At 45.9% G+C, this 72,089-nt stretch overlaps 1 protein-coding gene across 1 annotated transcript; it reads right to left on the reverse strand.

The window, feature by feature from the left end:
* Nucleotides 1-21,187: 21,187 nt before the first annotated feature.
* LOC310869090 (glycerophosphodiester phosphodiesterase 1-like) lies at nt 21,188-27,490 on the reverse strand (the record flags this gene model as incomplete). Its single annotated transcript, XM_083779679.1, has 6 exons — nt 21,188-21,335; nt 23,504-23,715; nt 24,108-24,200; nt 24,596-24,701; nt 26,318-26,493; nt 27,230-27,490. The coding sequence occupies 6 exons, from the start codon at nt 27,488-27,490 to the stop codon at nt 21,188-21,190; spliced, it is 996 nt and encodes a 331-aa protein (XP_083635805.1).
* Between the last annotated feature and the right edge of the window lie 44,599 nt (nt 27,491-72,089).

Raw genomic sequence — 72,089 nt, forward strand, 5'->3', positions numbered from 1 at the left:
CTTCTCAAAAATATCTGGAGCTCTAGAGAGATACAACAACAAACAAAAATAAGAATATTTAACTCTAATGTAAAATCAGTCCTGCTTTATGGGGCAGAGACATGGAGAACAACAAAGACCACAACAAATAAAGTGCAAACCTTCATCAATAAATGTCTCAGAAGAATCCTGAAAATACACTGGCCAGACAAGATCAGCAATATAGACCTATGGACGAAGACCAAACAACTCCCAGCAGCAGATGAAATCGGACGAAGAAGATGGAGATGGATCGGGCATACACTACGTAAGCCAGTGTCAAACACGACCAGACAGGCTCTGACATGGAACCCCCAGGGGAAGAGAAACAGAGGTCGGCCCAAAAACACCTGGCGGAGGGATCTCCAGGCAGACACCAAGAGGCTGGGAGGCACCTGGTCGCAGATAGAAAAGAACGCCAGTGACCGAGAACTCTGGAGGTCCCTTGTCGACGGCCTATACCCTGGAAAGGGTGTCAGGCGTAAGTAAGTAAGTATATATACACATAATAACCATCTGCCTTCCGTGCCGTTCCGTGCTTGATGTGTTCTTCCCAGTAATACAGTATCTTCCATCTCTCTTCTGCTTATTGTGAAAATTGAACTACATTTGAGCTCTCCATATGTGTGTGACAGGTATTCCCACGGTTCCTCATTACATGCCTGTATGTTTCTGTGTTACAGACTGCCCATGAACGCACCATTGTGATCCAGGCCAATCCAAGGCAGCGGCCACTGACACTCATCCTGATCTACCACTCACTGCTGAAAGTGATGTACAAAGTGGAGCCCCGGATCACCATTGACTCCAATGTGCCCAATGGTAATGTGTCCTGGAAAGCAGCCAACTGCCTATATGCAACCCTCGACCCTCCTAGGGTCGACGGCATCGACCTGAAACCAGGATCGGACCTGCGCTTCCACATCAAATGGGCAAACGGTAAGGCTACAAGAAAGTGACTTATGAAGATGCGTGTGTTCCCAGGTGTTCAGCATTGCTTTCTGAAGCTGGGCTCGCACTGACTACAGTAGTTTCAAAACCTTAAACGATTTTGAGATCTGGTTGCATATAGGGTTGGGACCCGGAGACGGTTCTATTTCAGACACGGTTCCGAGATTGAAGAACAGTCAGACGGAGATATGAGTGTAGTAGTGAAAACAGCAGTATGTGGAACAACCACAAGTCTCAGAAGTGTGGTTCGACTTTACCAGTGGGTGCAATCCTTTCGTGTAAAGGTGGTAGCACATGACTTTAAGGAAACCTCCACAGAAACACAAGGTTAATCTCAGAGATGCTCCGATAATCGGCCACCGATTGGTAATCGGACGATATTCACTCCAAATGACTCGATCTGTGATCTGGAGAAACCGATCTTTTACACCATTTAAGTCAGTGCTTCCCAAACTTATTGATATTTATTATCCAGACACCCATTTGAAAAATATATGCCAGAACAAGAATTGAATGGCTCTAGCAGTGATTCTCAACCATTTTAATTTCAAGGACCCCCAGTTTGACTTGCATTAGTCTACGCTATGGCCCCCCCATTTAATGGCATTTCTATCTCTGGGACCCCAATTTATATTGTAAAATCAAAGGTGATGGTTATGCTAGCAGATTTATCTCAACTTTACAAAACCACTCCAGTGAACTGAGACTTTACTCTTGCAGTTGTTCTTGTGTTTCACTGACTGGCTCAGTTCTTGACTATTTTACTCTCTGCTCTACCATCCAACAGTCCGTAGGGCGAAGACCATTGCCTTCAACTGGAACTACGAGCAGGACGGGGACAGCAGTCCAATTGTCAAGATCGAGGGCGAGGGCAACGTGGCACGCTACCTGTTCCGCCTGATGAACTTATACACCGGGAACGCGGCCCACGACACAATGGTCGACAACTGGGTCGATAAAGCGTTTCTCCAGCTGCGCGAGGGTAGCGACAGGGAGAAGGCTGATGTCATCGAAGAACTCGACGACCTCCTGGGCCGCGAGCCGTGGGTGGCGGGATCGCCACTCTCACTGCCAAATTTCGCATGCTACTGTTGCATGCTGCAGAGCAGGGTCCCCTACTCCAACCTCCCCGCCAACGTCAAGCTCTGGCTCACGGCCTGTGAAAACATTAAAGCGATGAGCACACACTGGGTGGCCTGGATGCACGACAGGCCTTCTAATTACCTAAGGTAACTACATAGGGTGGCTGAAGCCAGTTGTGATGTGAGAGGAGTTGCTTTGTTAAATATACAAGACACCATTACATCATCTGACCATGCAGGAGAAATTGCCTACACTACCATTTGTTTTTGCAGACTAGGCTACTGTCTGTGATGGTATATTGTGTACATTGATTTTCACACAAACCATTTTGAGTATAACTCCCATGCTTCAATGTTGTTGTTTTTTTCTTTTTACATAAGTTGAATTTGTTCAAATTAACATAATTTTATAGTGAAATAATTTTCACATTTCTGAGTCTGTGGGTGAGTTGTTCTTCTTTAGCAAATTTAGCATAATAAACATGGCACTGCATATAGTATACTGTACATGCATTTGTTTTGTTTCAGAATGTGTCCCCCTTTCTGAAACCAGCTCCAGCCCCTCGCCCTACACACTTGCCCTCGATATGCGCGTTCACGCCAGGCTGCGCCATATTAAGTGCCGTCCGAAACCAATCAGCCTTGAGTGGAAGTGGCTTATAAAGCCCTCAAGAGCGAGTCTGTGTCGATCTAGACTCGATTGGCGTGTGCTGCGCTAGACACTGTCCGAATGGAAACCGCGACCTACAAATGTAAGTACCACGACAAATAAATTACATTTGCATTGTGTATGTATTACTGCTCCTAAACAATCTGCATCTGATGTAGATCAACTAAGCTCCAACACACCTTTTAATACAATGCATTATAAACACCATGAATTATGAAATGTCCCTTTTGACATAATTATAGTCTTCTTTTTAAATGTCCATGAATTGTGGATAGGCTATTAATGAAATCCACATGTCACACAAACAAATACACAACTACAAACTATTTTTTTTATGCCTGCACAGATGATTTTAGGTGTCGAGTTAAGTTATTTTATTGTTCCCTTTTCATATTGTCTTATGTTGTGTATCAAATAGTCTACCATATCCAACACAGATTTATTGAAACTTTGGATATTCACAGGGACTGCCTCTCGCACCAGAGAGCTCATAATAGGCGAGTAAATCTATGAAAAAAAAGCACCTTACCCTAAAAAAATTGCAACAAAAGGTTTCTCAACAGTTTTTTGTAGTATTAGGTGTCCCTAATAACATACTAAAAGTTTACCAAAGTTTGACCACCCGAAAGGTGTTATTTTCAAGATGGTGTCCAAGATGGCCTAAAAACCATTAAAATAGCCTAACTCCTTCATTATTCATCCTAGACAAGTACTTTTTGTGTCTAACCCTATGTTTTTGGGGTCTAGGAGTCCATTGAACTTGTTCAAATTGCAGAGATACAATTAGATAATTGTGAAATCCAATATTGTGTTTGTGACTCTGTTAAAACCCTCTGAAATAGTCACCAGTTTCAAGTTAACTAAACTAAATATTTAATAAATGTCTGAATATTTATATATTTTTTGGAATAAGGTTTCAAGATATCCTCAAAACACAACAAAACTAATAGTCACAATTTTCAGTAATTCAGAAGGTTGTGGCAGAGAATATTGTCAGTTTATAGATAATAGCCTACATGATTGCAATATTGAAACGTTTTGGATAGCTTGGTGGATAAACTTTGGCTCAAACTACTGTAAATAATTCATCATTATACACCCCACCCAAAACTAATTTCTTGCATTATAGAGCGTCGCAGTCCCGCCCCCTTTCATGACGACGCCAGGCCCAGGAAATAATTCCCAATGCATTTTTCCCATAGACATTTCAAAACATATTTATTTAAAGACCTTTTAAGCGTCGTACAAAGCCAACTCTTGCCGTGACAAATCATGACAACACACACAATATTTTGGAACAAACAAATAATTACAAAGAAGAAAAACAACAAGTGTTGTAATCTGCTGTTTTTTTTCTACTTTCTAATTCTTTGTTTGGCCCAAAACATTGTGTTTATTGTCATGAATTGTCGCGACAAGAGTTGGCTTTGTCCGCGGCGTAAACGTCTTTAAATAAATACTTTTTGAAAAGTCTATGAGGGAAATGAACGGTGATTTCTTCTCCGTCTCTCTCGACGGCGCGGGACTGCGACGCTCTACTTACTCTTAGTGCAGAGTAGTCAGAACCTAAGTCTCTACCGGGTGCAGAGGGGAGTATGATAGGTGGGGTTGGGTGAGAAGGTAAAGGGGGGTCCGGTCTAGAGTTTAGTGGGCCTAGGATTCCCCTCAGGTGGGTACAGGGGAGTATGGGGAGTGGGGGGTCACTGGATTTCTCCCTGGGGACTTGGAGCACAGAAGAGCAAAGTTAAGAAGACCCTCACGGTCTTCTCCTCTATGCATGTCCGAGGTGGCGCATACAGTACATGTCCCATTAAAGCTATGGGGCACTTGAGAGCTTGAGAGATTGGGGCTTGTCTGTCCCTGTGGTGGTAGTTCATAGTTAATATGGGGGGTGGGTTCAATTAATTGATTATTAATCGGCAGAGCTGTCGACTATTGTCAACATATTCCCCAATTTCCACTGAGATTATGGGGTGAATGAATGTGGCCAGACCCATCTTCTCTTTCTGTCATAGTGACATAATATTGTCCTGCATCAGATCATGTCCAAATCAGGTTCTCCAATCTCCAGTAGCCTCTTCAGTTTTTTGAAGATTTTTTGAGTGGTGCAACCACTCCCTTACGGAGCTATGTGTGTGGCTGGCTGGGTCTGAGCACTATGGCCCTCATTTATCAACCGTGCGTACGCCAAAATATGGGCGCACGCCGAAATTACCGACATTTTCGGCATTTAACATTTCCGGCAAAGCTTGAAATTGAACTTGAGTAGGACAAATAGTCACGTCTACTCTTCAGCTGGCGTACGCTGTTTTTCTGTTTTACACAAGCGGAGCAGCCTTGTCTGAACTGCTGAGAGGCTGTCACAGGCATCTAAACATATATGTATTCACTCCTAAAATGTTTATATAAAAGGTATGTATAATGTATATGGGCTATATGTAAAAAAACAAACAAAAAAAAATGTTAAGGAATACATGTGTCATATGAAATTAGTAGGAGATAAAATCGCGCAATTAAAAACAATGTTGCAAGAGATGCTTAAGCCATTTAAACAGTGTTTTGCATGAGCGCATACATGCGAGGATTTGGGCTGTCTGTGCTGAAATATTTCCATGACGGGACGTTGGAGAGTATAGTGCAGCAGTCCCAACGTGGTATAGCCTACTGTAGCCTAATCTACAGCATGAAGGCCGATGTCTTTCTTACGGTATGTGCAATATAATAAACCCGACGCGTCGCTCAATGCCAAATGTACCGTGCCAGGCTCCCAGCGCAAGTGGGAACTGCATCGGAGATATATAGGTATATTACCCAGCCAAGCAACCACCAGCCACATGAGGCTATATACGGTTTTTGCTGCACATTCATATAATGACAGTTGACAGCCCGGCCGGCGGCCACTGCAGTGACTAACGTCTGCGAGGCAATCTAAATAGACTGTCGAACGTCGGAACGTGCATGGTCAGTTGGTCACGGACGGACCACTGTGATAGAGAGAGACAGACAGACAGACAGACACACTGGACAGGAGGAGCACCTGCAAAACAGCAGCGTGTGTGTGCCTTAATTATGGTTCACAGGTTTAGGCTTTCGTTCACTAATATATCTTGTTGTATATTAAATTAAAAATACTTTAATGATTTAATATACAACTAACAACACACAGTGAAACATTGCGATATGTGTGCGGGGGGTGAGGCGGGCAGCAAGGGAAACGAAGCGAGAGGAGAAACAGACAGCTTTATTTAATGTAGGTGCGTGCGTGCGTGGACATGACAGCAAGGCAAGCGAGGTGAGAGGGAACAGACAGGGTAGGCCTACAACTTTATTTAATTCATGCAGGTGTTCGTTGTTTATTTATTTAACAACACACCAGTTAGTTGGGCTTGCAAGTTGCGTGTGCGTGCAGCTTGTGTGCGTCTGTGTGTGTGTGTGTGTGTGTGTGTGTGTGTATGAGAGAGGGGGGTGAGGCGGGCAGAAAGGCACGGTAACCATGGTTTCCAGATCGTATAGCAGTGGTTCAGGTCGCAAAAACGAGGGCGAGGCTTGATTTCTTAGGGCGTGCCAGATCAAATTCAGCCGTGACATTTATTAACGTGAGAACGAAATTAAGGAAGGATCAGCTGTTTGCGATCACTTTATAAATGCCGTGGAGACGTGGGTGTACTACGAAACCTGCACTCGAATTTGTGGCAGATTTTACACTCGATTGATAAATGAGGGCCTATGTGTGTGGCTTGCTGGCTGGCTGGGTCTGAGAACTATGTGTGTGGCTGGCTGGCTGGCTGGGTCTGAGCACTATGTGTGTGGCTTGCTGGCTGGCTGGCTGGGTCTGAGGATAGATAGATAGATAGATAGATAGATAGAGATTATAGCAGTGACTGACTGAGACATCGAGCGTGCGTCCGCAACTGGTTGTGGCCCCCATCAAGTGATCTTTTGACCAATGCTGCCCTCGCCCCAAGTTGAGTTCGACACCCCTGCTCTAGGCCCATGAGGGGCCATTTCTCTCCACTGTATCCCCACTGAGGAGTCCATCTTCCCCATAGACCAGACAAGTGGCCATTTGGTTCTACTGACTGAGTGTGTTTGCTGCAAAGACACTCAGCGTTGTGAGCTTTTATAGATTGCCTATTTTCACAATGTTTGTCCCGGCCCACAGTTTGGGAACCACTACCCTTATAGGGGACTTATTTTTATTATTATTATTGCCAGACACATTTACAAAAAAAAGGGCAGACATTTCTCTGTAAATTTATTCCATGATGTGTGTAATATTCCCATGCAGTCTATCACTTGGCAGCCATGCTTTTACAAATGTCACATGAAAGTACCACCCAGTAATAATGAATATATTCCTTATTGTTATGGTAACAAAATAAATCTCCTGAAAGCTTCAACAGAATGTGAATTGTGTATGGTGATGAATTCACCTATACAGCAGTACGGCATTATAGAAAAGGGAAATGTCCTATTACACTGTTATAACATAAACAATTGCTTTAATATATCATTGTACTTTTATATCATTTAAATATGCTAATTGGATTCCTAGATAACCAAAACATAGGGTTAGACACCAAAATTATTTTTCTAGGATGAATAATGGAGGAGTAATGGTATTTTAAGAACTGGTGGCGGCCATCTTGAAAATAACACCTTTCAGGTGGTCAAACTTTGGTAAACTTTTAGTATGTTTTTAAGGACACCTAATACTACAAAAAAAAGTTGAGAAACCTTTTGTTGCAATTTTTTTAGGGTCAAACCATATTTTTACCCGCCTATAATGCTTAGAGGGAAATATGACGACATGTTCATATCGAACAAGAGAAATGCTTCATCAGAAGCTTGGGAGTAAGTATTATTTATTTCCATGTTGAACTTGCCATCCACAAACACTCACCTTTGTAGCCTACATGTCACACTCGACCAACAACAATTACATTTTCATACTTCACTGATAATTAAGGAGATGAATAAAACAAATGCTGTTCAGTTTAATGTGCCTTCCACACAAAAATTTCACCTATTTTAGGCTTATTGCTTCTAGGTCTTGACATGATGTATTTAGGCCAATAGCTACTGGTCCACAGAGTAGCATACGTATATTGATTGATTTATTCTGAGCAAAACGTTTCAACTAACCCCTGGGATATTTCCTAACAGCTTCATCATTAAACAAATGGAGGGGTCCGAGGGGATGCCACTTCCAACTCCCAAACAGGCCTAAAAGAATGGGAGAATCTCAAAACTAAATACAAGGTAAAGTTTATACATAACATTTACTTTCTATATTGACCTTTTATTCAACTTGAACGCTTGAGTTAACAAATAAAACAACATGAATATAGCCCCTAGAAGATGTTGCAGAGATCTCATGTCCGTGTTTGTTGTAGAACCTGAAGACCCCCCCCGACCGGCTCTGGGACGGACCAGGGGGAACAAACCCCAACAACATGGGTGTTTTGGGGGGACATGCATGATGCAATCGGGTCAAAACCATCCGTGAGCCCACCGGTTGTAATTGCATCATGCTGGTCCAAGCCAGCTCCCCCTGGTCCAGCGACCGCCATGACACCGCCAGCAACACCTGTATCAGCAACGTCTGTATCACCTGTATCAACACCTGTATCAACATCCTCCGTTGACCTCTCCCCCCCTGGCCCCCCACCTGCAAAGAAAAAAAAAGTCTGTTGACGTTGTCCTGGATGTCCTGATCCAGGATGCTGAGAAGGAGGAGAAAAGGCACGAGGAGCTGATGGGAGAGACGAAAATATTTGTTGACGCCTTTGAGAAGATGGTGGACAAGATGTAGCCTAATATGTTTCTTTGTGGGAAAATTGATATAGTTTTTATTATTTGCCTATTGTCTATACATTCATGCATTCATGAATCCACTTGCTGAGTGGCTGTCGGTATTGAGCAAATTTGTTTGATAGGGGTTTATATGTGACCATACATTATCTTAAATCTTGCCTTATAGGATGTTAATGTATGGTCACATATAAACCCCTATCAAACAAATTTGATTCAGCATCTGCAGCAGTTGGAGGAAAGCACGGCCAGCTGACGCAGCTACTACCGCTTGTATAGGCGGTGCCATGGCAACGTTTCCTGTTTCTGCACAAGGAGGGCGAGTGCCTTTCTAAACTGTTTTATACCCTGAGCACCCTCATCAGGGGAACTTGATTCAGCTGGAGGGGCACTTCCTGACGAGGGAACCTCCCGAGAGCACTTCAAGTCAAGGGAGTGGTTTCGGAAAGGGCCTAGTAGTGAAAACAGCAGTATGTGGAACAACCACAAGTCTCAGAAGTGTGGTTCGACTTTACCAGTGGGTGCAATCCTTTCGTGTAAAGGTGGTAGCACATGTGACTTTAAGGAAACCTCCACAGAAACACAAGGTTAATCTCAGAGATGCTCCGATAATCGGCTACCGATTGGTAATCGGACGATATTCACTCCAAATGACTCGATCTGTGATCGGCAATTTACCCTATCTGGAGAAACCGATCTTTTACACCATTTAAGTCAGTGCTTCCCAAACTTATTGATATTTATTATCCAGACCCCCATTTGAAAAATATATGCCAGAACAAGAATTGAATGGCTCTAGCAGTGATTCTCAACCATTTTAATTTCAAGGACCCCCAGTTTGACTTGCATTAGTCTACGCTATGGGCCCCCATTTAATGGCATTTCTATCTCTGGGACCCCAATTTATATTGTAAAATCAAAGGTGGTGGGTATGCTAGCAGATTTATCTCAACTTTACAAAACCACTCCAGTGAACTGAGACTTTACTCTTGCAGTTGTTCTTGTGTTTCACTGACTGGCTCAGTTCTTGACTATTTTACTCTCTGCTCTACCATCCAACAGTCCGTAGGGCGAAGACCATTGCCTTCAACTGGAACTACGAGCAGGACGGGGCCAGCAGTCCAATTGTCAAGATCGAGGGCGAGGGCAACGTGGCACGCTACCTGTTCCGCCTGATGAACTTATACACCGGGAACGCGGCCCACGACACAATGGTCGACAACTGGGTCGATAAAGCGTTTCTCCAGCTGCGCGAGGGTAGCGACAGGGAGAAGGCTGATGTCATCGAAGAACTCGACGACCTCCTGGGCCGCGAGCCGTGGGTGGCGGGATCGCCACTCTCACTGCCAAATTTTGCATGCTACTGTTGCATGTTGCAGAGCAGGGTCCCCTACTCCAACCTCTCCGCCAACGTCAAGCTCTGTCTCGCGGCCTGTGAAAACATTAAAGCGATGAGCACACACTGGGTGGCCTGGATGCACGACAGGCCTTCTAATTACCTAAGGTAACTAGGGTGGCTGAAGCCAGTTGTGATGTGAGAGGAGTTGCTCTGTTAAATATACAAGACACCATTACATCATCTGACCATGCAGGAGAAATTGCCTACACTACCATTTGTTTTTGCAGACTAGGCTACTGTCTGTGATGGTATATTGTGTACATTGATTTTCACACAAACCATTTTGAGTATAACTCCCATGCTTCAATGTTGTTGTTGTTTTTTTCTTTTTACATAAGTTGAATTTGTTTAAATTAACATAATTTTATAGTGAAATAATTTTCACATTTCTGAGAGTCTGTGGGTGAGTTGTTCTTCTTTAGCAAATTTAGCATAATAAACATGGCACTGCATATAGTATACTGTACATGCATTTGTTTTGTTTCAGAATGTGTGTGTGTGTGTGTGTGTGTTGACGCAGACATTCAATCGCGCATAAATTTAGCCTCCGCCGCGTTTGGTCGCCTAAGATCACGGGTCTTCACCAACAAGAACCTGAAGGCCTCAACCAAGGCAGCAGTGTACCAGGCAGTATGTGTGTCAACACTACTGTATGGCTCTGAAGCCTGGACACCATACAGACGGCATATAAGATCTCTGGAGGCTTTCCACATCCGCTGTCTGCGAAGGATCCTGGGTATCACATGGGAGCACCACATGACCTACGCAGAAATATATGAACGCACCAACTCATCCAGCATGGAGGTGTTTCTGTTACACAGACAGCTCCGCTGGTTAGGCCATGTGATACGCATGCCTGCAGCTCGTCTTCCTCGACAGGTCCTCTACAGCCAGCTTCAATCCGGCCAGAGGTCTGCAGGAGGCCAACAGAAGCGCTACAAGGACCACATAAAGATGCTACTAAAGAGCTGCAACATTCCACCCTCAAACCTGGAAAGGATAGCAGTAGACCGGGACGCTTGGCGCTCCTCCTGCAACTCAGGTGTCTCCCGCTGGGAGGAGAAGACATCCCTGAGACGCGCAGAGAAGCGCAGGCAGCGGCATGAGCGCGCTTGCAGGGACTATCCACCCAGGCTCAACACACCCCTGCCCCACGTGTGGAAAAGTGTGCGGATCAGCTATTGGTCTCAACCGCCACATGTGGGCGCATGAGCGCGCCAGGCGCTGAAAACCCTCCCTTACCCCCGGGAGATATGAAGTCATCATCGACTACGATGGACTGCCATAAGCAAGTAAGTGTGTGTGTGTATTGCACTCACAATTAATTTCCTCCGGTCCAGTGTAAGCTGAGCCATGCAAGTAAGTGATCTACTGATACAGTTCAGCACCATGGGCAGTTCCCTGCCCTCAAGGTTGGCGGCCTTTGAGATTTGAGATCCAGCACCCTCTGTTGGAAGATGTTTTTGCTATTCCATAAGGGTTGAAAGGTTCTTATCAGATGGATGATAAATTGTAAAAGGAAAACAAAACAAAAAACACAGACAATGTCACTGGATTAGATTGGATGGGCTTTAACGTCCCCGTGAGGCACTTTGGTTTGCAACAGTAGTCAACATAACCAACACACAAAATACAAATAAGTAATGAATAAAAGATATACATATAACATACAGTTCCCAGCCTGTTTTTGTTAACCATTCTGTTGTCAAGCCAAACAAATCATTGTCTCCACCAGGCTGAAGGCATGGGGAGAGAGTATGTTTTGCACTCCGTGTGTGAGCGCCACCGCGATCGGGGTTGAGGCGTATTGGAGGGTAATCCCTCCTGGACGCTATTGGCGAAACGCCTTAATTAAGGGGTCCCCCCCATGTAGCCCACCCTGACCACTACTCATTGGTCAGGGGCATTACAGTCACATCTAGCTTGGTGACTCCCTCAATGACCCCATGAGGTCAAAGGGAATTACATGTGTATTCCATGTGAATAACACAGTTATGCAGTGTGATGTGAGCTTGCAGATCACTTGTTTGGTGTAGATTCATTTTCAAATTGGCATGTGTACGGAAAGGAAATACAAAGGAAAGGAAAATGCAATGTGATTTGCTTTTGCTTCATCTCTAGGTGTGCTCATTCTATGACCAAATGAAAAAGCAAATAGCATTGCATTATCATTTTCAAATAGTAGGCCTACACACGCCAATTTGAAAATGTAAATGCCAGCTATGTTATTTGCTTTTGCTTTTTTATTCTGTCATAGAATGACCACACCTGGAGATGAAATGTAAATGCTATTGCATTATATTTTCACTTAAATGCGTTAATTATCTGAAGGTTAAAAAGCATTTCTCTTATTTCAATTGACTTTTCATATTTGCCATTTCATTTGAATTGTGGCAATATTGTGAAAATAGCCAATTACAAGCTCGGCTATTTTCACAATTGTTGATTTAATAATCTGGCCAACCAGTTTTTTATAGCATGGTTTGCTGATTACTTTTGAATGTTTTGATGCAGTAATGGTATTTTTTTCTTTTAGAGCCTTTGAGTAGAGATGCGCCGATCGATCGGCCACCGATCATGATCGGCCGATCATGCCTGTATCGGATCGGATCGGATTCTCAAAATAAATCAAAATTGCCGATCAAAATGCCCGATCAAAACAGACAGTGGGACAGTGGCAAGTCTCCTTTAAGGGAGCGCCTGTTTTTGCAGCTCCGGTCGCTGTTGAGAGCTTGTAGATCCGTCTGTTTGTAGCGCAGCTGCGCAGCCAGGGAAAAAATAAGAAATAAGTTACGGGAGGCATACTATCATCCGACGGAGCAATGCTCCGAGGTGCGCTGCGGGTCGGGAGAGGGTTGCGGTTAGGTTTAGGTGTCTGCCCCGGGGGAGGTTAGGGTTAGGGTGAGGGAAGAGGTAGGTTGTCGTTCGGACCAATGCTCCGTCGGATGAAAGTACTGCACTCATAAGTTACAGGTGGAGATGAAGTGAAGTTGGAACGGACAAGCAGATGCAAGCCAAGCTATTAGCTTGGCTTGTTAGCTTGAAGCTAACATCACAACCACTGGGCAGGCTACATGTTGCTGTGGCTACCACAGCAACATGTAGCCTGCCCAGTGGCCAAGTCTCCTACTCCCCGGAGAATTCTTGCCTCCCCGCGCCGTTGGAGGCTGGGAGTGCCGGCTCCATGCTGCTGCGCTACGCGTTGAGAGCTTGTAGATCTGTCTATTTTTGCAGCGCTGGTGTCGGGGTTCGTTCACGTTGTCAATAAAAAAATTAATTAGATTAAAGGCGGAGATGAAGTTCAATCAGTGCTTAGATTACACGCTAATCTAAGCACTAAGCTAACGATCAGCGAGCCTATACAGTATACAAGTGCTAACACTAGCAGCCTGCTTTTTATTTTAGTCTGTACAGTGAAATGTTCAGTTGTCTGTGTCCGTGCACTGAACATGTACGGTATGTTATTATTATTATATTTTTGTATTTGATGAAAGAAGAAAGCTACAGTTTACTCTCCAAGTTGTCTCTAAGACAGTGGTTCCCAAACCTTTTCACGTCAAGGACCCCCAAATTGACACTGATCAGCCCACGGACCCCCATTTGAAAAGATATGCCAGGGACCCCCATAAGAAGATTGTAGCAGTGATTCTCAAATTTCTCCACCAGTTTAATTTCAAGGACCCCCAGTTTGACTACGAACCCCCATTGAATGCCACTTCTATCTCTGAGACCCCAATTTATATTGTAAAATCAATGTTTAGTGTTAACCCAAACGGGTCCATTTGGTTCCAAACTATCCTTTTAGCTGGGGACCCCCTGGAACTCCCTCAAGGACCCCTGGGGGTCCACGGACCCCACTTTGGGAACCACTGCATTTTGAGTCTCTACAGTTTACTCTGTAACCTCCAAGTTGTCTCTAAGAGAGTCTAGAGTGAAATATTGCACGTTGCCTCAGCTTGCAAAAAAACTTTCTCATCTCCTAATTTTTATACTTACAATGTCAATGATGTGTAAGAAGAGTACAGTAGAAAATACAGTAAGTATATATGCTACACAATGGAAAAAAATATGGATTTCACGACGCTGTGATCGGTATCGGCAATATCGGTATCGGCCTATACTGTTTCCAGTGATCGGTGATCGGTGATCGGCCCCAAAAAACCTGATCGGAGCATCTCTACCTTTGAGGTATTATAAAAGTCTTAAAAGTCCTTAAATTGTCACTGACAGTGAAGTGACACCGCCAAATCATGTGGGGACCCACATGTTGAGAACGAATTATTTATTGGGACACCGTAGGGTGACCAGATCCAAACTGTTCATTTGAGGGACAGAAGTATCACATGTGTGGGATGAGTGGGACGGGGACCCCGTCCCACTTATCCCACACAAGCCATACTGGAGTACCGGGTTAGCAACTTATTACATGAGTTGCTATTAATAGCCTTGATGTCATATTCGACCATAGGCCCAATATTGGCTATCATAAAAATCATGCTTTATTTTTATGCTATTTTAACATGCTTAAAACACTTGCAGGGAGAGACAATGAGAGAGCAGAAGGCCAACTATTATGGGACTAACTTGCATTTGAACATTAATGCAATTGCCTGCCAGTCACAATGTGGGACAGGGTCTCAATTTGTGGGACGCCTGAAAAGTCTTGGAAATGAGGGACTGTCTGAGGGACATCTGGTCACCCTAGGACAGAGCCAAGAGTTTGATCAATCCTCAAGCCCCCCCCCCCCCCCCTGCACGCAAATCTGCGAGAAATGCCACGATTGCACTGTAGTGTAGTTGGAAATCGTCATTTTACTGTCTACAATTTTTGGGGCAACCTTCAGAGAGAGAAAAGAGAACAGCGCGCGCGCGCGCCCACACACACACACACACACAGATTCTGACAGAAAAAAGGAGGGGACGAGTTGACTCTCGCATGAAGTCTCATGCATCGCATGCTTTGTCATAACTTTGCGTGGCGGCGGCGGCGATTCGCGAAGCATGGTTAAAATAAACAGATCTACAAGCTTACATCGTGTACCATACGGTACATACCATTCCGTGTCGACAACTTGTACATCTGTTATGCTGCACTGCGCTAGCTCTGTAAACATGACTCTCGTATTCATACGAGAGTCATGACGCAACTTCACCCTGGTTTTTGCAGACGCTACATTTACAAATAATTAAAATATATAAACATTCGCATTTCAAATATAAAGTACTCACAAAGTGTCCCACGGGTGTTAGTTAGTAGCAGCGCCAGCGATTAGAATTTCTGCATCCCGCGTTGTTTAATAAAAAGCATTTTTATCCGAGGTGTTATTTTGCCATTGGCTTTCAACTACGCGCCCCTATCGGTCGGGAGGAGGGTGGCACTCGGTGTGTTCGATATAGGTACGCTGACCGGCCTGCCAATACAGACTAATAGGCGAGTGCGCTCCCGGTGTGCAACTGTGGATTTCCCAAACGAACCCCGTTTGAAAAAACTAGCCGAAGAGCTCGGACAAAAATGCTTTTTATTAAAGAACGCGGGACGCAGCAATTCTAATCGCTCGCGCTGCTACTAACTAACACCCGTGGGACACTTTGTGAGTACTTTATATTTGAAATCTGAATGTTTATATATACGGAAATCTTGTAAATGCAGCGACTGCAAAAAACAGGGCAAAGTTACTGCATGACTGTCATGATAATTATCATGGCAGTCATGTTCCAGGGCTAGCGCTGCGCAAACAATAAAAGTGACTGGTTATTAAATTAGCTCTCTTCTGTTTAAATTTACTAATATTAACATTTATGGTGATATATACTATTATATTATTATTATACTATTATGGTGAAATTATATCAATGGAAAATGAACAGGCTAATAGGCTACATACCAAAAAATATATATAGTATTTTGGGTTTGAGTAATTATCATGATCACATCAAATGGTGGTCCGTGGCTCAAATGCCGAATAAATAGGCTAATGGACCTTGATATGAAAACCACTGAGCTAAATAAGCTAACAGTAGCCTAGCGCTAACAGTAGCCAACAACTGCAAACACTCACGGTGACTCACCTTAGTTTGATAGACTTCGTTTCCACAGCTTCTTGTAGAAGGTTTTTTTGTTGTTTTTCACCAGCCTGGTAGAAACACTGACTGATGTCCATGTCAATTAAATGTTATGTTACGAGTTATTCTTCAAAACAAACACAAACGGTTTGTTGTAGCAAACACTACAGCAGCGTGGTGGGTGTTGGCGTGGGTGTGGTTATTGATTTTACCAAAGGGTGCCGTGAGTGAGCGACCTGATTGCATCCCGCGTGCACCGCAGCTCAAGGAACACCCCCCCCCCACACACACCCGCACGCACAAACGTGCGCGCACGCACACACAAACACAGACACACGCACACACACACACACACACACACACAAACACAAACACACGAACAATTTATTTATGTATTTATTCATTCATTAATTTCATGACAGTAAAACTGTGTATGATTCAACTTTTCATGGTTTATATTACATTGTTTTTTACATGTGTTTACTATAGTAGGCCTATAGTAAAAAGGCATGACGAAATATTAAAGAAGAGTAAAGCTCCAGTTGCCATGTATTGCTGTAGCCTACTGCAATATATTTTGATTTTCTTATGGAATATTTCATATTGGGTAAAATATACCCATGTTTGGTGATGGTGTAACAAAAAAATATGTTTAAACGCCCAATGCATTCTCTATGGCAATAGCACAAACTTTGGCATGCTACTAGTTCTACATACTTAAACCTAGCAACCCCATTCTAGCCTACTTAGGTTCATCTTACGGTGGACATGTTTGCCTGAAAAGGAATATTTGAAATGTTTCATAGTTTTAGAAATATAGTGCTTTGAAATTTACAATGGGGCTCAATGGCAGACATTGGCACTCAAAAATCACTTTCACCTAGAAACTCCATTCACACTTTTTATTATTGAGCTTACTGTGGAGACACATGCTGGAACTTTTTTACTTTGAAATGTTTTATAGTTTCTGAGTTATTTAACTTAAACGCCCAATGCATTCTCTATGGCAATATCACAAACTTTGGCATGCTACTAGTCCTACATACAAAATGATGAAAAACGAGGATTTAAAAAAAAAAAAACGATGGGCTATAACCCATCGTTTTTTTCATTTTTTCATTTTTTTCAAATCCTCAAAAATGATGAAAAACGGCGTGCTATACCTGGGGAACATAGAACCTGGTGAGCATAGAACCTGGGGAACATAGAACCTGGGGAACATAGAACCTGGGGAACATAGAACCTGGAGAACATAGAACCTGGTGAACATAGAACCTGGTGAACATAGAACCTGGGGAACATAGAACCTGGTGAACTGTAAGGATTGGTAGAGGTTCTTCGTCACAGGAGCGGGAAGTGCTGCCCACGCAGGTGGAACTCCTTGGTGAAGTTAGGTCTTGGCGATATGTTCATCTTTATGGACAAGTTAAGATAGCTTAGTTGTCAGGTTTAGGTTTGGATTCTCATACAGTATTGATTGAAGATTGGAAGATTTATGATCAGACAGAGAATGGTTCTGGCGAAGTGCCTTATAAAAGGGTTGGGGTGACGTCACGACTAGGTAGGCGTGACGTAACCCTGACAGTACCCCCCCTCGAGGAACGCGTCCACGCGTAACCAAAGTGCTCGTGCGCCTGGCGTTGTAGACCTCGTCGAGAAATGGGTAAGGAGGAAGTTGCCCAACTTTGAAGGCTGGAATAGCCCGGGAAGGCTGGGCGAAGGGCCGGGCAGGCTGAGCGGCGAAGAGCCGGGCAGGCTGAGCGGCGAAAAGCCGGACAGGCTGACGAGGCAGGCTGAGCGGCGAAGGAGCCGGACAGGCTGACGAGGCAGGCTGAGCGGCGAAGGAGCCGGACAGGCTGACGAGGCAGGCTGAGCGGCGAAGGAGCCGGACAGGCTGACGAGGCAGGCTGAGCGGCGAAGGAGCCGGACAGGCTGACGAGGCAGACTGAGCGGCGAAGGAAGGCTAGGAAGGCTAGGAAGGCTGATGGGTAGGAGGATTCGTGGCCAGGGTCCTTAGGCGGTTGTCGTACATCGCAGCAGCCTACCTGGGGGCACGATATCCTTCACCGTTCGGTTCAATTTGAACCTCGCCCAGGGGAGGGCGAGGCAAGTCATAAAGTCATCTTTGGCCCTTCCCGGAGGCGAAAGTGCCACCGGTTTGGGAAAATGGAATGGAATGGAATGGAAATGGAATGGAATAGAAAAGGAAAATACTTTATCAATCCCCGCAGTCTTCCGCTGCGACCAAATCTCGGTTTGGTAGGCGCTCTCCGTCTTGGCCTAGGGAGGTAAGGGCTTCAAAAGGGCTTCAAAAGGTGGGAAGGGGAAGCACCGTCATCCTCAGCTTGCGGTTCGATTTTGACCTCGTCCTGGGAAGGCGAGAGCAAGGATTCCTCAGCTCCTCCCGCTGCGACGAAATTTTGGTCTGATCATACTGTAAGGATTGGTAGAGGTTCTTCGTCACAGGAGCGGGAAGTGCTGACCACGCAGGTGGAACTCCTTGGTGAAGTTAGGTCTTGGCGATATGTTCATCTTTATGGACAAGTTAAGATAGCTTAGTTGTCAGGTTTAGGTTTGGATTCTCATACAGTATTGATTGAAGATTGGAAGATTTATGATCAGACAGAGAATGGTTCTGGCGAAGTGCCTTATAAAAGGGTTGGGGTGACGTCACGACTAGGTAGGCGTGACGTAACCCTGACAGGTGAACATAGAACCTGGGGAACATAGAACCTGGGGAACATAGAACCTGGGGAACATAGAACCTGGTGAACATAGAACCTGGTGAACATAGAACCTGGGGAACAGAACCTGGTGAACATAAAACCTGGTGAACATAGAACCTGGGGAACATAGAACCTGGGGAACATAGGGATGACCCTGTTCTATCCATTGGCAAATCACCAACATGTATGATATTAAACTTTAGACCCATATGGGTACATATTGCTTTGTATAATTTTACTTTGACCCACAAAAAAGAACTACTACTACTACTTCTACTTTCCCCATGTGCTTTCCAACTTCACAGCCAGGTGTAAATGATGGACGCTTTAGATTTAAATTAAGGTCAAATGGCAACCTGCTTTTTGTTTTTGAAGTGACTTTGTAGGTCTCTAAATGTTCTGATGAATTGAAAATGGTGGACCCAATTTTGAGGATTGTCTTTCTCGGCCCCATGTGAAAACTAGCAGACTGTGTCCAAGCTTTTATCAGTCTGCTGTCAATGCTGAAAGTAAACACCCCATTTAAAGTCATATTCATAACCAGTGGTGGAAAGTATAGCCTAAGTAAATGTACTGTACGTAGGTACAAGTTTGAGCTATTTCTATTTGTTATACTGGTTGTGAGCATTTCCAATTTCCAGTACTTTTACTTTTACTCCATTATACATCTCAGAGGCAAATATTGTACTTTCTTTAGTTACTACTTACTAGTTACTTTAATTATTATTACAAAACATACATTAACTACTTCAGCCATACATTTCGGCCATTTGAAAATAGCTGATCTACAAGCTCATGATGCGTCGCGATGGGAGTAGTTCATGGATTTGTATGATAGCAATTTTTATAGAGAGAAGACTTCCGCACACCCGGCAGGCAATTTGGAGCAGGTGCGATGATGACAAAGAGTATACAATGTGGAAGAAGGGACATCCGCACACTGCCACTTGCTAGTTCAGAGCAATTTTATTAATTGAGCAACGTTTCGGTTTTGCGACCTTCCTCAAGCAGTGTGCGGTATGGTATTTGCTCACACTCTCTCTCACAGAATTAAAGGATATTACCATTTCCTCATTCATTATGATCATTTGATATTTTCTTTATAGACAGTTTGTGGCTGCTGTTCAACTAGAGGTTTTGAGCTCTGACATAACATTGCGTCTTCAGGACACTGCATTTCCTTTTAAAGGCTCATTCATAGTGGTGAAATAACATTGAGCGGTGCTGAGTAAAAACAGAGAGAAGGCCTGGGGCGGTGGCGGTGGTTTGCTCTTCACCACGGCTCGTGACGTCATGTTGTAGTTCGGTGGTCACCTCACTACCGAAAATCCAGATTAACGCTTCAGTCAGACAACAACAGTACACACACACACACACACACACAAGTAAGGATGGGAAATGTTTATTTTCTTAACTACATGATCTTAACCATGTACTTACTTAAAAATAATAAAGCGTAGATATCATTTCTTTCTTGTTGAAATGTGTTCTACAAATAAATGAGTTCAATAGCTTCATTATAGCAGTGGAATGAGTTCTGTTGTCACTTTAAAAGATGCACCAATAAAGGCTTGTCAAAGAGCAGTACAGTAGGTAGAAGATGTTTAAGGTAGTACTAGTGTAATCCGAAGCCTTGGTCCAGGAGAGCCTGAGTTATCGCTGCATGGTGGCAGTGATATGAGAACATTGAACCTTAGAGAAATTAGTACCCTGAATCAGCCTAACCCAGTCCCAACATGTTGGCCTTGAATTGTTTCATATGCTCTCCATTTCCCCCACCCCTCCCATAGTAAAATGCAGCTAGAATGGTGGAAAGCTAGTTGTCTAAATTCTAATGCAGGGATTTTAGTAGCTCCAAACCGTTTTCCCCCTCTTCCCACGAATTATCTATTAATAGTGTTCTGGTACTCACTCATGCACCGTTTTATCACTGTTCATACAGAACCCAGGGCCGGGCCTTAATTCTAAACTATCGCTAGGTTCTGTATATGAACGACAGCTCGAGGGCGACAAACAGTGCATGTGTGAGTACAAGGCCAACATGGATGTTGGGACAGGATTATAGGCTGATTCAGGGTATATGTGTTTTGCTGTGGATGTCTCCTTCAAAGGCCCATACCTGTTAATGTAGGTTAGTGTCCCTATTCTTGGCATGTCTTGCTGAGGTTTTCAAATAAATTGGGAAAGCTTCTGAAAGTATAAAAATAGGGCTTAAGTATTTAAAGGGGAAACACACTCTTTGATCTGCGTTCCTGCCAGCTTAGACTAATTCATATTATGCAATGATCTAAAGCCGGGTCCTTTTGATTATAAATGTATAATCTAAGTAGTGCCTTACCAGCTATGTTGTGTGTGTGTGTGTGTGTGTGTGTGTGTGTGTGTGTGTGTGTGTGTGTGTGTGTGTGTGTGTGTGTGTGTGTGTGTGTGTGTGTGTGTGTGTGTGTGTGTGTGTGTGTGTGTTCGTTCAGTAGCGGGGGTCACAGTCCTCCAGCAGGCTGTCAGTGATGTAGGAGATCTTGAGCAGGTCTTGGTAGAACTGCTTTTCCACAGCTGTGTTGACGGTCCAGCCCACCACCTCCACCCCTCGCTCCGCCCAGTAATGGACGTAGTCCCTGGATGACGAGGAGAGGATGAATTCATTCATTCATTCATTCATTCATTCATTCATGGATGGAGGACAGCCCAGACCAGTGGAAGAGGAGATGGGAATACAGAAGCAGGAGAGAGGGAGAGGAGAACAGAAGAATGACTAACCCATGAAGAATGACTGAGGTCGATTCTACAAATGTCTTCTTAAATCAGCCGCCGACCCCATCTCCAAATATGTTGTTCCAGGGACCCCCCCCTGAAGCAAAGATAGCCTATGAGATAAAAACGTTCGCTGTGAAAGAATATATTATATTCAAAGATTTGCACACATTTTCACAATAAAAGAAAAATAGCAGATCAACAAGCTTATAGTGCTAGTGCGGCACTTGGTGCGCGCTATGACTATGGAAATGTATATCTGCTATTTTTCAATAGCTAAAGTTTAATATAATGGTTAAAGTGTTTAAAAGCTAAGGTGAAACAGATGCATTTCAAAACACGTTTGAAACCTATCATCGCTATTCTGGCGGAAACACTCTGCAAAAATATCAGTGTCGTAATGCCACGCGATGTGAGCTTGCAGATCGGCTATCTTCTTCGGTGAAGTGATTTGGTGTAGATTGTAGATCTGCCATTTTCAAAATATTTGTATACATTTTAAAACCTGAAATTGGACATTCTGCATAGTGAGTACTTTATACCTTTGGTACTTTCAGTACATTTTGATGCTTTTGCACTTTTACTAGTACATTTTGAATTCCGGCACTTCTTCTACTTGTAACGGAGCATAGTTCTACATTGCAGTATTAATACGTTTACTTAACCCATTTTGGGCGGGAACCCCTTTTGGTGTTAGCATAACGTTATGCTTTAGCTATTGAAAAATAGCCTCCCCCTGGCCAGCCTGATGGAGGGGAAAGGAACTGGTTGGAATAACGTGTTCCTTCCATGCGCTACATCCAACCAGGGAAACTCCCCCCTGTCAGGTGTAAAGGAGCAACTTGGACACTCAGGCATGAAGGAAGCATGAGTTCAAGTCCGTTGCTCTCCCCTTGTCCCCCATATATGGGGACTAGGTTGGTGGAGGGTGTGTAGAGCCCAGGATCACTTTAGATGATTGACACAGGGGTGAAAAATGGGTTACAAAATCGTGGGATAAAAATATATATTAAAATAGAAAAAGTGCCCTTCTGGGCACAGGTCTCCACCAGGAGGATAGGAATGTTTAGGAGTAATATAAACATGTTTTTTGTTTGTTTGTTCCAATCTTTGCCAATCAGGATGGAATATGGGAAATGGTGCAGATCCGTGTTGATCGCACGCATGCACAATCCACCTGTTGGTGGCGCTATAACAGGCCAATGTGAAATGGGTGGGCTATATTCCTCAGCCTAGTAGGAAAGTGCGTGAAAGATTTCACGTCAAATTGCACGCTGCGTTCATGATTTGAGGCTTTTTGTTCAAAACAGGCCAATCCTGCAAAATTTGAAAGCCAATGTTAGCCAATAAGGATGGAATATGAAATATCAGACACATCCGTCTTGAGCACATGACTATGGAGATACTGTGTAACGATTTGCGGGATTTTTGGACAAAATCCGGAGGAGTAATATCCAAAAATGTGTTTTACAAAAGTCGGCCTCCTGGTGGCGCTCTAAAAGCCAGATGTGAACTAGAGAGACTGTGTACCAATTTGCGCGATGTTTGGACAAAATCTGTAGGTGTACTGTGCAAAAACTTGTTTTGCACAAAGCGGCCTCCTGGTGGCGCTATAACAGGCCGTTCTGGAAATTTGGGGCAGAGGTTCATCGTTGGCATCCAGGGAGTGTGTGTGCAAAATTTGGCATCGACCAGGTTAACGGTGCCGGAGATTAGCTGCTCACGGACACACGGACGGAGTGCAAAACATACTCTCCCCCCATGCCTTCGGCCTGGTGGAGACAAAAAAAGAAAAATAGCAGATCTACAAGCTCATAGCACGCCACCGAGTGGCGCGCTACGAGCTTGTAGGTCTGCTATTTGTGAAAAATCGAAGAACGACTGACATAGAAACATGGCTTTTTCAGAAAACTGTCAGGATGTAGAAGACGTTTTCAGAATCTGATCTCAGGTCAGAATGGGGTAAAACATTGGAGTACTGCGTTTCTTCCCCCACCACTGATCATCATCCCACCCCCAGCCCTGCACCTACAGTGAGATGAAGTCCTTCTGCACGAGGAAGGCAGAGATGCCGCACAGGCGCCACAGCAGGTGGTGGTGGGCCCAGTCCAGCAGCACGTCCAGAGCCGCCGTGCAGAACTGACTCCACGACGACAGTGAGCGCGGCGTGCCGTCGACGTGGCGACTCAGACTCCAGGGCCGGTGGGCCAGGGCGGTGACGACCTTGGGGTCAGCCTGACGCATCTGAGAGACACGACACGGCAAAGTTCAGAAGGTCATGGTGTCACCAGGTTAGGTGGATGAAACAATCATGCTATTACATGCAGAGAAAAAAAAATAACTGCCCCAAAAGGCCTTCAGTCATAGTCATAGTCATACTCGAAAAATGCAACAATTGGATGTTTTTTGTAGTCCCTGTCACTGTTGGTTTTGGGGAGGGTATAACCAAGTGTGTCCTCAGACACGTGATGTTCCCAGCCACTTTTTTTCACCTAAATGCTCCATGCTGAACAGGGCACCAACCTGTAAGAGTTAACAGTGACAACCCCCCCTCCACTGGCTTTGTGTTTGTGAACTGTTAATTGTTTTAATTTCCCGTGGATGAAGGCCAAGGGCTTTAACTATAGCAAACCCACCTTGTAGATGACTTTGGGTTCAAAGGAGCAAACGATGCTTGAGTTATAAAGGACAGGGTACTTCTTATACATCTCGCTGAGTGCTGAGGCAGCCTGGCCAAACACAAGATAATGGGAAAACGTTATCACTTCACAGACAAGGCTTCTGTACGGCAGAATGTTGTGTTTTTGTCCAATTAAGCATGAGAATAGGCTGATTATGAAAATGTGTTTGGTAACACGAGAGGAACCATGAGTGAGGCACATGGCTAGGAGCAGGCTAGTGAATTCCCACTTAGAAGTAGAACAACTGTTGTAGACAGCTGAGACTTTGTTATCCGTTCCACTGAGAATGTCTGTTGGTTTAGTGTCTAACAGCTGGCTTTTAAGTGCCATCATTTCTCGTACATCACAAGTATACAGTCATCTAGTAAAAAAATCACCAGCCCCACTGTATTCTGAAAAGTGCTGCATGCCCGCCCGGTCATCATTGTACATTAATGTAGTACCTTATCAGGATCATCTTTCACATCAAAAAAGATGGTCAGCTGGTGTTTGATGCATTCCTTGATGGCCTCCTGCAGAGTGGGAACCTTTTCTCCACTGAATTTCTCCCTGCAGGCAAGGGAACAGGGAAGTACATAATAAGCATGTTACATTTTGTTAGACATACATACCAACAGTCCGACAGGCATTAGTCCGACAACACCATTTCTCCCGACATGCTCTGCCGGTTACAACTAACCCGTGCTGCGGGTTAAAACTCACTTGTGGCTCCCGACATGCTCTGCCGGTTAAAACTAACCCGTGGCGGGTTAAAACTCACCCGTGGCTTCCTGTGAGGTTAGGTTTTGGGTAGGGTGTCGGACTCATGACTGTAGGACTGTTAATACTTCGGACCAAACACATGCACCCCTGCATTTCTATGGGTCTGCTGTATTGGACGTAGTGTCTCTCCACTAAAGTTAAAGGGATTGTGACATTAAAAAAAAGGTTTTGGAATTGTTCTTATTTTTTTTAGGTTTTCTAATCTCAATTGCACCCAAAAAACATGAACTTTTAACATTCAGTAGATTTTCTGTGATCTGGGGTTTTCTGGCTCAAACAGGTGCTCTGATTTGCCGGCAGTTTGTGATGTAAGATCCTGCAAATCCCATATATGTCAATGGGATTTGCCAGCAGATGTCACTGTTTTCACTGTTTTGCCTGTTTTCATTGTAGCTCAAAAGGCTTCCAAACCCCAAAGAAAACTTCAGACCACAGAAAATCCACTGAATGTTCAAAGTTCAGGTTTTTTGGGTGTAATTGAGGTCATAAAACCTAAAATAAAAAATAAAAATAAAAATAAATGAAAATGAATGTCATAAAACCTTTAACTCCTGTTCATTCTTGATTCAAACAGAGTTTAGCTTGTCCTTCCTTGTTCATTCCCCCCCAAATGTCCCATTCTGCTGGGAAATGTCTGCAGACAGATCATTATTTGTAGCAAACCTTAAAGAGGAGTTGTCATTGCTTTGTGTCATTTGACTCTTGTTTGCTTATTGAGCCTGCCATGTCCTCTGTGTTTCAATCGCATACTATTGATTACACCTGTGTTTTTTCGCCTGAGGACAGGTGTCAGACGTTTTGGTGCAGCAGCAATGCAGAAATGGGGTCTCACATAGAAATTGCCCACTGCGAATGTGGGGACCCATTACAGACTGTGGAACACGTGCTGACCAGCTGCCCCATATATACCGGCCACCGAATCGTGGGTTAATTGACCTAGACAATGACACACTGGACTGGCTTGCTGCAACGGATCTGGTCTAAGGACATACGACAGAAGAAGGCCTGTGTTTTGTATGTCGCTTATTCCTGCCTGAATAAAAGTACAAAATAAATGTGCTATCCTGGACCGGCTGACTGAAGAAGAAGAGAACAAAAACCTTTAAATACATTTACAAAGGCAAAAGAACAAACATTTAGATTTAGCACCATGCCTAAACTTAAACTATAGTGAGCTTGTAGATTGGCTATTTTCAAATGGCCAAAATGTATATTGGGCTGAAGCGGGTAATGCATGTTTTTATTATTTTTTAATAATAATAATAATAATAATGAATAATGAAAATCTAGTAACTAAAGTTTTCAAATAAATCTAGTGGAGTAAAAGTGGAACTGGAAACTGGAAATTGGAAATGATTAAAGTACAAGCCAGCGTCCAGCCTCCTGACGGCTCCAGAACCTACCTCAGCCTGTGGCGGGCTGCAGCGTCCAGCCTCCTGAGCTGGGCCAGCTGCAGCTTGCTGACCGCTCCAGAGCCATTGGTGGTGCGGTCCACCGTCTCATCATGCATCAGCACCGGCACGCCATCGGCCGTGAAGCCCAGGTCCAACTCTACCCCAGTGGCCCCGTTCCTACTGGCCTGAGAGAGAGAAAGGGGAGGGGAGAGAGAGAGAGAGATTTTATACCAAGCAAATGCAAAACACTGAAATATTGCTGCCATTTGTTTCAAAGGTGACCTTTCCTAAATTCCTACATACCGTAATGCACAATTGTTATTCTCTTGCAATGTTTACACATTTCTTTATTCTCTTTTAATTGTATATAATATTAATTTGTTTTGAATGTTTTGTTCTACTTTTGCTTTGGCAATGTAACCATGTTTTCTCATGCCAATAAAGCCCATTTGAATTGTATTGATTTCTGAGAGAGAGAGAGAGAGAGAGAGAGAGAGAGAGAGAGAGAGAGAGAGAGAGAGAGAGAGAGAGAGGGAGGGAGGGGGAGAGGGAGGGAGGACGGGGGACTTGGATTGATTGATTGAAAATGTTATTAACAGATTGCAGAATACGGTACAGTCCAAGAAGAAAGGTATAAAATCCAGAAAAACACTCTGCTTATACTGTAGCTATAGAGTGGCATCATTATTTTTTAAATATTGGCTAAATGTAACTGAACCTGATCTATGCGTCAACTTGACGCATAGACAGGTTCAGTTACATTTAGCCAATAGGCTACTTGTAGCTCTGTCACAGAGCTACAAGTAGCCTATGGATAGTGGTATATTGTTGTAATAATAAACTAATAATTTCCACAGTGGCTCATCATAATTATAAGAATAACAAAATGCCCGCATCACTCTCTGTCTCTGCCTACCTCACCTCTCTGATTGCGGCAATGGTGTTTTCTGGAGCATCGTGACTGCCGGCGCATCGCGCCAACACGGGCACGGCGCTCAATGCGCCATTGGGCCGCAGTACCCGGCTGGCTTGATCCGATGGAACCTGAGGGAACCGAAACATCACCACAAAAACGTACAGGGACGCAGTGCTGGCGGACGCGCCCAGGGCGCTCCGTGTCCCCATCAGCACCAGCAGAAACAGCACGGAAAAATACAGCAGCTCATCTCCCAGCTGTAACATGATGAACCGGTGTATAGCGGAGACAACAATGTCAAGACCAATCCAATATTAGTTGATCGTCATTCGTAATTTCAAGTCAAATAAAAACTTCTGCTTTTGGGTCGTCAGGCTGAGGTTGTGAGCTGCTATACACGAGATGAATGAAACTCGTCAGAATGCTCAGTGTGCCGCATAGGCCTAATTATACATCTACATGATCCTAAAGGAGCAGCAAAGATGACCATCCTCCTGGCCGGTCTGTTGAGTTGACAACCGGTTCAATTGCACTGCAGCAAGCAATGTAGCCTACACAGTAGCAAGCTAGCCTCTACACTCGGCTCAGCATCATCACCGCGACAGCATCACCGCATCACCACACACACACACACACACACACACACACACACACACACACACACACACACACAAATCGCAGGCACAGTGACACATTTTCACTTCATGGTTCTACTGCGCATGTGGACGTTGTTCAAACCGATTAGAGATAGGGAGGGGGTGAAATTATGACAGGCCGTTTCTGTTTGAAATAGAAATAGACATCTCTAGGGTATGATTTGTGACCCTAAAGATGGATATACAAAATCAATATCATATCAACATCCTAATACTGTCCAATAATTAGATAGGGGGGGGGGGGGTTCTGCTGTTAAAATATGACTGCAGCGCCCCAGGTAAAAAAACACGTTGTGTTTGAAATAGACACACTTTCTTTTTTTTTTTACTAAATTTTTATCCCACGATTTTGTAACCCAGGTTTTTCTTTTCACCCAGTGCCAATTATCTAATGTAATCCTGGGCGCTACACTTCCTCTGCCAACCTGGGGGGGGGGGGGGGGGGGGGGGGGGGCAGCGGACTGACCTCATGCCTCCTTCTATGCATGAGGAGTCCAAGCTGCTTCTTTTCACCTGACAGGGGGGAATTCCCCCGGCCGGACGTAGCGCGTGGAAGGGACACGTTATTCCGACCAGTTCCTTTCCCCTCCATCAGGCTCCCCCATGGGGGAGGTAGTTTTAGAGACCTGGATTACTGCATGTTGTGAGGGTATCTACCCTATAGGGGACACGGGGAGAACATGCAAACTCCACACAGAAAGGCCCTTTCGCCAACCCCCGCCTCGGGTATGGGCACTGATGACGCGGAGGAGGGAACACGCCGCCAGTGCCCACAGCGTCCCAGCGGGAATCGAACCCAGGACCTTCTAGCTGTGAGGCGACAGCACTACCAGTACCAACTGTGCCACCGTGCGCCCCCCCCCCCCCCCCCCCCCCCCGTGACACTTGTGCTTTCTATAAAGAAACGTTGAATATACGTGTTTGGTTCCAAAACCCCAGAGAATTACCTGCAGGAAAGTGAAAGCTCGTTTGAGAAATATTAAGAACAATCAAAGCATTGATGTCCATTTATTGGAAACACCCAAGTTGAGCTCTTCTATGATTAAAGCGCTAAACGGAAAGATACGGAGGGACTTGGAAGAAAAAGGAATGCCCATAGCAGATGTACCCATCATAGGGATGGATGCAGTGGAATTAGGAGTCCTATAGCGGAGACCAATATTGGAAAATGGTCACAGGAAAAATGGAGAGACTGAATGAAGGTCTATAGTTGCACTGGAAAGTGTATTTGGATGGCTGGTGCAATTAAGGAGAAGTCACCACGCTAAATATCATAACTGAAGTTGTGGACATTGAAGTGATAGTAGCACATCAGCGTCGGAGAGGAACTGGCACTGTCAGATCAGTTACGCACGGATATGTGCATGCCCATTCCCACTATAGGCTGAGGAAGAAATGCCACTTGACAGTTTTCAAATCAGCCTCATGGTGGTGCTACAACAGGCCAAGTTGCGTCTCACACACGCACACGCACACGCGCACACACACACACTCTCCTATCCTCCTGGTGGAGACCTGTGCCCAGAAGGGCACTTTTTCTAGTTAATTTCTGCATCTCTTATATAGGTGTGGTTTGGGGCCCTATGGATAAAAATTGAATATAAACATACTGTCCACTCCAGTATCATTAGATAGGGAGGGGTGAAAGTATGACAGGCGCAGTTTCTACTGTCAAAATATGACTGCAGTCAAAAAACACTTTGTGTTGAAATAGACTTGCTTTCTGAGGTGTGATTTGGGGCCCTAGAGATGAATACAAAATCAATATCAGCATCTTAATACTGCTTTTTCACATTTGTATATGGGTTATATTATTATTTATTCTTATATTATTTTACATTGTGGTTCTTGTAATGATATGTTATTTATATCTATATATCTTACCCTACAGCCTACAGTACAGAGGTCATATCAAATGGTTATCTGGCGCCAACTGCTGGCGGAACTGAAAATGACATGCATGCCGTTCACGTGAAAGGGTCAAAGGGAGTTGGATTATATAGGCCCAATTCCAATCCGCTCCCTTGCTGACTCAATGAGCCCTCACTGACTTTGGTGCACGTTCATGTGAAGTCTGTGAGACTGTACTGTACTGTACTGTACTGTACTGTACTGTACTGTACTGTACTGTACTGTACTGTACTGTACTGTACTGTACTGTACTGTACTGTACTGTATATAACGCTATTTTCGTGCTCGGACACAGCCAGGGACACAGGGACAGACAGACCCAGGGACAGACAGACCCAGGGACACAGGGACAGACAAACCCAGGGACACAGGGACAGACAGACCCAGGGACACAGGGACAGACAGACCCAGGGACACAGCCAGACAGCCAGTGGTGTAGTGGGGGGGGGGGGGCAGGACACGGGGGAGCTCCCTCCCCCCACTTCTCTAATGTCTAAATTATTTTTTGGGCATGAAAAACATGTTTTTTGAGTTGTCGTGTCTTATGGGGCGTCCCCCCACTTCTAAAAGTACCACTACAACACGGGACACAGCCACACACATAGCACACTGAGGAGTGGTTGCATTACTCAAAAATGCTCAAGGGATATCACTGGGATGAATTCTTAAGAGGTGACCCCAAGCTACAAGAATCTGTCGAGAAAAAAAACTTTATTTGACTAAACCACGTTCACCCCCACGGCTCCCGGACTAGTAGGCCACTATACCAGACAGGATCCACGGCTGTGTATATATAAGTATTTCATCCTCACTTTTAAGGGATGCATGTGAGGATGTATCGTATCGTATATCTGATATGCCATAGTTTTCAAAAAAGAAAAGAAAAGAAGAAAAGAACATGAAAAGTTGAAATATTGAGAACAACCTTTATTATGTCAAAAGACTGCCACCCTGCCTGACCTGAACTGAACCTCCCCTTTTGTCTATTTAATTATACAGTTGAATATATATGACTGCCTGGGCATGGTTACAGGAGTTGAGTGCCATGCAGCTGCTGACAACCCATATTCCTCTTGTTGGAAAAGCGTGTGAAGGCAAGTAAAATGCACACACACAAACAGCGGCTCTCCTCTAAGAAATGAACAAAATCCCCTTTCCCTCTCTCTATACACCTTCATTCATTCCATCCCTCTTCTCCATCCCTGGGCCCACATCAATCCCTCTTTCCCTCCCTCAGCCCACAGTCCACATCCTGGTACCACTGGCTGCCCCTAGCCTCACCATAAACACAAACAGTACTTCCATACTGTAAACACCTCACCATGAATACATTACCTGCCTTTCCGTATAGGATGACACAGTCATCCCTTCTGATATAGCCTACAGTATTATGTGCCTAGAATATCCTTTCTCAGAAAAGGAGCCACACAAATGGAACACATGGGAGGAATCTCATAACTTTTCAACATTTCCAGTAGTAGATTTCTACACTGATTATTCAGGCGCCTCAGGTCATCATTCAACCCTGTTGTTGGCTAAAATAACAGTTTTGTTTAATTAGCTATTGTATGGTCATACAATAAAGTATTTATATGCCACCCAGCACGGCTGAGATGACTACCATCTACTCTTTTAACACCTGTGATCTCCACCCATACCAGCATGGCTACGTGGCTCTGCACCACCATGTCATTCAAGTGGAAGCCTTCTGGAACAACTTGTTAACGCACCTCTGTACGTCTCTGCACACAGTGAGATTTTCTCACCGGCTCTCAAAAGCACAATCTCGACACACACAGGCGCACGCACACGAAATGTGCATTTGGGCTGGATTACATTTATAGCAAGGTTTAACGACGATATAGGCTATGTTGTATTTGACTGGGCATGTGAGTTCTAATCCTATACATTGCATTAAACGCCTGTGATTTATCTGTCTTGATTCTTTCTCACACTTCTGACACGATTGCCAGTGGAGGCTTGCAGGAGAAAAGGTTGTTTTCATAGCAGCAGGAAGCGAAGCCTCGCAACCTCCCCTTCCTGTGTTTCAGTTGTTCCTAAACGCATGCTGACAACCAGTGATCTACAACCATCCAATAAGCAAGGGGTTAATCGCAAGACCCATCTTCATCTTCCATGCCTCCAATTGCTCATCCTTTTTTCCCCGTTTTCCCTGTTTTTGTGCCGATGCTTGGTGTTTGATTTCCCTAAATCTGTCTAGGAGGAATTTTAATTTGTAGCTGTGCTCATGAGAGTGTGACGGGAAGCAGGGTGGGAGGAACAGGTGCAGTTGGGGAGGATAGGGTTCCCTACCACCACCAGACATGGAAAAGAACACAATTGATTGCGCTTTTTTTATTTAGAACACATGGCATGCAAACCTAACACGTGTGTGTGTGTGTGTGTGTGTGTGTGTGTGTGTGTGTGTGTGTGTGTGTGTGTGTGTGTGTGTGTGTGTGTGTGTGTGTGTGTGTGTGTGTGTGTGTGTGAGTGTGTGTGTGCACGTGTGCTCGTGTGCATGTCTGCTTGCTTGCTTGGCTGCCTGTCTGAGTGTGGGTGATGGAGTGTGATGGATTCCATTCTATGTTGTGAGTGCTGCTGGCGGATTCAACCAGTACAGTCTTGAAAGTCATCATCTCCTTTCAGAAATCTCCATCTCCTCGTGTCACCCCAGTGCTTTATCTTTAGCTAATAAGCAGGGCCGTGCAGAGAGCACTGAGGGGGCAGGTGCAAAACCCAAGAAAAGAGAACATGTGTGTGCGTGTGCATACTGTAGCACACCGAGTTTTGGGGGTGGTCTTTTTGTGGTGTCCGTCCCTCGTACTCAGATCGGTGACCAAATAGGACCCACCGCCTGTTTTCGACCGGCAAATTACATCAGCTCGGCAAAGAGCATTAAAAAACGACCAACGCGTTTCGGCTGTCAAGCCCTCGTCAGGGTCATACTACAACATGCTTGTAATTTATCTTTAAGTAGCGATATAGGAAGAAATAAAACTCAATACACACATGATTACTGAGTGAAGAGGACACTTGATTGATTCCTGCTTGACCTCTGATTACAGGGGTTCTGGAACAGGTCAGTCTGTCCAACATCTGTCAAAAGGGTGAAATTGGTTGAGTAATGACACAGGAGGGTGGTTAAGGTGCTTTGGTGGTGGGTTGGGAATCAAGTTGAACTTGAGAGCTCTTGGGGATTGGAGGTAAATGAGTGAATGTGATTGTACAATGCAGGGAACAACAACCCCTCCACCCACCCCCTACAGAGGGAAATAGGGCAGCTGAGTACCTGAAGCGTGTCATTCAGTTTCTCCCTTCCACGACCGATTACATTACCGGTAGCCAAGAAGCTGTACAATGCTCGCTCCAGCTCCACCATGGTGTCTCGCCCACTGACCAATGTGACTCTCGTTCTTGTGACTCTTATTTTACGTGGACTAATTTTAATGACAATCGGAGACTCCAATGTAATAGGAGTCTGGCCCCCTGCTCACCATGAAAAGCTTCCCACAGCCACAGATAAGTATAATGTCTTTACAAAGTTGTCCTCCTCTGTCGCAATCTGGTGCCTTGTGCGCTTGTAGCTATATTCGCTATTAAAGTATATAGTACCAGTAGGACGCCTGAGGGCGAGGTTGCGTGCACTGGCCATATATGGAGCGTGACTTGAGTGTACAGGGTTTGATGCGGTCAGATCGACATATGGAATGTCAGAACAGGTCAGCTCCATATATGGAGACCTAAGGGTGGCAGCGGGGGCATGTCTTCAGTGTACAGGGTTTGATGAGGGCCCAGGTAGGGCCAGGCCTTAATTTTCGGGCCTGTTGAGAACTCTAGTTCTGCCATGCACAGATAACTTTGGGGCAGGCCCGTCTAGAGTTTAAATGGACAGGTATCAGTCAAAAGAGGAAAAACGACGGCCTGATGATGTCATAGTGATGTCACGAGACCTGGGAACAATATATGGGGGCTTTCCCTATCTATGGGGATTTTGAGTGACGAAAAACGCACAATCCCATAGTTAACTGCGACCTTTGGTCGCAATAAAATAAGACGTAAGTACTTAAGTAGTTAAAAGAAGTAACATAATTTGAGGCCGAAATGTACTTTCAAAGCAAAAATATTTAACAACATTAATCCTCTGACCTTTTCTCCTCCCGCTCTCATGTCACTCCATCCACACTGAAAATGAATCCAAACCTATTCATGGTAAGAAAACATAAATGCAGGCACATGGAACTGTGCCATTTGGATATAATACACAAAAGACAACCCTGTGAGAGACAACCCTGTTCTAAATGCAAACCTGTGTTTGGGTTCATTTTAAAACTTTCCAATCGGCCAGTTTAAATGTTTTAGGAAAATGTAAGCTTGCTGCAAGGCTGTTCACTATGCACATTACACAGGGAGGGGACTGGTGCAAAGGACAGGGAGACCCATGGTGAATGGGGTGACTCATACACACACACACACACACACACACACACGCACACACACACACACACACACACACACACACACACACACACACACACACACACACACACACACACACACACACACACACGGGTGTGCTATATACACCACATGCTGTCATTCCGTTTGTCGTTTCATACATTTCTTTTAGTACTGTACGTGCTGGTGCGGCCACAGCGTGTCTGTGCCCATTTATTTCACTCAAGAGTACTACTGTGATGAAGAGTTCCGTATTCAGAGTTTCAGACAGATTTAGAGTAGGTTTAATTTACTGTAAGTCCACTGTTAAAACTCAGTAATAGTGCCTGACTTATCTTTTTATGGCCTACAGATGGCGCCAGATACTCAGCGTTAAAGTATTGTTCCTGCAAAAAACAAAAGTGGTGTGTGCTGCTGCTACTGTTGCTACTGCTCTCTGTCATTGTATTCATTTGGGAGCACATCAGTGCACACATCTGTGTGTCTGGGTGGGCGTGGACTCCTGGCCACTGGACTGGAGTTGTCATTGGGCTGATGACATAATCTTTGAATAGAGAATGTGCCATTCCTTGGACCCCTGTGGCTGTGTGTCAGTTCATTGCAGTGCAAGTGTGGAAGTCAGGAAGTGTGTTGCACCCATTACAGTCTGTGGGGGAAGTTGACTCACGATGAGGATAAACACTGACCCCTTTCCCGTCCAGTAATAGCCACACGCACGCACGCACGCCTGCCCGCACACACACACACACACACACACACGCCTGCCCGCGCGCACACACACACACACACACACACACACACACACACACAGATGCATATCTGTAGTGTTTGGCCTAACAGAAACTGCCACCTCACATAAACAAATGAAAGCTCTACATGTGGCAGTGTTTGTCTATGGCTGAAGCAGCAGATAAAGATGGAGTTGATACAGAGAGAGCGTTAGAATGGCCAAATACGTGAAAGCAGTGTAAAGCCTGATTCATAGGCTAGTTAGTTGCGTGCCAGTGACCATGCACTGAAAGCAGCAGATCTACAAGCTCACAACATGTCACCTGACACATTGTGAGCTTGTGATTTCCGTTGTGCGACACCCACACGCAACTATAAATTAAGGACTCCTTGGTCGCTGCCCTCCACTCCCTCGTGCCTATAGCATCAGGGGCTTTCTTGAGCTCTGCAACAGTAGCTCTCCTGTCACACCGCAGTGTCTCATTATGTAGACGGTGTGCCTCTTTCCCCTTCTAGCTGCGCCTTGGCCACAGCTTAAGCTTCTATGCTGCCCTTTACTTCGGAGAGTCAGGGAGAGAGAGAGACAAATGATTAAATGGAAGATGAAATGTGACAGTGTCACACTTTGACCTAGTGTGGGTCGTGTTGTCGAAAGGCACAGCTAGAAGAAAACTGCCCAAAACTGGAAAATACTGACAAGGAGAGTACCTGTTGCAGAGAAGTGTTTTACTTTATTCACCCTTCTACACAGTGACGAAAACGTACAAAAGTATCTACAAATATTTACTGGACAGATTGGCCCCCATGTCCTTGCACCTCCACAGTCCTACGTTGACTGATTTGGAATGGCATTATGGCAGGTCTCCCTACTTATATAGGCTAAGCCCCTCCCACTGGACCATACCAAACCTGAATTGAATCCACAATTACACCAGTTAAATTCACTATGTCCAGAGACATTACATTTCTCAATACACACATTTAAAGTGTCACATAGCAGTGTCACATAGTACTATAAATTATCCACATATAATATAATGAATAATAACCAGAGTACTCTACCAAAACCAATGTTGGCATGTCCCCTACACAAACCCACAGCTGGTAGTTGCTCCCTACAATGGAGTCAACAATCAATCAATCAAGCATCACACAATATATAAAGATAACAATGTGCTAAATTCAGTCTCAGTGTCATGCTGAACTGCCACCGGCAGCCCTGGAGTAGGCCTACCTATAGGCTATCGAAAGTTGGGGGCAGACGTATCTGAAACCACATCAGCTGTTACCTTAACAACCCGCACAACATCCACAAACACCCTTCCAATGCTTGCTTGCTGCTCGTTCAATCTCATGAAAACACAGCATACCGGTAGGTCAATCACAATATTACGTTGCTCTCGGGCGGAAACCTTATCTCCATAATTCCTCGTTTTACGTTTAGTGTATATGCGTTGTTGTACAAGAGTGATCTCATGCTATGCGCCGCGTCGCATAAGATCAGCTACAGTATTTTCTCTATACGTTTGACATCAATAGAGGGTATGCTCATGCATAAAGTTAATGGAAATGGAGTGGCAAAGCGAGTTTAACATTGTTTAACGTTGTTTAATGCAACCAGATTTTCTGTTTGGATGCATGGGCTGTCAAGGCCAGAAAGTAGTTATTTGCCACTCAATAAGTATTCCTGCATAACTTCCGGGTTTGATGATGATGTCACATGCATATTGCATACCCTCTATTCAAACGTAGTAACAAGAGCTTCTGAGTTCTCCTGACTAAATAATATAGGCCTACATTGGATCCACTGGAACACAGATTATTTTTTCCATTTCATACAAAAGGTTTTTGGACATTCAAAGGTTTTCACCCGACAGTGACGATGAGTTGTGCGCTCCTTGTTATTGTGTTGCTGGTTTATCTTCCTATACCTGCCTGGCCATGCTGGACATTGTGCTGGAAATCACCTAATCGGCAATGTGATTTCGACCACCATTTCCAGCAGCTATACACAAAGCAGCACTTAACCAGCGGTATCTCCCGACTGGCTGAATGGGAGCCATTCAGGCCGACAGGAATTATTTTTCCATTCTCAGATTTACTGGTTTGAAGCTCTTCAGGAACGCTCCGACAGGAAACCCCAGAGGATATAGGGAGTGTTCCGGGTATACGTGCACTATATTATGATAGAAGTCACTTTATGTTATACTCAACCGGCCTCAAACTTTAATAATGTTTCCTCCATAGTGTCTCCACGCTCCCTTTCCCCTCGACGTCGGTGGTTCGGTCTCGCCAGAAAAAGAAGCATTGCATTGCATCGACACTTATGTATCATATGACATGTCATTCGACCATGTATATAGATTAGCCTGAAGTCCCAGGATAGTTTTCATTCCGACAGGCCCACCAACGCACAACGTGTCCGGGACATGGTGTGTTTGTGGGTGGGATGGAGTGGACCTGAGGCGCCCGTCAGGGAAATAGCAGGGCTGCATGCCATTAGACTGAGGGAGGACAGAAGAATGAGAAAGAGATGGAGCGAGGCAGGGCATTGATCATATAGCACTGCCTCCCCCCCCCCCCCCCCCCCAAACACAAACACACACACACACACACACACACGCCTGTGTACTTTTCTGCATTTAATTTTATCCGTCCTAAATATTATATCCATGTTTTCACTATTTCAGCCCCCTCACTCTGGAGCCTTCTCCCGCAATCAGTCAGATCTGCTGAAGCAGCAGCCTACTGCTTCAAGCAGCGCTTGCATGTTTTTATAAATGCTGTTGGTTGGTATGTTGACTGTGTACACTTTCTCTGCACAGGTTTTGTTTTGTTTACACGTTCATTTGTAACATATCTTTGTGTTTCTGTTGTGACAGAAACAATATGTTTTAGACGAGTCTATAGAGCCCTGAGGGACTCCGTTCAACCATATGGGGTTTAAGTGGTTTAAAGTCATACTGTAGTGCCAGAAGTCTGGACACTGATCATCAGCATGAGAGGAAAAGGAAGCACTTATTTCTAATTCTGGGTTCTTTTCACAAGTCGCAGCATGGAATAAAAGATGTGAAGACCACAGACTTCCCTCTCACCCCAGAAATATTCATTGCACTATATGGTGCCACCAACTTGTTTCAGTATTCATCGGGGTGTTACGAGACGGAGCGTTAAAAGGGAATCTATTTTCCCTGTGACAATTTCACCCCTGCTGCTCGAACGTGATTATTTTCCTGTTAAAACGTAATTACATCCGAAGGGAGGTCTTGTGACACAGGCCACTGTGGTCCGCGCTCCTACAGAGGAGGATAAATGCCAGGACTAGATGAGTTCAGTGGCCTCGTGCCAAAACCCCAGGCCTATTGATGCTTATTCGAGCTCTAATTCAACCCCTCGAACAAATATTTCTTTGAGAGAAAGAAAAAAAAGTGCAGCCGGAGAGGGGAGGTCTGCCAATGGAGACGAGCTATGTATACACAGAAGCATATCACAACCAATAAGGACACGAGCATCAAAACGCCTCAACATTGGACGTCTCCCAAGAGGAAAATGCACACAGATATCATGTTTCTTCTTGCAGTTTGTTACACAAGCGCCTGAAATTGTGTTTTAGCTCTTATTTTCACCACCCTTTTCCCGCTCCCTCCCGCCCTCCCTATGGTAGGAAAGCTGTGGAGGTTCAAAGAGGTCGCTGTGGTGAATCGTCAACACACCTGTACGCCTCAGAAACGGTGGAGAAATGAAAATGTCAGACGCAGGGGTGTTACCTGACATGTCGGTCGGTCTACCGTATCATTTATCGCACAGAAAAGATGAAGCATACGCAGATTAGACACAGCAGGTCCACTGAGTGGAACTTGAGGAGTGGGATGTGTTTGTTAGCTAGCTTCAAGATTCAATCATTTATTATCATTGAGACATTGATTTGGATTTGTTTTGGTTTCTTTTCTTAGCAATTATTTATTCCTCTTGATCAATCAAATAATCGAGAATCGTTTTTTTATAAAGAAATTCTAAATCAATTAGTTTGACTACATTATAGTCCTATTTCACGACAACATACCGGTATACAGTACAACCACTCACAATGTATGTGAACTTGTAGATGCTACGGATGCTTAAATATTGTTGATTTCTACTGAAATTTCAGTTTTCACTCCCAAAATCTATATCAATCTATCAAAAAGCTATAAAAAATCAATTACTTTTTTATTTAACTGATATATGAACTGATTAGTTGGATTAACCTTTGCAGCAGTAGTGCTTGTGGTAGATTGTTGTGTTCATACAGTATGTCAGTGTGGTGCCAAGTGTCCTGGTGTCTCCATAGCAATGTCACACTGACACACACATGTATGCACATACTGTACGCACGCACGCGCACACACACAGGGTAGACATGGCTCTAGTGTCTTTGTCACCTGATCAATCATCTGGACAGCCTCTAGACATCTACAGGAGAGGCATTCCTTCCCAACAACTGGAGAACTAGAGAAGGGGACGGGGTATTGAGACATGTCAGGGAAAACGTCATAGACTAGTGGAGACTGTGACATTTGACAGTCAATTTCCATTCCATATAGATGATCTAAGTGGGAATGACTGACAGTGACCAATAGACTGACGACAAAGTGCAGTAGGCCTACTATGTTGAATAGTATAGGCTATAAGTGTAGCAGAATGGACTGAGGTCATTTCTGTTTGGTGAAGACAGTTCACTCTCTCAATGCAGAAGGTACAGTAGCTACAATAGATAGAGATATAACTCACGACACGTCGTATAGCTGCTATATTTGGAGCGTCCGTTTGCAGCGTTTTGACATGGTGTTTCGACGTGTCTGAAGTGTGGTGAACTTTGACCAAGCGGCAGGCATCAACCAATAGGACAGAAGCGCTATGGTTGAACCCACTTGGCAGGCATTTTGCTTGTAATCAATAAGCCAACTACTCCAACATCTACATCTATCTCTAAATGCACCAAGTCTCTGTCTGTATGTATGTCTGTGTGTGTGTAATCCACGTAACTCGAGAATGTTCGCCCCTGCATTTACAACTTGCATCGTTCGAAGTTGGCCAGCGCCCAAATAGCACCGTTCTAGTGTATCTAAATACTCCACGTCTCTGTATGTCCGTCAACCACGAACTCGAGAACCACTCGCCCCGCCGACTTCAAAGTCGACACATGCGTTCCACACCACCACAGGGAGTGCAGTGTCCGGTGTCGAGTCGGTCGGACCCACGGTTGTCCAGAACCGGCACAAACACCTGGACAGGGCCCCTGCCCAGACTCCATTCATGGAGCATGGCCTGCTCTGACATCACAATGCTGTTCTGACATCACAGTGATGCGCGGCTCACCCTTTATTAGCCAATTGATGCACCTGATCACCCCCCAATTAACCGCCACTGATCACCCCTGGATCTCCATATATGGAGCTGGCCTGTTCTGACATCACAATGGTGTTCTGACATGATGCACATGAACCTCGCCCTTTATTAGCCATTTGATCACACCTGATCACCCCCCAATTAACAGGCACTGTTCTAGCAAGTCAAACGAACGACACAACAGAAAATTGACGCTGCCGGAAAATGGACACATTGGATGCCTTGGCATGCGCTGTCTACACGCTACAGCGCTTGTGATGCAGATGTATGACCATATCATTATGCTACAGACACACCAAATGCATCTAGACACACTGGAGTACTATATAGGAAACCTACCCCCATTTTAAATAGTCTAATTTGCTTTATTCTTTCGTCCTTTTCCTTCTATTTTATTTATTTCCCCCTTTTTACTTTTTTATTTGTATGTACTAATCAGTGTGTGTGTGTGTGTGTGTGTGTGTGTGTGTGTGTGTGTGTGTGTGTGTGTGTGTGTGTGTGTGTGTGTGTGTGAGTGGATACCATGGATTTTAACCATGGGTCTCCCATGGATACCATGGATTTTAACCATGGGTCATCCCATCATGTGTGGGAGCCCAAATTTATATAATTCTTCAAAGATCCATCCACATATTGCAACTTCAGGCAGTAATGGCTTGATTGTCTTCAGGCAGTAATTCTAGACCAGTAAGTCCTATTTGACATCACAGTGTCATAGGGAGACCACCTCCAACAACTACAGATGTACTAGTTATATTGCTTTAAGATGTACAGATTGGCCAAAATAACATTTAATTCATTGATATCGGCTTTAAATGAACACAAGGGTTTCCCTGCTGATTCCAGCCACAGATGGAGTAGGTGGGGCCAGATGAGAAAGGAAGCTGTGAGCCAAATAAAGCACAGTGCTGTTTACAATCCTCTCGGTGGAAGGCCTGAAATCACAGAAAGTGTAGATTCAAACACTCCCACTCAGCACTGTTAGCCACGGGGTGGCGGGACGAGGCCTTGATCCCTCAGCGTCCGTGATCAACGTGTAAACGCGCAGGCACAGTGGTACTGAAAACATTTCATATGAGAAACAGACACTGCGGTCTTAGTTTGATGGTTTGTTTGACCAAGAGTGTCATGAGTCGAGCCAGCAATGTCCGTCAATGCATTCCAGTCTGTATGGTAGCATTAGCCATAGCATTCCAGTCTGTATGGCATTGGTTACACACCGCCGCTCTGGTAGGGTTAGCCATAGCCACAAGCGTATATAGTCTATAGCGTGTATAGCACCTTTCATACATAAATGCAGCTCAAAGTGCTTCACAGGGCAGGACACAAAAATAGAATACAATAAAACACAAGTAGTTAAAATGATAGAACAATGGCAAAGAACAAAATTGAATATAAGAACATAAAATAAATAAAAACAAATAAAAACACCACATGCAGCAAATCAGTCAGGAAAGGGTAGGAACGTGCATATTAAAACTCAACTAAAAGCAAGAGTGAAGAGGTGAGTCTTGAGTTGAGATTTAAAAATGTCTACAGAGGGTGCGTGTCTGAGCTCAGACAAGTTCAAAATGTGTCACGTTGCAATGTGAATCGGCTCAGTGAATCTGGTGTAGAGGGAAAAGAGGACTGGGCCAAGGCTAGACCAGGGGGGCCCATGCAGTCACATACATATATGGTAGGGTTTAAGTGGTTGAAATCACAGAAACTGTAGATACAAACACTCCCACTCACACCACTGTTAGCCACGGGGTGGCAGGGCATGAAGGCCTGATCCCTCAGCGCCCACGTTCAATGTTCAAACATGCACACGCAGTGTCACGCACTTGTACGCACACGCGCACACACATACACATGATCCTCCCCACTTTGTGGCTTTAGAACAGGACAAACATATGGGGGGGGGGGGGGGGGTGGCATGCCATGCAGCTATGCGGACAGGATTATCGCAGGATCTGACCCGCTGACCCTGTGGAGGTCATGTGTGAGGCACAGGCTGCAGCCACCAACGCCAGCATGCCTGACGTCTCAGGAATCCGCCCAGCGCCACTCTGCCTGCCTGCCTGGCCCCTGTCGTAACACACGTGGCTAATAGGACCGCACATAGCAGTTATAGGCCCTTGGCAAGAGGAGCATGAGCGCGGCGGACGACAGCTATAAGAAGGACTTAAGGAAGGCAGGGAAGAAACGGCTTGCGTGCGTGCGTGAGTGCGTGCGTGCGTGCATGCGTGCGTACTCATATGCACACTTATGTTTTCACTAAATGTGTGTATGCATGTTTCGCTCTTACTCCAGGGATTAGTGCATTATGTGTTGCCACGCCTTTAGACGGAACCCTAAGCTGAGTCCAAATAGTAATTTATGCCAGGGTTGACGGAATCCACTTATCTCCCTAACTGTAATAAATGGAGAGCGTGTGAAACACATATTTATAACATTATTATATACCGTATATCAAAGCACTAGAATGTGGATTTGGTGTGGGGGTCAGGCTTACACACAGCTGGCTCGTTGGCAGGAACAAGAGGAGAATGATATATTACATGAGGATAGCATGGTTGTACAATGAACAACCTGTCCTGTTTTGTCCTCTTTAAGACAGCTCTACACACACACACGCATATACACAGTGCAAGTCAAAGTAAAAGAACCTCAGTTGTCATTTTTAGTTGTCTAAACAGTAATAACCCTGATGTGGAAGGCATTGGATATATGTGAGTTGGTGTGACTTTTATCCATTTGTAACTCCCAGCGTGAACAAATGTAACGTCATCGTTGCATACTGTATGTACAGTACACTCTCAGAGAAACACTGAGGGGCACTGGGGTGGTGCAGGGGTCATGCTCCTGCCCACCAGACTATAGGGGTTTCCCAAGGTCCCGCTTTGCCCGGAGTTCCAACAAACACAACTTGCAGTGTCTGTGGGAGGGCAGCCGGAGGGGAATGGTGTTTGTTGGCGCTGCACCAGTGACATCTACTCTACAGGTCTGTCAAGGCACCTGTCAGGGGTGTTGAACTGTGAGGAATAGCCTGTTCCTTCACACACGCTATAGGAAGACCTACTGTACATCCTCCTGTACATCCTACTGTACATCCTCCCGGTGACGCTCATCATGGGCATGCAGGAGAGAAGAAGCGTCAGGCACTTCCACGTATATCGGAGGAGCCGTGGTTTCAGCCATTAACAGGTACAAGTGTGTTGGGAATTCAGGGAAAGGGGTGCAACCGGCAAATGAATTCAAATGATACACTGAGGATTTTATGTGAGAGTTCACATGAGGGGAAATGGATGGTTCAGTTACAACAACAACAACAACAACAACAACAACAACAACGGTGGAGAAAGTTCATACCCGTCTAGTCAAGATCAGTCAGACGGAAAGATGTGTTTCTGTCATATCACCTTATGCATGCGTGCGTGCGTGCGTGCATGCGTGCGTGTGTGCACATGCCCTGCACCCAGGCTGTCTTTGTGTGGAGGTAATGTACTCTAATTGAGTAAATCTGGATCAGCATTGCTGAACTAATCCAAAGCCTTCAGGGCGCTCGATCTCTGGGGGAGCGGCGATACAATTGCCTTCCAAAGCAGTACAGTACAGTATAGTTCGTCAGCGGCCGTTCTCGCAGCTACATAAGATTTAGATTTCCCCCCAGACCCGTCAGTGGGTGGAGACCTCTGATGGTCTGGCTAGGAGACTACAGCATGTCTGCCCACGGTCCCCCTGCCTCTCCTCCTCCCTGCCCTAGCATGAACCCCATACACTAACCACCACTCTGAGTGTGTGTGTGTGTGTGTGTGTGTGTGTGTGTGTGTGTGTGTGTGTGTGTGTGTGTGTGTGTGTGTGAATACATAAATGTGTGGACGCGTGTCCACAATCATGCACATGCATGTGCAAAAATGTTATGTTGTGTATTAAGTGCGCGGAGGTTGTACTGGCCGGCCGCAATCACGTTTGATGGATATCTACTGTGGCTTTGGAGACCCAAAGGTTTTCCAGTGGTGACTCATGGGGCCTTTGACAGATGCCTGTACCAATTTACTGCTGCTGCTACTGGTTCTGCTCCCCACCCCTCTCTCTGTGTGTGTGTGTGTGTGTGTGTGTGTGTGTGTGTGTGTGTGTGTGTGTGTGTGTGTGTGTGTGTGTGTGTGTGTGTGTGTGTGTGTGTGTGTGTGTGTGTGTGTGTGTGTGTGTGTGTGTGTGCGCGTGTCTGTGGTCGTAGTTTCCAGTTCTCACTTATGGACTTTCCACTCCGCTGATCAAAAGAGTGGAAGAGGACAGTAGGACACAGACACACACACACACACACACACACACACACACACACACACACACACACACACACACACACACGCACGCGCGCACGCACACGCACATTAAGACACATTAAGATATAATGACTCATTTCCAGGTAGACAGAAGTGACTCACTAGGATTCCCATCTTTCCATATTCTCATTCTCAGACAATCATTTTGCTTCCTCAGATAGACCGGCGGAGAGAGTTATGTAAGCAGAATGACACGCCCAGGTGTACTCACTGCACAAATACATGCCTGAGTAGTTGCCAGAACAGCGAATAAGTCTGCTTAATAACGAATTAAGCAGACACTAACAAACTACAGTACGCCCGGCCCGCACTCCTTTGGAAACCAATCATATCACTGCCTCAATATGTACGACCGCCCTAAAGTCTTTGCATTGGTTCCGCAATGCTTTTTTTTTTCCCGTGTTAGCCTTATATTAATTGAATTTAGATGTCACCAGACAGATTGTCACAGACAATAGCAAAGCCGTGGCTCATTAGGTCACCTGGTGACTTTAACTGTTGAACTTGCGCTGTCCGGCCTGCAGCTACAGATGGATGCAGTGGTTATTTATAGCAGTTGTCTTGCAATTCTGTTACCACAAATATGCTTCAACACGAGTAGTCTATTGTCCTTGACTCCTTGTCTTTTTCTCAGTATAAAGAATAAAATACACTTTTTTACCATGTAAAACCAAACTTGTAGATCCTCTCTTAAAGGTATATTCAGTGATTTCACTCAAAAAACCTTAGGTTTCGTTTTTGGCTGTGGGACCCAGCCTTTCGTCCAATCAGGATAGAGAGTCAAAAACGAAACCTAAGGTTTTTTGACCCCCAGGGGTTAACTGGGGACAGGGAGGAACTCCTTATATGGCCAGCACACTCTATAGTAGGGAGGATTATCACAACAAAACAAAAAAATAAGTGATATTTGAATTAAGTGAAATCACTGAATATACCTTTAAAGGTAAGTGACGCCAGGCGACACGGCTGTACGACGGTGTACGAATGCAGCTTAATGTGCGATTGCTTCATTAACTTCACAGCTTGACAAACAGCGTGCCTCTCAAGATGAACGTGCTCTTTCTTTGATACCTCCAGCAGCCAACACTTCAAAGCAGCAGACACTTCCCCCAGTAATGTGTTCTATAGTATATTTCCAAGACAAATACCAAGACAAAAGTGTGAAGTGTATTATATGTACTGTGCAGGAAACGATTGTGAAAGCAATGGAGTGATATCTATGAATGGTATCGGCCAGACTCGACAAACAGGATACAGTGCTTGATTCCATGACAAATGACAACCGCATAGAACCACACTGGCTTTGTTTAATCCTGACCGAGTGTGTGTGTGTGTGTGTGTGTGTGTGTGTGTGTGTGTGTGTGTGTGTGCGCGCACATGCACGCGTGCGCTTGTGCGTGCACACGTTTGCCTGTGTGCGCATGACATTTTACATTTTACACTGTACTATCTTCACTATAGCAAAGTACCAACAAGGATAGTAAAAACTATTTTAGAAAGTTGGGGTTCATTTTAGGATAAGGGGTAGGGATTTTGAGGTCCACACGAAGATACTGTAGTATGAGAATTCCAATGTTTACTCTCATAAATTACATTATCACTGTTAACACGAACCAGAGCCCACACACAGGCTCAGATGATCTCTCTCTGTCTATCACGCACGCACACATACACACACACACACACACACACACACACACACACATACACACGTACACACACATACACACAGTGAGCTCATGGGGAAGTCCCCTACATTACAGGTAAAGAAGCTCAGAGAGTGCAGTCATGTAAAAAGGATCACACAGCTTTGTGTTTTTGTATTTTTTGGTGGGGAGGGCAGCTACTGCATTTCCACCTTAACTACCTTTACCACTATAGTACTCTATAGTCCAATCCAGGTGGGCTCGGACTGGGGCAAGCAGGCCCGTCTATGGAGAGAGTGGAAGATAGCTGAGCTCCCCGGATTCCACATCGCTGTAATGCATCCACCATCTTCAACAACCGCATGACTAATCGCCGACTGCTTCAAAGCAATCGGAAACTCTGTCTCAAGCCCGCGGCCTGCCAAGATGTCCCACCTGGGATTATTTCAGAGATCATGGAAATTGAACTCATCCCTCTAAACAGAGCGTTTTTCTCCCCCGTTTTTTTCACATGTGTCTTCTTCCATTAACTAGCATGAAGTGAATGAATAAAATGTTTTGGCTGCAGCCCCCATGTGAGCGACCCGACCACCCAGTAGGTCTCCCCCGGCTCCCCCAGAAAGAAGAGGTAAATTCCAGGCCTGTTGTGTTGGTAGCCCTGCATGGCCTGGATCAGACTTATTAAATATATATACTTTTAACTACTTTCAACCTGGCATTCCAATGTCATTGTAGGCAAAAAGTTAGAAAGAAATAGCAAAAAATAGCTCACGCCATGTCGTGATGCGACACGTTATAGATCTAGCTTGTAGTAGATCGTCTATTTTTGCCACGTGACTCGAACAAATCACAGCTCTCCATCTTTAAAACACACAAACACACAAACACACACACACACACACACACACACACACACACACACACACACACACACACGTTAAATGAAAGGGCTCATCCTTTGACCCAAAGTCCTTGCTCCCTCATTTTCCACCATGGCCTCCTCTCCGTCCACACCTCCATGCAGAAAGGAGCCCGACACACCACAGTGACTCCTGTCTCCCACCTGGGCTATTCTGGGCTGAGGTAACCCAGGACAGCGTGCAAGCCACACCCAAATTTAGCCGGCCCGACCGCACCCCCCCCCCCCCCCCCCCCCCCCTTCCCCCGCCCCCCAGTTAAATCATCCCTGTTTGTCAGGCAAATAATAAATATTCATTAGCGGTCGCAAGCGATTCCACGACGATTCCTGGGATTCTTCCTCATTATGTTGTGTCGGCTCTGTAATCTGTAAGGGGATTTTTATCCGCCCGGACTTCCAGAAATAATCCTGAGCTAATATTGACGTGTGCTAAAGAAGTGCGCCTGCGGTGGTCTCGTTGAGCCCGGAGGGGTCCTGGAGGCCCTGCCAAAACCTCAGGGCTACACAGAGAACAGAGAGCGGCCGGCCGCCCGGCCGGCGCAACAACGACACATCAAACACAGCCGGCCTCCACCGCTATAGCCTTGTCTGTGCATTTAACACCCAGCCCGCTGAGCCCAGACAATGTATTTTTACACTCTCCAAGTAAAAAATCCGGGTCCAATTGGGACCATTATTAGTTAATACACTCTCTGAGTTAAAATGAACGCTGGGTACTTTACAGTGTACTTGCTATTTTCAGTAAGAGCAACATGAGAGCAAACAGCAAAGCCTCCATTATAGTTGTTATCATTTCCTAACGGCAGTTTCTCAAGCAAAGACACTTTGGTCTCATTCTCGATGCCGCGCTCCGATGTGGCTTGTGTTTGTGTTGTGTGTATAGTGTGTGTGAGTGAGTATATTATGTATGTGATTGAGTGTTGTGTATAGGCCATGCAGCAGGTATGTGTTCATATGCGCATGTGTCAGTGTGTGTGTGTGTGTGTGTGTGCGCGCGCGTGCGTGTGCGCGTGTGTGTATTTTCATGTCAAGCGTAACCAAGGAGCACACACTTGTTTTTATATCATTCCTTATATTAATATCCACGCCAGTTTAGCTTACAGTCATATTTTGTCATTTTAACAGTAGTCAGCGATGCCAGACGAGGCCCCTGGCCAGTCTGCCCAGTGCTGTTGGCACATGGTCTGGCTGACCAGAGCTGCACTTGGCCAGCCATGCCTGTTCTGGGCACCGGTCCCACCCTCACACTGAGGTGATGAAGGAGAGCTCTGTCCCCCCGTGGCCACAGAGGTGAGGAAGGCACCCAGGGGACACGCTGACTGGCGTCTATAAGGCCACATTCACACGGCTGACCCGCGGGCGGACTCGGTTGATCCCAGGACACTTGGTGCCAGCATGTCCTGCCCGCTGCTGCCCACACCGCCGAGCCTCTCAGCTGGGAAGTTCTCCAGAATCGCCATGGTCAGCATTTTGTCGTCTTTTCTCTTCTCTCTAATGTTTATGTTACGCGAGAAGTTGATGGCAGACCCTGAGCCCATAGACGACATACACCAACGTGCCAATCATGTTGCAAGACAGGAGTATACGGTATTTTATCCCAGAATAGCCCAGCTATGATACAAAACAAGACAATTATTTCTCAGTGATTTACTATATGGTTTTGCTTGTATCCCTTCCATCTTTGTGACTGACTGACTCCGACTGTGAGTAATATATAATAATATAATGGATAGTTCCAGGAAAGCATTTTGAGGGGTCTGGTCTAAACAGACTTTCCACAGTCGTGCTGAAATGAAATATGCCTCAACACTGTAAATATGTCTCTACTATTGATACAAACAGAAATATAATCACATATCCATGTTAACAGATCTGTCTAGCTGCTAATCTGTCTAGCTGCTGCTTTGCTAGGCTATTAGAACTACAATACCAACAACATTATAAGTACTCGACTTTGCGTTGTGGCAATAATAACAATAATAAAAATGGAATTCCTGTTTTGCACCTTTACACAGTTTAGAGAGTGACAGGAAACAGGGAGAGGGACGGGGAGTGACACGCAGCAAAGGCCGCTGGGCTTGGGCATCGAACCCTCGACTCACTGTCAGGCTGCATTAGAGCCTGTATGTGGTACCTGTATGCGCCACTAGGCCATTGGTGGCCCATTTGGTGAAGATATTTGGGTATGGAAAAGATGGAGCCTACTAGTACAGTATAGACCCCTGAGGGACACCATTCAATGAAGTATACAGTATATAGGGTTTCATGGTTCATTTCAGGACTCCTCTGTTGTAACCTGCCAGTGACTTCAGGAGATTACTCTCCCCTATATGTGGTCGAGGGAGGGAGCGAGAACCTTCATTCACCTTACTGGATGCTTAAACCCAGTCTCTCAACTCACCCCCTATCCACTCCACGGCCCTCTGAACTGGGTTGCACGCTTGTTTTTGAAAACACACACCGCTGTGACTTGGCTGTGCCAGCTTGCCCAGATTGCCTCTTCACAGAGAGCCTTCAAGCTGAAAGGAGCATATGAAAGCTGCCGAGCTGGCGATGCTGTGAGAGGGTCCTCACACATCCGGGCAGGGCCTCCTGCTTCAGAGAGCCTGTTTGTAAAAGGCATCACACAGGTTAGCCCTGTCTTTGATTTCAGTCTTAAAAGTGCAATGGTGGCGCCGATGTCAGCTGCACTGCACTCACTGATCACTGGCCAACAAAGACAAAAAGGGGCTGGGTTAACCGGGTACATTGTCCCAGGTCTTAATGGAAAACACAGGCCTGAGCTGACTGAGGATTTTGGTTGACACGTTACTGAAGAACAGAAGAGCTGCATAAAAAAGGAAAACAAAGAGGGGGAGGCATTTCTTCTCTTCTCCTTTTCCTTTTTTGTTCGGGCCGATTCTAAACCGCAGGGCTCATGACTGGCAGAGATTACCACCTGTTCCGTGGGAAAGAAATGTCCGAGACCAGGGTTCTCGAATCCGGGCGAGAAGGAGGGGGGGGGGGGGCAGAGGTTTGGGGGGGGGGGGGTTAAAAAAAAACAAGGGAAGAAAATGAAAAGAATGAAAAAAAACATTTACTTTGAGCACGCTGTGCACATTCCCAAGCTGGGCTTGGAGATTCCAAAGGCGAGCCGATGGATGAGCGCCAGCCTGGCTTCACACGGGAGGGGAGGGGGTGGCGGTGTGAAAGAGAAGAGAGAAGAAGATGGAGTGAGAGAGGAAGAGAGAAACAGTGCAGGTTGTAGGTTGATGGGGGGGGGGGGGGGGGTCTGCTGGACGACGCTGATGGACGAGGGACAGTGAGTGATGGAGGGATGGGGTGAGACGAGAGGGAATGTGCAGCTGGAGCAACTCTAACAACCCTCTCTCTCTCTCTGCCACCTCTACCCCCGCGCCCTCCAACCCACTCCCACTCCCTAAAACGCCTTGGTTCACAAACATTTTAGCAAATTGTACAATTTTTTTAAATAAATACCCAATAAAAAATGTGTAAACTAAAAAATATATATATATATAGTTTAAGTGTTTAATTCCTCATGTATCTTTGAAAGTTTGTGTCACAGGAGAGTTTCCTCTTTTGGTTTTCAATCCAGCGCTATAGTTTGGGAATCCTTGCCCTTATTATACCATCTTATTTTACCGCAGAACGTCAGCAAGAGAGTGGCGGACAGAAGACAAATGGCAGAGGGAGTGAGAGATGCACGGTGACTGTGCTGTTTGGCAGAGGGAGTGAGAGATGCACGGTGACTGTGCTGTTTGGCAGAGGGAGTGAGAGATGCACGGTGACTGTGCTGTTTGGCAGAGGGAGTGAGAGATGCACTGTGACTGTGCTGTTTGGCAGAGGGAGTGAGAGATGCACGGTGACTGTGCTGTTTGGCAGAGGGAGTGAGAGATGCACCGTGACTGTGCTGTTTGGCAGAGGGAGTGAGAGATGCACTGTGACTGTGCTGTTTGGCAGAGGGAGTGAGAGATGCACTGTGACTGTGCTGTTTGGCAGAGGGAGTGAGAGATGCACGGTGACTGTGCTGTTTGGCAGAGGGAGTGAGAGATGCACTGTGACTGCTGTTTGGCAGAGGGAGTGAGAGATGCACTGTGACTGCTGTTTGGCAGAGGGAGTGAGAGATGCACTGTGCCTGTGCTGTTTGGCAGAGGGAGTGAGAGATGCACGGTGACTGTGCTGTTTGGCAGAGGGAGTGAGAGATGCACTGTGACTGCTGTTTGGCAGAGGGAGTGAGAGATGCACGGTGACTGTGCTGTTTGGCAGAGGGAGTGAGAGATGCACGGTGACTGTGCTGTTTGGCTGACGGATGGAGAGAGCGGCTCACTGTAGAAGCTGCAAGGCCAGGCAGAGTTCGAGCGGGAGATGACAAAAGACAAGCATGCCACAAGTGATGTTTCATGTTCCGTCTCTAGCACAACTGCAGTGATCGTTTCATTCCCATCCATCCCTCCCTTTCTCCATCTCTATCTATCTCTCTCTCTCCCTCTCTCCCTCTCCATCACATACACACACACACAGAGCTTGCACACAAGCAGCTCTCCAGACCAGGGCTCGGTGTATAAATGTGCGTGCCGTGCAGAGAACAAGTGATTCTCTTTGTTCGCTGACATGCTCATCCTTCACTCCAGAGGGAACTCACTGACACACCATTTGGTCCCCTACAAGAGAGATGGATGAGGACACTTTGTACCTCTAAAGAGGGGGAGGGGGAAACAGACTGATATGACAAAGGATGAAGAGATGGTAAGCGATCTGGAGAGGACACGCTATGGAAGCAACGAGGAGGGTTAAGGACAACGGAAGGAGAATAGAACAGACAAAGCAAGACAAGCAAAAATGACACAGAAGGGACCGGAAAGGAAGCAAATGGTATAGTGGCATACCTACAATGCTTTGCATGAACAGAGTCAGGGTTGAGAAAAGCCCACCTAGGTTTAGGTGTAACATGTAGACAACGTGTTACAGGAGGTTACGTTTTAAGGTTCAAGGTTCATAGTGATTGTGTTTAGGTGTTAGGTAAGAGATGATTGTATATGTTAGATATGGCTTTGGTATCTCTAAGGCCTGCAGGGTAAGGATCTGGGAGGGCAATTAGCCAATGAGATTGTGTGAAATCAAGCTCCTGCGATATCAGCTTACATAGATATTGTGTGCCGGCCCAGTACCTACTGGAGCCACCATCAAAAGAAAACAAACAGTGTGGTTCTCAAAATGGGGTGTGCAGGGAATCAGGGACCTTGTATGAAAAGGTTTGAGAACCACTGCTTAATGGACATGCTAATAATGGACACACTTTTTGTCCAGTTGACGGTCAGTCCAGCGCAGTACAAACTCTGACCTCAATCCAGAGACGTTGCGTCTCAGTGGACCAGATTACCGTCTCCACTGTCTCTTAGCAGGATCCCTCCAGCGGCCAATCAGCATCCACGGCGCCGTGTAACCCAGGCCATGGGAGGGCTGGGCAGGGTCAGGGGGTCGGGGGCTATAGGGCTGACAGACAAGAGAGATTGATGCTCGCTGACAAAACCTGAGCCCCACTTGGTCCACGCAGCAGACTCCCCCGAACTGTTACCCCCCCGCCGCCGCTCCCCAGGGACCACAGGGGGTAGACATCTGAGGTACCGTGCTGCAACACCCCCTATATACCCCCCGCAGACCCAGACACCTAAATCCTGCCGCACTGTCCTGCCCGGTCTTGTTGCGGCGGGGTCCCATCGCCGCCACACACATCCATGGACTCCCCAGCGTTCATTTGGCACTTACGGGTCCTTTTCTATACGCTTTCAGAGTTAAATGTGACACTGTGTCAGTAAAAGGAGCGCTGTGACATATATATTGTTACATCCAGCCGTGAATTCCGAAAGAGTGCAAAGTATGACGGGAGAGAGCGTGCGCGTGCGGCTGCGCGTCGAGCGCCCCAGAGGAGATCGCTGTGCTGTTGAGGGTGGGGGTTATTAAGGAGTGGATTGAGGCTGTAGTATAGTTGTCAATCAGGTCATTGATTGATTGATTGAAACGTTATTAGTCAGAAATGCAAATGATCGGAGATCGTATATCAGTCATAAATAATTTCCTAATCATGCACCCCTACACAATTTCAGATTTCAGATTTTTATTGAAGGGACAGCCCCTTGAGATGCAGCATCTCATTTTCAAGAGGGACCCATAAAAAACAAAATACAGAAAAGCATACTGTACACAAATACACAGAATATGCAGTACACAGATACAAACAGATATACAAATACATATATACACAAATAGCTTGCTCACCATCTTCCACCTACACCACCAACCACCACATAATACACAGTGGAGATAAGGTCACAGTGCAGATATCTCAGGGTCATAAATGGTTACAGTCAGGTTAGAAGCATAGACAAGTTGAGTCTAGATGTGAATGTAAGGAGGTCCTGAAGCAACTATATGACGAGATGGATCTAAGATATAGAGGGAGGTTGTTCCAATCGAATGGGGCTTTGTAGGAGAAAGACCTACGCCCAACCACATTGGAGATTTTGGGGATTTTAAAGTAAGGGTATTGTAGATGTCTTAGTGGATAGGAAGAGGTAGACTGAGTCAGGTACTGTTTTAAGTAAGCAGGGCACCTAAAATAAATGCATTTATAAGTGAAGAGATACCAGTGTAGTTGCCGTCTTGATTTAGGCTGCAGCCAATTGAATGATTTGTACATGAGGCAGTGGTGGGTATCATATGGGCATCTCAATACAAACCTGCACAGGGAGTTGTATAAAACATTTAAAGGTTTAAGATGAGAGTCAGTTGTGTTCAGATACACAACATCTGCATAGTCAATAATGGGAAGAATCACTTGAGCAATAATTATTTTCCTAACATCAAAGGAGAAGCAATTCATAGAACGGTAAAGTGAGCTTAGGCAACCATAGGTTTTTTTAGTAACGTAGTCTATGTGTGGTTTAAAGGTAAAAATGATATGGTTTTTATATTTAAATTATACTGTATATATTATTTTGTCATGTGGTCTCCCCCTTTCTGATCTACAGATCGTGATAGCTTTTGGGCCGAAATAAATGACTTTTCAAAGAGATGGTTACTTTAACCATCAGGTCCAGACAGAGAAGATGTGCCGGTTTCTTCTCTATTGTTTATTGTGACCACCAAGGAGTCACGCCTCCTTTAAAAGCGGTTGGCCACACGTCCCGGTTTGGCCGGCATACGTGTCCCAGTTTCAAGCTGCGTGTGAGTGTGTGTAAGTGTGTTAGTGTGTGTGTGTGTGTGAGTCCTGTGTGAGTAAGTGTGTGAGTGTCCTGTGTGAGTGTGTGTAAGTGTGTGTGAGTGTGTGTGTGAGTGTGTGTAAGTGTGTGAGTGTGTGTGAGTGTGTGTGTGTAAGTCCCGTGTGAGTGTGTGTGAGTCCCGAGTTGTCTGAACCACTTAAACTTACTTAGTTGACTGGGAACCCCATGAGGGCTCTGCACTGGGTCAGCTCATTTTATTCCCCGTCTACACAAAATCTCTTGGCTGAAAATAGCCGGTATAAGCTGGTTTTCATTTCTTATTATTTTCCTCTTTTTCTCCCCCAAGGTATAAGTTGTTTTTCTGTTACCGACTCACCTGCCAGTGAGGAGCCCCCACCGGGAGGACGTAATGTCTCTGTTGTTGTATCCTATATACCGACTCACCTGCCAGTGAGGAGCCACCACCGGGAGGACGTAATGTCTCTGTTGTTGTATCCTATATACCGACGCACCTGCCAGTGAGGAGCCCCCACCGGGAGGACGTAAGGTGCCCTCCGTCCTACTCCTCCGCCCAACACTCCCTGCTGACAGGCGCTCGTGAGAGAACAATGTAATGGTATCACCCTCCCCGCACGGCCTCCCTCCCCAGAACACGGGCCAAATCGCGTTCGTATTCGCTGAATCGCTGGACAAAGCCGAATGCACCACGGCGGATTCGACCCCACATCCTCCGTGGGGGGTGGGCAGGCACTTCACCATCGTGCCACCCAAGCACCCGCGTTGTGAGCTTGTAGATCTGCTATTTTAGCAGTATGTTCGTCGCCCCAGAATAGCAACTGTCGGGTTCTTGTATAGCCTCGGAAATCCAGACGTTTAGGGTTCATGTGGTCTCTCTCTCCCTCTCTTCCTATCTCAGTTTCATGAAGTCATCCATGCAGAATGTGAGGTGTCCTCACATTCTGTCCAACGTAGGAAATGTGATGTATGTATGTGGAAATCTGTCTGAATAACTGGACGCAGGTGTGTGTGTGTGTGTGTGTGTGTGTGTGTGTGTGTGTGTGTGTGTGTGTGTGTGTGTGTGTGTGTGTGTGTGTGTGTGTGTGTGTGTGTGTGTGCGTGCGTGCGTGCGTGTGCGTGTGCATGCATATACATATTACGTGTGTGCTTGGGTATAGGCCTACAGAAGTGAGGAATGGCATGGAAGCCAGCAAGGAGACTTGTGGTCTAGCTATGTAGTCATAAAGACAACCGGTGTTATGTAACAAGCACGTACGCACGCACGCACGCACACACGCACACACGCGCGGTATTTTCTTTAAGTTCGAGGACCCCCTCCACATGGGGTCTGTCTATCTCTCTGAAATCATTTCATTTGATCACTGTGTAATATCAAACCAATCGATCCCATCCGTTTCTCGTCGTGCTTTTCATGTTCAGGTCTGAAGTGGCTGACCTCCTGTCCCCCGTCTCTCTGCTAGTGGTCAGGTGATCAGGAAGGCTTTGGTGATGAGTGGGTGTAAACAGTGGGCCCTTTGAAGACCACTGCGAGGTCACATTCACATCCCCTGCCACTTCCACCCTGTTTCCTCCATTGATTGGGATTGTTTATCACATTAGAGGAGAGGTCAAGGAAGGAGGTCGCGTCAGAGTGAGGGGCTATAGCGGAATCCCATCCGACAAGACGGGGCCGTGATGCTGTCCAGAGCCTGTCCACGGACGTGAGAAAGTGGACTTTGGTTGGCTGGTGTCGCAGGCATAGAGGATGTCCATGATTCCAGAGAAGGAAAGGAAGAATTGGAATCCATAACAACGAACTCAGGGCACAGTAAAACTAACCTCGTGTAGCCAGCCTTCATCTGCCGTATACTGTAGCAATGCATATTGCCCGAAGCAGATTAAGTCTGGCCCCTCTCAATTAGCCCTTTGCTAAATCCCACCCCAAAAGGCGATTGTCCAATGCCAATCCAAATAGTTTAGCAAATGTTGCTATGCAGGTCAAGCTTTCACCACCTCATAGCTGTCAATGCTATTTAGCATGGCTGTGTTGTTGAACATTTACACGGCTTAACGTCAGGAAAGCTACACGCCTGACCCACCCAGGCAATAATACTAATGACCGTTGGGGAGGGACTAATTGTGGGAAGACTTCACGGACGAAATGGTGACGAGCCAACCAGATTAGTCTGGAACCAGGGCCCAGAATGCAAAATATGGGGCTAACATCCACACAGTGATATTTGCGAACGCAGTGAGCCACTTACTATGACAGCAGGGGCTGAGTGTCTGTGTGTGTGTGTGTCACGCTGTGTGGTGTCACGCTGTTACACCACCGGCCCGCCACCAGAGGGCGCAGCTGTGGCACGCACGCACGCACGCACGCACACACACACACACACACACACACACACACAGGGCGCAGCTGTAGCACACACACACACAACCACACACACACGAGCTGCGTTCGCTTCACGCGTTTGCGCGTCTTACTTGTAGCATCGCTATGCGAGGCTACGGTAGAACTCGACACCCGAGTGGACCTGCCTCCCTGGCGGTGCTGACGAGGCAATCCGCCCCGCCGCAATCCATCATTAACCTGGCCATGCTCCGCTCCTCCCCTGTCATTTGCGGTGTCGGCCTCGGCCCTCAGATCTGGGTGACACCAACAAGAAAGCTTTTATCTGCAGACAGAGGCCTAGTTCAGGGGCCTTAAACGCTGCCGTGACCTGAGAGTCTTCTCGGGGCTTATAGCCCTGCAGGGCATCCCTCCCATGGATGACAGGGAACTCATGGGACCTCCCCTGCCGCCCATTTGACCCTCTCGTTGGCCTAATTGTGTGTAATGCCAGGGCCTGTGCCCCCCCCTCTCTCCCACTCCCTCTCCATTCTCCAACAACCACCACCACTCCTTTTCCAACACAGGTGGCCCCCGGAACACTATGCTGAGACCCACAGGCTACACCAATTATTTCCCTGTTGTTGACACAGACAACCTGACAGTCTTCCTCCCACATAACCTCCCTTTTCCCTCTCTCTCTCTCTCTCTCTCTCTCTCTCTCTCAATGTCTTCCCCCCCTCTCTCTTCCCTGCTCTCTCTCCCAGGACGGACCACCTAGGTTTTCGCAGGCCTTAGCGCTGTGCTGGCAGGGTCTTCTGTGTGTGGAGCTCACGCTCGCTGCATACCAGCCGGGAGGAGGCCATTAACAACGTGGCCCCGAGGCGCAGGCGTGACAGGAGAGTGCCAGGAGGGGTCAAGAGGTCGCCCACTGTGGAGGCAAGTCATTTGTTTACATTTTGAACCGCACAGACGTTTAACCATGAATTACATGTTTAGTTATTATCATATATTATTATATATATATATATATATATATATATATTGCATATCAATATATCCTATAGTTTACAGTTTGCAGGTTACAGAATTACAAATGGATGAATGAACACTGAGGACTGCGGCGTGTGGCTCAGTGACGGAGAGGGTTAAATTAACGCTTTTTTTTGCGGCATACGCCTTTACACGGTTTCTCTGATCAAAGATCAACCCATGTGCGGACGTCACGTCACCATGCAGGGCATTTCTTCTTCTCATCATCTCGCCCATTGTATAAGAGTGTGAAAACAAGTCCCGTTCTGCCGAGAGTGAGTGCATTACAATGTGTTCTATAAACAGAAAGGAGTGGAACCCAGCCGGCTGCTAGCTGTGGGCTCTGTCTCCTCCCAAGAGCTGTTCATGGAGGCCAGCCAAAACTCTGTGTGTGTGTGTGTGTGTGTGTGTGTGTGTGTGTGTGTGTGTGTGTGTGTGTGTGTGTGTGTGTGTGTGTGTGTGTGTGTGTGTGTGTGTGTGTGTGTGTGTGTGTGTGTGTGTGTGTGTGTGTTGTGTGAGATATGTTGATATGGGAGCTGTGATCTTCACCTTTCTTCACGCTGTCAGGGATGGGATTGGCAAGGAGGGAGAATGAAAGAGAATTTTATGATCACACTTGGATGTGAACGAGGGGGAATGCCGGGATACAGAGCCCAGAGGGACCGAGTGTGTGCGTGTATGTGCGTGTGTGCGTGTGCGTCTACACAGATGTACAATGTATACTATGTGTATAGATAGACTACTACAGCATTGCATGCGGGTGTCTGTGCATACAGTATATGTGCACACACCTTTTAACCACCAAAGTAAAAGGTTTATACTTTGTCACACAAATAACGAAAATAGGAAAACGTCACAATTTGTTGCCTATTATGACATGCCCAGAAGGTTGCAAGTGGTTACATAATTACATATAGTAATCATCATAAAGTAAACAACATCTGCAGGTGTGCAGTACTGTAAGTCTTCCTATCAACACCACCTGTGGATCCACCCACAATGCAATGGACAGGAATGGATACATTGCGTGTGTGTGTGCGTGTGCGTGTGTGTGATCACACCATGTCTCAATGAATCTCTCTCGTTCACAAAAAACATTTGCCCCCAACCGTCCAATCACCTCGATGTCCCCTCAACGCCCTATACGTGACAGCCATTGTTCTGCTGGGATACAAATCCCACCAGGTGTGTGAATGTGCATGCGTGTACATGCATTTACGTGCATGTACGTACGTACGTGCGTGCGTGTGTGGCTGCGTGCACGTGTGTGTGCATGAATGCCTGTGAGTGACAGTGTGTCCATGATTTAAGGCCTCAGCTTGGTGCTTTTTAACGAGCCAGAGCTGGAGCCCACCACACAGCCAGCGTGGATATCTGTCCTGTTGGGCAGAAACCTCCTATCTCCATATTTCAACTGTTTGTGTTTTTACTGAAATTAACGCCCAGTAGTTGATCATTCTACACAGCGTCACACACAAGCATCAAAAGTAGCACATCCACAATTCCCGAGGACCCTCCGTTAACCTGACTGGGCTCCAGAGAACCCCCGTCAACCTGACTGGGCTCCAGAGGACCCCCCGTCAACCTGACTGGGCTCCAGAGGACCTAACCTGACTGGGCTCCAGAGAACCTAACCTGACTGGGCTCCAGAGGACCTAACCTGACTGGGCTCCAGAGGACCTAACCTGACTGGGCTCCAGAGGACCCCCGTCAACCTGACTATTTTGAACTTCAGCCGATCTATATAGAGGGCATGCACATGACATCATCATCATACCCGGAAGTTATGCGGAAACGCCTACTTGGCAAAAACATACTTTCTGGCCTTGACAGCCCATGCTGTACAATACATCCAAACAGAAAAGTCCTATCTGATTGCATCAAACAACATTAAACTACGTTAAACTCACTTTGCCACTCGATTTGCTATACTCGATTTGCTATACTCACTTTTATATGCATGCGCATATACCCTCTATAAGTTCACGCTTGTAGAATCTTCTAAAGATGTTAACTACCTTTGCTTTGGTACTTTTACTTTTAATGGCAATACTTTACTCATGGTCAATATATGAATACATTCATTTGACTTGTAACAGACAATTTCTTATATTGCGTCTTTTACAATCAAATATATGACCGTACAGTGACTGCTTTTCAACCTTTTAAACTACTGGTAGTTGCACGAAAGTAGTTTTACTTTAATAAATAAAAAAGACATATACCAGAGTACTTCTCCCACCACTGCTGGAGGGTGTGACGAATGGGACATGGGAGCCAGACTGTAACAGCGGCGGTGTGGTGGGTGCCCCTAATCACCCTGGCTGCCCAACTAACTGCATCACGTTTCAGATTCCAGGGGTGGAGCGGAGGAGTCGTACCCCTGGGGAGGGGGGAAGGGTTACGGGACGACTGAGGTGTCTGGTTTTCTTTAACAACAACAACACACAGATAGACACTCCTGCACGGTAATATCGACGCTGTAAAGATTTCCATTTTTACACTTTGGGAGTTAACCACTTAAACCCTCTACACAAGCCCAGGCCGTAGCGTAACGGTCTGGGCACCGGACTGGTAATCCAGTCGCAGTGTGCCGCGGGTTCGACTCCCGAGCCTGACACGGCCTTTACTGCATGTCTTCCCCCATCTCTCTCCCGTTTCCTGTCAGCCTACTGTCTGTCCCTTCAAAAATCAATAAAAGGCGTAAGCCGCAAAAAAATATCTTAAAAAAAAAAAAAAAAAACCCTCTACACATACCAGGGTCCCCCCGAGGGGGACCGTACTAGAACCGCTATAGTGTTTTCCTCTGCACCAAATCTCTTTACCGAAGATAGCAAATCTGCAGAAAATAGCCGATCGCTGAGCTCACGGTGCGTCGTGTTGCTGTAGATCGGCTATTTGGGAGCTGCTGCTGTTTCTGTACTCTATAGCTGTCTCTATTTTTCCCTCAGGAAAATCTCTGACTGCCTGGACCTTCAAAACGTCTCCATAACAGACATAGAATCTCTCACAGTCTTTGGTTTGTTACTCAGAAACTTTTTTGTAATATATTTCAGCAGAATGTTCACCCCAGAATAAGAACACACAGCAGAAATAAGCGTAAAGACACATGCATATAAGCTTTAGCATTGGCAAGGGTGCAAAACATGCACGCACACGCACGCACAACTGTTTCTGATGAAGTTACTGTACACTACAGTGCAAAGGGTGGCCAAGGGGGAGATCAGAGACTGCATGTGGATCACAGTTTACAAGCCTGGTCCCGGCAGCTCGCTCAACAGGTGGCAGACGACTGGAATGTCCTGAAAGATGATCATTTTATATGCTATGCGATGCCCGTCCAATAACGTGAAATAAATGGCTGGACGACACCAGCTGTTCGACTCCATTCAAATCATCGTCTTCGTCCCAGCGACTTTAAAGCCCCCATACAAGTTTTAGGAAGTATAGTATTAATGTTGTATAAAATGAATGCCGCGAGAAAACACAAAACGGCCTGTGAATAAACACTTCTCTAAACGTGTCGCTGGCAGTAAAGGTTGGCCTACTTTGTGGTGTGAGTAGAGGGGGCGGCTAAGGGGAGGCGGAGGGCAGAACCTAATGCTCTGCGATACAGCTCTCTGTTGACATTGCAAACTATCAGTTTACTGTGTTAATTGAACATCTAATAGCTTGCGTAGAGCAGATGGCCCGAGGGGTGAAACATCTCCTCTGCCCCTCCCCCCTCTCTTGGGGGTTTTATTTCTGGATCAGCTGGATGAGATGGAGGTGGGGGTGAGGGCCGGTGCCTTCTGCGTCCAGGACTGAAGCCTCCCTGTGTGGACACTTAGCTATAGGACCCACTCCTCCCCTGGCCTTTGCCGACAGCGGGGCTGAATTTAGGACGAAGGGAAAACTACGCAGGGAGATATTTCAGTAAACTCTGTGTCAACAGCGATGTGTGCCAAACCAAACTCCATTTGCACTTGTTTCTCTCCTTAATCGCTCATCTAAACAAGCTTGAGGGTTTAGGGTGGAAAGGAGGAAAGGGGACGAAGTAGGAGGGAGGTGGAAAGGTGAGGAGGCAAGAAAGGGGGAGTGGATGGGGGTCTGCCAAAATAAATGCATGAATACTGTCTTTGACTGACTGGCATCTTTGAAGTGAGCTATAATTGCAGGCCTCTTGTCCAGCAGTGGAGCCTGTGGCGACCCGTGCCTCGGCTATAGCTGAGATGTCTGGCTGCAATACTGGCCAAAACGTCATGGCTTACCAATAAGTGGAGTCGCGAGGCCTCCGTGCGACGTTATGCAATGTCATGCTTTAGTGGCGGTGGAGCGGAGCCACGCAAAACTTAATCATTCACTGCACGGTTGTTGTTGATGACGAAGTTGACAAACCCCTGCTATTTATATCCTTCCATTGCAGCACGGACGTCATTCCACCGATAGGAAAGCGGTTGGCGTTCCACCGCTCAGAAGATTTCCTGCAGTGCGACTGAAAGGTGACGGCATGTATTAGTAGGTACTGTATACAGGTTCAACTTCACAAAGCTCCTTTCAGAGCAGCTCACGTCCCGCCATTAGGTAACCCTCCACTCCTCAGCTAGAAGCCTTGCAGGACATTCACAACAGCTCCAACTGTGTCTAGTGTTTCCCAAGCAGTGGGCCGGGACCCATATGTGGGTCGTGGACCAATGTTTATGGGTGGTGAGTGAATATCCATTGATTTTTTGTTTCCTACATTTCCAGTTTTACCAGTTTCTTTGTTTCTTTAGTTTTTTTTAGGGATAGGATTTTCTAAAGAATCCCATTAAAGCAATCCATTAAGACGTAGTAAAAATAGCCGGTCTACGTACAAGCTCACAACACGTGTTGTGAGCTTGTAGATCGGCTATTTTTTACTAGCTTGGGTCCCGGGGAGACATCAAATTTCTCTTTTGGGTCTCTGCGAAACAGTGGTCTAGTGTACTCCACAGCACTGTACATGCTTCTCTCCCATGAGCGCATGGTACTGTGTGCGTACGTGCGTGCGTGCAGGCACTAAAACCAGATACAGTATACAGCTTACATGCTTATCATATTTTGTGTGCTCCGCATGTGAATTTGCAGGTACAGAAACAGAATATTACCTCAAGCTTGGAGTGGCAGCCCATCATGTCACACTGCTTTATAAATACACCAATCTGAGACCCCGTAGCCAAAAAAGAATGCTTTGGACCAGGACGTGGCTGCATCAGCCCCTCTGTGTATAAGTTATTACTTGAGGTTAATCTACAATGTTGTTCCCTATCTCTTTCCTTTAATTACTATACCCTATACATGAAGTGAAAACTGCCCCAAATGGCAGCGTGTATAAGATCAGCTACAGATCGGCTTTTTGTTGCGAAGAGATTTGGTCAAAGAGGGGGAACAGGAGCTGACCTATAGAGAGCCCTCTGAGGGACCCCGGTCAACTAATTCCACGTGGTATAAATTCAGGTTCTGCATCATGGCATGTTTTGTTTGAGGAGCCACACGAGACAACATTTCAACCGGCACATTTCAGCATGTAGTCGGCTTGACGTAACATTCAGTCATTCTACTTATCAAGGCTATATGGTCCTTGAGGTTAGAGTTGGGGGCCGGCAGGCGTCATGCGAGCCGGATGAAGTATAGGGAAAACAGCCGTCTCTGACCACACTGACGTTTTTCCACTTTGGGGGGGAAGTGATGTGACAGGGTTACTTGGCTTGTGATTAATATACAACCCCTTGATGTCCTATTTAGAAAATAAACTCAAACGGCCGCCTTGATTATTAGGCTCAGCTCCCCAAAGAATACATCATACAATGCACCTTTCAGCGTCTCTTTTTCCGCCTAACAAACTGATTCCCTCCCCCCGCCCCCCCTTGTAATAGCCATGGGTGTGTTGTCGGTGAGTTCTATTTTTTTTAATATGTTCCACAGCACCTTGTGAAAAGGGGAAAACCCAGCCCGGTATTGCCTTACACTACACTTCAGTGTACATACTTGTATCTTTGAACTTTTTTCTTTTTCTTTTTTTTACTGGAAAAGTAAGCGGGAGGGGAGGATCAGTTAGGTGTTGCGGGCAGCCATACAGTGCTTGTTGGGGCAGGGATCTGAATGGCTCCTAGGGGCCCTCTTGTCTTCTGTTTGATTTCCTACAGTGACGCGGATCCTGGACAGCTCACCTAGTGTGATGTGAAGGCTTGGACGGCCGGTCACCTTCGGGCGGCTTTTTGATGTTTTTTTTTTTTTTAATCTGGGCACTGTGCCAGACGCACATTCCTGCTCCCCCGGGGTGGGTGGGTGGGAGGGGGGTGGGGGGGGGCAGTGCCCTTCTTTGCCCAGGGGTCGTTTTTGCAGCCCTGAGAAATGCCAGCCTCTTTTCTACCAGGTCTGGTTTCAATGAGCTCCTAACCTCTCGAGGGGTATCTATTGTCACTCAAATTACCCCATACGAACCATATGGGCCTCTCATGTGGGCTGCATAGCTGTGGTAACCATGAGGTCAGTAATTCTCCAACCATAAAAATCATCTTCCAGAGCTCTTTGATGGTTATTCCACCATTCCTTGCCCACACACACACACGTGACCCGCTGTACTGTACAGTAAATCTGACAGTCTCCCCAATCTGCTGCATGCATCCTCTCTCTGCTATCTGTAGCAGAACCCCCCCCCCCCCCCCCCCCCCTTTGCATGCGAGCCCCTGCTGCTGCTGACTGAAGAGAATCTCAGCCCGAGTTTTGGGGGGGGGGGGTGGGGGGGGGGGGGTAGCGGGTGGACCTGGCTACCGTCCAGCAGCTTGAACCCCAAGCCCCCCCCCCTCCCTCTATATGCTTCAGAGTACACACACCTGCGTCTGTGTACTGGGCCTCTTCGGCCTGCCAGTCTAAACCCCGGGAGGGTCTGATCCTGTGGATTACGCAGACCGTTTGATCCGTTTGCAATCTGACGCTCTCACACTCTCAGATGCTGCATGCTGCTGGTTCTGTGCGGTTCCAAGTTCTGACCAAGACACTTCTTGAGGTGCAGGAATGTGTGAGACGTGCGCACACACACACACATACACATTCATGGTGTATATGCACATGTGCATACACCTGCATTATGCAAACACACACACACACATGGATACATGCTATATGCAGACCCACGCACACATCATACAGTGCAGACAGATGAAAGCTATACAGCACAGACGCTGCAGATATAAACACTCTCTGTACACCCGCGCCCATTCTTCACGCCTCTTTCGGAGTAATCCATGTTCCTGGAGAGTCAGCAGACTTGGAAGGAATTAAGCGAAGGTTTGGGTTCGAGGGCACACTGGACACCCCCACCCGATCTCGCCAACCCCCTAAAGGCCCCAGCCCTATCCCTGTAGCACCAGCCTCACCTTCTCACCGCCTGGCTGGCACGTCTGAAATTACAGCAGCCCCTGCTCCAAATCTCCTTCCATTCTCCACACATGCCAGAGGGAGGGGAGGAAAGAATAACAGGCCTTAACGCCCCTGGCCTATCTCCCTGTCTGCCAAAGACCCTGCCCTGCCAACAGATAACCATTACAGCTCAGGAGGGGGGGTGCTAGGATCACGTACGCCCGGAAGAAGGTGGGTGAGAGAGAGACGGAGTGGGGTGATACTGCCCCGCTCCATGGCACTATAGTGTGGGGGGGCATAGAAAGCCACATGGAGAATAGGTGGGAGGGTCTGCTAAGTTAGAGGAAATTAGGAAAGATTGGAGCGTGAAAAGAATGTGATGTAGTGCAGTTGGGTGCTGGTACAGTCATACAACGAAGAATAAATCAGGACACCGCAACAGTTTGTAAGAGATGCTCGGCCATGAACCAGCCATTACCAGAACAAACCAGCGAGACAGTAAGGAGAGAGGAGGGAGGAGAAACAGGGACAGATGGGGGACTGTAGAGAAGACACATACTGTAGGCGCCTGTTATTGTTGTTTATTTACCTGATCACATACTGTACACCCTGGGCAAGACCTAAGCTGAAAAGACTATCAGCGGAAGTTGCGGGATTTTAGCGGAAGTGAAATCGTTGATGCTTTACAAATCAGTTTACATTCTCCGCGAATGAAAGAAGTGTTGTCATTGGTCGGGAAAATATCGTATCCGGGGGAAATACATTTGACGGCTGTTCCGGAGGATACAACCGCCGATAGCTTCTCTGCCTTAGGTTGTGACCAGGCTTTTCTTTTCGCAGATAAGTAAGCCTGGGACCGAGGCTACATACTGTATGGCATGCTATTCAGATGGATTTAGGCAGCATACTGTAGGCCTATACAGTATGCCGTTTACAAATGCCAACTATGTTTATAGATATAGTATATTATTTAAATACATGCTAGGTTTGATGTTTACCTGCTATATCCTGGTTACTTGGTAGCACTCTATATAAACCACACACCTGTTGTTTGTTGACTAGGGTTCCATGTAACAAAGTACCATCTTGTACTTTGTTAGTCATGAAAAGAGCATCTTCTAAATGCCTAAATGGTTAATTGTAAGAGGGGGCAGTATCGACATTTGCTATCCTCATGACAAGATAAAATAATGAGAGGGAGAGAGAGAAAAACTAAATAGATGACGCTAAAGCAGTGCTGCTGTTAAAGCTACTCTACTGTATATACACTTTTGTAAATTACATTTTGGTAATAATAATAATGGATTTTATTTATAACGCACTTTACATTCGCAAGAATCTCAAAGTGCTACAGCAGTGAATAAAAGCAAAAGAAACAACACACCATTAAAAACATCTAATAGAACAGGAACATTTAAAACATAAGGGCAAGGCTATAAAAATGCTTTGGTAAAAAGTAAAGTTTTGAGTCCTCTCTTAAAAGCGTCGACCGACTGTGGGGCTCTCAGGTTGGCGGGGAGAGCGTTCCACAGTTTGGGGGCGACCGAGCAGAAAGCCCGGTCACCCATGGTGCGTAGGTTAGTCTTTATGGGTTTGAGGAGGTTGGTGTTTGAGGAGCGGGTTGAGGATTGAAGGTATACTGCCTCAATGTCAAAACTCCTTATCTCTCTAGTTTAGCTCGTTCTCAGCCTTTACTCATCTCAGAAGAGAAAGGTCTGGTCACAACCTTATGCAAAGAGAGTCTATGTTACGATGAGGACCCAAATGCAGGCGACAGGAGGCAGAACAGGTCAATTTAGGAATATTTATTAATAAAAGTCAGGAACTTCCAAACAAGGGCAAAAGGCAGGTACATCTCTGGAAACATATTACAGAACTCACGCAACAGGGAACTACAAACCAACAAGAACAGAACGCAAACACAGGACTTAAATACACACAGGATAACAGGGCACAGGTGGAACCAAAATACAATCAACACTAGGATAGGCTGGGGGACTAAAAGGACACAGGTGGAAACACTGTCAAATTACAAAGTAGGTAGACAAGGTAACTAACAGTAACTAGGAAGACAGGAAACACTAGGTAACAATACTACAAAATAAGATACACAAAACCAGGGCAACAACAGAGTAACAGAAAACCAAAACCAAAGAGAAACAGTCAGGTACACAAGCGCAAATACATGTACAAAACATACTGAAAACAGTGAAAAGACAGAAATATATATTAAAGTCCAAAATCTAAATAAGGACAGTCAAAGTTCACGGTCCGAGGAGCGGACTGTGACAGTCTATAACTTCCCTATGCACTTCCCGCGGAAACCATATTTTTCTCCCAAACACAACACTTGTTTAATGCACTGCGAATGTAAACAAATTTGTAAAGTCTCTGTGTGATTTCCTTGGGCAAATTCCAGTGCTTCCGTTTCAACAGGGTACTAGGCCTTGACCAGCGTGATATCTCTCCTAATCAAGCAGGCATGCTCTATTGACTCAGTGGGTAAAAAGGTTCAGCACTTGCGTTCATATCCCTGGTAGGAGATGAAAGTTAGATAGTGCAGCTTTAAGCTGGAAGAGGAACGTTAGTCATGTTTGTATCCAACGCACACCTTTAGGGCCACAATCTGGACCAATGTGCCAAAACACATAAGCAATAAGTATAGTTTCATTCAGCAGTGTGGAGACGGGAGGTCTGTTTTCTGCTGTCCCAGGTCAAACAGAGTTTACAGGCAGATATGAAGCCTGCAGTGTGGGGAGGGAAGATGTCGTGCCAGCGTGGTTTGAAAAAAAAAAAAAAGAGTACTGCAAGTGAAGATAGGATGAAAAAAACGATTTAAATCAAAGCGATGGGGTGAGAGAGAGTAAAACATACTGAGGCTGAGAGGCATACATTTTTATTCAACATTAATGAACACATCAATTTATACACATCATTATTAGGGACAAAACACCAGCTTCTATACCGTTCTTTGCAGTAAGATGTTTTGATGGTGCGTATTACTGGAAATATTGTGTAACGTTGCACTCTTGGACCTGTCCCAGTTTGTATTAAGCTGTGGAATCTGCAGGACAGGAAAGGATTCAAGTAGTGTGTACGTACTTGAGTAGCCTCAGAGTACAGTAATGCCTCTCAGCTTTATGTAAAACACGACCGAATTCCTGTAGTTCCACTAGCTCTCCTCGAGGCAGGGTTCATGTTTCACTCACCTAGGTCAGCCTTTCCTGTCTGATACGGCAGCAGCAGCGTACAATGTTTATGGTCATTGTCTGCAGTTGCGCGCACGCACGCACGCACACACCAGGACACACCTGGTAGTCACCTAATATACTGTAAATATTATCGGATGTCCTCAGCAGACCATGCAAAAGCTCAACCTTTTCCCCCCTTTGTTGCAATATGATGCGTCACACAAAATCCTCCACTCCAACTTAGGTCATGTCTAATGTGCAGTGTGCGTGTGCGTGTGTGAGAGAGAGAGAGAGAGAGAGAGAGAGAGAGAGAGGGAAAGAAAGAGAAAGCCACACACATGCACGCACGCACACAGACACGCACAAGCAGAAAGAGATACAGAGAATAACCACTATGATAGCAGCATCTCCGGGCCCTAGCGTGAGTGCAAAGATGTGTTTTGATGATGCTATCAGTCCCACCGTAAACAAGTCCTGACTCCGAACAGACCGACTGAGGCCCTGAGAGAGAGAGAGAGAGAGAGAGAGAGAGAGAGAGAGAGAGAGAGAGAGAGACAGAGAGAGGGAGAGAGAGAGAGAGAGAGAGAGAGAGAGAGAGGGGTGATTCTAAACCAATAAAGCACATATTAACTCACAGAGTGTACGAATGGAACCGCAGAGGTCCATGTGGATCCATTTGTAAAGGAACACTCATATCAGGATTTAGTGTATAGACAGAACTTCATGGTTCACATTTCCTTCTCACTCTTTCACACAAGTATTTCCTCACTCAGCTAGTCATCGCTCTCCCCTCCGCCCTCCACCTCGTCCCTCCTCTCCCCCTCATCTCCTGTGCCTCTGTCCTCCATTCATTATGCAATTTGGGATCTTTTCTTTCCTGTCATGGCGCTTATCTCATTCCCTCTCTCTCTCCTCTGTCTTGTCTTTTATGCAGTGATTACAGACTACCGGTGGCTCGCCATCACACGCACCCCACCATACCTGGTGTTATCTCCCCATCGTTCCCTCTCTCCGCCCAGCCTCCATCTTCTTGGCAAAAGACCAGCCAGAGCCTCGTCTCATCCGTACCAAACTATAGTCTTCCCGTCAGCCAAAACCTGTTGAGGTTTTGGGGCAGGAAAAGTGTTTGGTATGATGAGATGAGATGAGAAGAGATAAAATTTATTGTCAATGTACAGTACAAGTACAGCACAGCGAAAAGTATTTTCGCATCTCACCAATGGTGCAAACATGTCAGTAAGGAGGATATATTAATTACAGTAGTACAGTAGTAACAGGGCTGAGCAGTAGTCATTTAAATAAATAAATAAATAATGGAGGAAGAAGGAAGAAGAAAAACATGATCTGACCATATTGCACGTAGCCCTTATTGCACGTGGCCCAATGCACAGAGTGCTAAACTAAGGTCCAGAGACCATATTCCACAAGTCCAGTGGCCATATTGCACGAGTCCACATAGTGATAGGGATAAGATGAGGTGCTGGTTCAATGTACAATACTATAAATGCACAGTGCACGCTAATTCAAAACGTCCCCATAAATGGCATTTTCATTTTGGGGAGAGCAAATCCCACATAATGCCCGGTTTCAACATGCATGTGCTCGGGCGGTTAAAGTGCACGGGCCATAAGCCGCTGCCTAAGCAGGTCCCTGTTTGTTCTATATGGCTCTCTGTTTATTAGGACTGCAGGACCAGTCGGTACTGTACAGATACTGTACAGAATGGCCACGGAAGGAGCTGTCAAAGCCTCGTCACGTCCTATAGAGATTCACAGCACTCTCAATGACTGTGTGCAGCGTCCAGGAGAGGAATGTGTCGAGTGGACCCTGCCAACCCTATCCGTCAAACCAGATGCTGCGTGAGGCTTGTGTTTCTCTCTCCAAATGCATATATTTTAATGTGAGTCATGACACTAATAGCAAAACTCATTACTTTCTTTATCGTGTGTTGACTGTATTCACAGGGTCATTTTTTGGGAGGGGGGGGGGGTTCGTATTTCTTCCACACACACATGCGCGCGCGCGCGCGCACACGCACGCACGCACGCACGCACGCACGCACGCACGCACGCACGCGCACGCACACACACACACACACACACACACACACACACACACACACACACACACACACACACACACACACACACACACACACACACACACACACACACACACACACACACACACACACACACACACACACACACACACACACACACACACACACACACACACACACACACACACACACACACACACACGGGGACGACACATTTCTTCTATTACCTTGCACCACGTTGCTCCGAGGCAAGTGATCCAAAATGTTTACTGTCATTGGGGGCTCTCATCCAACACAAAGGCTGCATGGGGTGTCCCATCTGAAATCACTCAGTGAAGATGCAGCCATAATTAATATTTCCTCCACAGACTAAATTCCTGCTAAATGATTTATCGAAACGTCCTCTATACCCCAATGTGAACACGATGTCTGTGCATGTGCAATTGTGCATGAGCATGAGCATGTGCGTGCATGTGCGTTTGGTGTGTGCGTGGAGTGGTGGGTAGGTGCTGACTAATACCTTGGAGCGGATTAGGATGCATTATCAGGTTCTGCACAGTAATGACATTCCTGGGACTGTGTCTGTTTTCACCCTCATTTCTTGTAGACGTGGTTGAGAGCAGCCAGAAACACCCCAGTCAGCAGGTTGGTTCCCCCGGCAGGCTTCAGCTCTTTCAGCACCTCTTCAACACCTCTTGTCTTCATGCTGTTGCCGTCTGTCCACAGTCCACTCCTCGCCTCGTCCTTGCTTTGTTTCTCCTCGGCTAAATTGGTGGAACGAGCTGAAAAGTGGAAACAGAATTTGAGCATTAGAGAGGGTGAGAGGGAGAGAGAGATACATTGATATCGTGGAATGTATTTATTATGAACTAATAACGGCAATGAAATATACAACAAGATAGAAGTAATACTGGAATGTAATGACATAAAGATATATAAGAAGAATGCATAGAATTGGGTGGGGCCATTAAAATGATAAAGTTAAGTAAGGTATACACTATTGTATACTTATACAAGCAGTAGTTTTCAACCAGTGGTCTGAGGACCACCAGTGGTCCTTGAGGGGGTTCCAGGTGGTCCTCAGTTCAAATTAATGATGGAGAGTTGGTAACCAAATGGGCCCTTATAGATCTTTAACTCTTGAGAGCGTACTGTGAAAGGAAACCAGTATTGTTAAACATGCTGTAACTTACTTTACACAAGTCTACACAATTAGATCAATGTTTGCCTGTTATGTCTCCTATATTTTGTCTGTTCTGAGAGGCTAAATGTCATCAAATGGTGGTCCGTGTGGCTTAAATGAAGAATAAAGAATGGACCTTGACATTAACAGTTTCCGTGCCGCGAATGGATTACTCCAGGTTAATGTCGCTGCCGTATCGGACATACCCGCCTTTTGTTTTATGTGTTTAATCCGCCGTAATGTAATGAATCAAAAGAAAATCCGTCTTCGTCGCGGAGTATGAGACTGGATGGCTTCGCTGTGATGACGAAACCGGAAATCGTCACATGCTGTGGGCTGCTAGGGCTTCTGGGAAATTGAGGCCAATGGAAATGCATTGGTTGCAACGCCTCATTGAAACCAATCTTGTGTGCGTCTTCCGGGTGCACCAAGATGGTGGATGCTACACACA

The sequence above is a fragment of the Protomyctophum parallelum genome (genome assembly GCF_964188405.1).
Source record: "Protomyctophum parallelum genome assembly, chromosome: 13".
Taxonomy (NCBI): domain Eukaryota; kingdom Metazoa; phylum Chordata; class Actinopteri; order Myctophiformes; family Myctophidae; genus Protomyctophum; species Protomyctophum parallelum.